Source organism: Centruroides vittatus, unplaced genomic scaffold (genome assembly GCF_030686945.1).
Source record: "Centruroides vittatus isolate TY-2023 unplaced genomic scaffold, ASM3068694v2 contig_3166, whole genome shotgun sequence".
Lineage (NCBI taxonomy): Eukaryota > Metazoa > Arthropoda > Arachnida > Scorpiones > Buthidae > Centruroides > Centruroides vittatus.
The window spans coordinates 5,722-77,810 of record NW_027122035.1 but is presented as its reverse complement, the minus strand read 5'-3'; the positions used below and the strand labels follow the sequence as shown (position 1 = coordinate 77,810).

General features: G+C 33.4%; 3 protein-coding genes and 1 non-coding gene across 5 annotated transcripts; 1 reads left to right on the top strand and 3 right to left on the bottom strand.

The window, feature by feature from the left end:
• Nucleotides 1-20,799: 20,799 nt before the first annotated feature.
• On the bottom strand, nt 20,800-29,154 carry LOC136973389 (multiple coagulation factor deficiency protein 2 homolog). The gene is made up of 4 exons (XM_067268113.1): nt 28,959-29,154; nt 26,015-26,231; nt 22,560-22,717; nt 20,800-21,694 (listed from the first exon to the last, which is right to left on the bottom strand). Exons 2-4 carry the CDS (start codon nt 26,227-26,229, stop codon nt 21,528-21,530), a joined length of 540 nt encoding a protein of 179 aa, XP_067124214.1. The 5' UTR covers nt 26,230-26,231; nt 28,959-29,154; the 3' UTR covers nt 20,800-21,527.
• A 2,934-nt stretch (nt 29,155-32,088) lies between these two features.
• Nucleotides 32,089-48,700, top strand: LOC136973388 (TATA box-binding protein-associated factor RNA polymerase I subunit A-like). Its single transcript, XM_067268112.1, has 12 exons — nt 32,089-32,205; nt 35,522-35,606; nt 35,678-35,811; nt 36,902-36,966; nt 37,031-37,136; nt 37,195-37,324; nt 40,062-40,189; nt 40,277-40,429; nt 43,405-43,471; nt 43,546-43,657; nt 45,006-45,166; nt 48,460-48,700. Exons 1-12 carry the CDS (start codon nt 32,110-32,112, stop codon nt 48,570-48,572), a joined length of 1,350 nt encoding a protein of 449 aa, XP_067124213.1. The 5' UTR covers nt 32,089-32,109; the 3' UTR covers nt 48,573-48,700.
• Nucleotides 48,701-51,572: 2,872 nt separating this feature from the next.
• LOC136973387 (peptidyl-tRNA hydrolase 2, mitochondrial-like) lies at nt 51,573-60,964 on the bottom strand. 2 transcript variants are annotated; one of them, XM_067268111.1, is made up of 6 exons: nt 60,928-60,964; nt 58,245-58,398; nt 57,978-58,067; nt 57,524-57,645; nt 56,483-56,595; nt 51,573-51,709 (listed from the first exon to the last, which is right to left on the bottom strand). In XM_067268111.1, the coding sequence occupies exons 2-6, from the start codon at nt 58,383-58,385 to the stop codon at nt 51,660-51,662; spliced, it is 516 nt and encodes a 171-aa protein (XP_067124212.1). In that variant the 5' UTR covers nt 58,386-58,398; nt 60,928-60,964; the 3' UTR covers nt 51,573-51,659. The 2 variants fall into 2 exon arrangements, with proteins under 2 accessions (XP_067124212.1, XP_067124211.1); XM_067268110.1 differs by lacking the exon at nt 60,928-60,964 and adding an exon at nt 60,522-60,829.
• Nucleotides 55,076-55,282, bottom strand: LOC136973391 (small nucleolar RNA U3). The gene has a single exon (XR_010880486.1). It is a non-coding gene; the product is annotated as a small nucleolar RNA U3 (small nucleolar RNA).
• Nucleotides 60,965-72,089: the final 11,125 nt, after the last annotated feature.

The window sequence follows — 72,089 nt, the reverse complement described above, 5'->3', positions numbered from 1 at the left end:
AGCTCTGCATAAGTTAAAAAGTATTTTGTCTGCAATCGAAGTTTAAAGCAACTGCACAACCACTAAATATGATTTTTATAAATGTATACAAGGCCGCATAAATGTATTGGCAAGGCCGATGTCATGATAAAGCCAGAATTTTGAAATTTGATCCGTGGGCGGAGATATTTGTGGTCAAAGTTTACATTGTAAAGTCATTAGGCTGATTGTCAGTTTTAAGCTGGTTGCACGATACATGTCAAACCTATGCCACAGAGCTGAGTTTTGTTTCCTAGAAAATACCTGTTTATATTACACAGCCAGACGAATGACTTAGATGAAGTGATGTTAGAAAGAAACCTAAACCTATTAATATGCAAAACAGATAGATACTGTGCAAAGAAAGGATGCATTAACCATACAAAGTCCATTGTATGTACCAGTACATACATATTACAATTAATAGTACAGCTATGCACTGGTAACGATGGGGATATGTTCCAAGAAATATAACTTTATCATTAAGCAAGAACCATAAAGCAGAGGTTTCCAATTTATTTTAATTGGAAACCTCTGCTTTATGGAAACCCCTTTCACTTTTATAAAAAGTTTTGGTGGGATCTCAACTAGTGATGGGAGAATCAAATGAATTTGATTCTTTTGTTGACTTAGCAATTTTCAAATGTATTCGAATATTGCTACCCCTTGGCAACAGTTTCTCTGGCAGAAATGAATATTTTATTAGTTGAATGCAAAGAATTGAATATCAGAAAAGAACCAAACAAATGATTCAATTTTTGCACCATTAAACTCTATGGATTTTAATTTCACAAATGTGAGCTGTGCAGTGTGTGTATAGGTTCCTTTTTATGGAATTTTTGAAATTTTATTTAAAATACATATGAAAAATCATTTAAACTATTAATTAAAGCTCAAAAAACTAATTTTGTCGACAGATCCCTAAGGTTTCCCAACTTTTGTGGATTACAATCATAGTGTACAGTACATAGACAAACCTTATATGATATAGTTACTACTCATATATGCTATATCTAAACACAGAAAAAGGTACAGGCAGTTACAAATTTTTCATTCATAATCTTACAGTACTTCTATCATAATATGGCAGAGTTACTGTAACAATGGACCACATATATATATGGTCCATCATTACTGAGCGCGCACACTATAATTTTGCAAATCTTTAAAGCTTGATATTAGTAGCATTTAAGTTTGTATGGCACCTTTATTATGCTTATTGCTGGAAGTTTATAATTTTTCTATATAAAACCCCAAATATGCAATACCACCCAGACTTATCGGTTCATTATTTCATTAATTAGTTATTAAAGTATATTCTAAAACGAATTTATATGAAATAGAATCTTTCTGACCACAAAAGCACTTGTGAAGATGGATTAGAAAATTCCAAGTCCATTAAATAACCCGAAGATCCAAAGACGAAATGGAAGAATTTTAAAAATGTTTCTTTGTAGATTTATAGCCACTATAACAATAATCAATATCAGAGCTCGAAACACTTAAAATCTTAGTGGCTTAGACCAGAAACACAACCTGCTTTGAAAAATTAAAAATTCCATGTAATACCCGACATTTTATTAGTGTACATTATCTGAACTGATGTATGTTTTCACCATAATGGCCTTGGACCGATTCCAATTAACTGTCAAATGAAAAAATACAGCAAAATGCATCTTGTATTGTAGACACCTAAATTGGTGTTGTGTAATTCGTGAAACGTAGCAAATCTTAAGTTCGGACAATATGTCAAACATGGTCATGCAGTGTGACTTGTATGTATCACAAACATATTTTGTCACCAACAACATTTAAGTAGACAGCAATAGTACATACATAACATATAACTGGCTGCCTACCTATTGTTAACTTCGGTTGTTGTCTGTCAGTCCATAAGTGACGATTATATATCAGTCACATTAAATCTACTTGCCTCTGTAGTGTCAATAACAATGCTGAATTGCTGCCAATACAGCGGACCTTCGTTATAGTACTGCTCACTATACCGCGCACTCGGTTATAGTGCGAGCGATGTTCACGATGTGATAAGCTCAAACACATTTATACAGGTCTGTACGGCGTTAGTGAGTAGCGCATTTTATTGTTCCTGAATGTATTTTGAATAGCGTTTAATTATTGTATGCATGATGAGTAAAAAAAAAACTTACAGTGTGAAAGAAAAGCTTGACATTATTGCTAAAGTAAAGAGGTGAACCGCGTTACACCGTGCCGCTCGATATAACGCGGTTCACCTTATAACGCGGGTGTTGTTTCCTGCCCGACATGCGCGTTATATCAGGTCCACTGTACATTGAAAAACACTATTTTTCAGACCATCCTATATAAATTAGATAAATTAATGTCTCATTGGCCAAAAAATTTCTAACCGTTGTTTTCGATTGAGTCATTATGGAAAATTCCATTTTTTGCAGGTAGAGGTGAAAGGTAATAACATTAACTCAATAGGGATCAAAACACTTGATGTCGTCGAGTGGCAATCTTGGGATTCATATATAGGTGGGGGACCCAAAAATAATGGGAATAATTTTGTAGAAAACGGGAAGTTCATAGTATCCACCGCTAGATGTCAGTAGACGGAATCCTCTGGAATCAGTATGCAAAGTGGTGTCAGCTTATCAAGATTTGTTGGCCTGTAGCAATTTTTTTGCGAGAGCTGTTTTTTGTTTTTGTAGAAAATGTGATGTCAGATTTTAAAGAGCAACGTGCGGCTGTAAAATTTTGTTTCCTATTAGAGAAAAGTGGTCGGAATGGTTGAAATGATTCAACATGCTTACAAACAAAATGCATGAGTAAGAAAAGGGTTTACGAGTGGGTTTTCCCATTTTCAGAAAGGAAATACGTCTTTTGAAGATTAACCCAGTTCCGGGCATCCATACAATGTTCAAACTGACGAAAATGTTGGGAAAATTCGCAATCTCATCAACAAAGATTGCCATTGAACCATTAACGAACTCGTTGATTTGTCTGGGATTTCACGGAGTTCGATTCAGCGAATTTTGTCACAAGAACTTGGCACGAGAAAAGAGTTTCCGTGGAGTTTGTTCACGCTTGTTGACCGTTGATCAGAAAGGCAATCACTTGGCAGCTTGTCAGGCTTTGAAAGAACATTTGGAAAATGATCCAGGCTTGATTTCTAAAATAAATAACTGGTAATGAATCATGGTGTTATGGTTAAAAACCAGAAACCAAACATCAATCCAGCCAGAGGAACACATCAGGATCTCCTTGTCTCAAAAAAGCAAGACAAGTAAAGTCGAATGTGAAAATCATGTTAGTCTGTTTTTTGATGTGAAAGGAATTGTTCATTTCAAATTCATCCATCCAAGACAGTCACTCGACATTGTTATCTGGAAGTCTTCAAAAGACTGTGATGGCATGAGAAGGAAAAGAAAGGACTTGTGTCAAATGTTGGATTGGTTTCTCCATCATGACAATGCTCCCACTCACATGGTGCACTCTGTGCAGCAGTTTTTGGCAAGAAACGGCATGACCCTGCTCCCCCACCTTCCCTATTTGCCTGATCTTCGCACATTGCAATTTTTTTTTGGTTCCCTAAGATAAGGAGGGAACTCAAAGGAAAGAAACTTCAGACAGTAGAAGAGGTGAAAACAAAAAACAATGGACGCACTAAGGCATTTTGAAACAGGAATTTTCTAGGTGTTTTGAACAATGGAAAAAACATTTTGGACAAGTGTATTGAGGCTAATGGAGAGTATTTTGAAAGAGATTAAGATATAAAGATACAATTTTTTCCCATTATTTTTGGGTCCCACTATGTATTTATACTTTCCTATTGTTTTTCACCTTTAAGCAAGCAGTCAGTCAGTTTGAACTGCATCAATTGTTCTTACAACCATACATTTCTTCTTCTGCAGGTATGTACATCCTTATAATAGCCACAACCTTGGTCTGCTCTATCATTGCCAAATACACAAAATTCATTTTTATATAAAGGTCTGAAGGTGAAGTCAGACACTTCTAAAAACTGAAAGTGACTTATCCTATATGGATTAAAATCTGTTTTCAATGGCATTAGACAAATGCATAAAAACTCTCAGTTCAAATTGTTTTCCCTGTATAATTACAGCATCATAATTTTTTGAAGTAATGTCAAATTTTGTATTACACATTTATGCAAACTGATGATTTAAACATTAACAATTATAAAATCAAAGCACTAGTCAACTCTAAAAAAGTGTTGAAGATGCACTACAGGTACACTCCTCACTTTCAGACCAAGTTCCGTTCCGACGACTACGTCGTTAAGCGAATTGGTCGATAAGCGAGGAGCATGTGCCAGGATATAGGATCGTTGTAAAATTATACAAATTATGCAACAAACTTCAAATTTATTCATAAAAAGACTATTATAGTACGCACAAGCCTATTATAGTACACTTAGTGCTGTCACCTTCGCCACTGACCAACACTCAAGTCGAGAAAGATGGTTCCCCGAATTGCAGGTCGAAACTCAATTGGTCGTAAGTGCGAGTGGTCGTTAAGCAGATAGGTCAAAGTGAGGAGTACCTGTATGTCCACAGTATCAAATATTCAGCAAAGATTTAATTCTTTAGATAAAGATAAACAAGTGCATTCATCTCATTAGTGTTAGCAAATATGTTTTTTGTCTTTAATAAATGGTTAAATATGTATATCAAAGAAGTATTACATGATTTATCATCAGTAAGTGATTTTATTTGTATACTTGTTTTATATACCTATATACTGGAGGTTACATAAAATGTTCCCAGGTAAAAGAAAGTCAAACAGAAAAAGTTTAAGAGGTTCTGCTTTAATGAAAGATCATACTGTTGATATATATTAATTTGGTAAATCTCAAATACTGTCCAGCTTTCTTTGAAAGAATGGCTAAAGATACAAACATGGTTCAGGTATCAAAATAAAGCTTTTGCCCTGTAGATGATGCCACCGAACAGAGATTTGAGAGTGCAATAGTTCGAGAATGGCAAAATGGCAAATGTTCAACGTTAGGTCTTTGGGAAGGCAAGTGCACTCATAAGCCCTCTAACAATTTAGTTTTTAACCATTAGAACAACCCATACCTCATCTCATACCCTGAATTTTTTTTGCTAATTACATGTTAAAAATAATGCACAAAGTCTTTTAATTAGCCCACCCACTGTCTATTTAAATAATAAAATTAAATTAAAAATCACTTATTTTCGAATTAAACTATTTTAATTTTTTAGAATCTGTAATAAAAAAGCTTTTCAACACTAAAAAAACAATTTTTAAATAAATTAATTTTGTTAATATTGACTGCAGTGGCAACCACTTGGTGCCAACTGATGGATTTCTCAACCAACTTGCCAAAAAAAGAAGAGTAAACTTGAACATCCGACTGTTGGTAGGTCTAAGTTTTATTCGTGAAGACAAGGACAAGGTGACTGTCATGAAGAGGGCCACCAATACCATCACCATTAATCAGGAGCCCTGCCAGTTGAAATTGGCCAGCTTAAGAAAGCTAAATTGCTACACTATGACCCAGACAAAATTGACAACCGCATGGCAGGGGTAGACACAAATCAGCAACAGGAAGACCCAGAAAACACTTGCTGTACTGATGATCTATATGTAGAATGCCAAATTTTAAATGAACTCATTGACTGTAGTTTAACTGAACTAAACCATCAGCTCTGACACGTTCCCGATAGTAAATTATTATTAAAAATGAATTATGGCAGTCACTTAAATTTATCCTTGTATACTAATACATTTATCAATTAACAGGACTTATTATACTGGAAAATTATAGATGCAGATATTTAGTCTTACAGATCAGAAATAATATTTTTTATTTAGTTGACCTGAACACACACACTTCAAGCTTGTGTTTCGGACTTGTTTGTCTCTCTTCAGCAGGCATTCAAAAAGCACTTTCTACAATCGACAATTAAAATGTTTTTTTTGTTACAATTATAATTAAAAATTAAAATAAACACATTAATTCCCCGACAATAAAATAATAAAATTCTTACAGTTTCTGTATTTCCGAACTTCTTTAAAGATTCAAATACACTTGTAATCCATATTAACCATATAATTCAAAATGTATACCTATTTTTTTATACATTATAATTAATCATAATTATAATTGCATCTAAAATTTCTACATTGACTACTTACATTCTGGATTATTCTTTTTTACTTAAACTATATTTACAATTCATTTCAAATCTCTCCTTTTATGCTTTCACTTTCCTCCCCCTTCTATAATGCTTCTCCAGGATTGGTGGATTTCCCTTCCGGTATTGTTATTTATTCTTTCTGTTTGTCTGATTATATTTATATGTTCGTATAACTGGCGTTTATAATTATTTTCTTCTTTTTTCCTTATTTTAACAGTGTTTAAATCAATTTCACAACCTTTCTTATTGCAATGTTGAGCCACTGCTGAATTTGCATATTTTCCTTTTATTGCTCTAATATGCTCGCTTAATCTAATTTTTAATTTTCTTTTTGTTTCTCCTATGTATGTTTTCTTTGGGGTTACAATTGCAATTAAATGAATATACAACACCTTTTTCCTGTGTTATATCATAATTTTCTTCTTTTCTATAACACAAATACTTTTTAGTTGAATTTATTTTTTCAGGTATTAAATTAATTCTACTTTTTACAACTTTCTTAATTCTTTCAAACAATTTTGGTACATACCGTAATTTAACATATTTTTTCTCTTTGTCCACTGATTTTGATTGATTGTCATTACATAATTTTTCATTCCATTTATTTAGTAAACATTTTGGGTAGTCATTTAAAGTAAACATTTTAATTATTTCTTCCTCCTCTTGTTTTTGCGTTTCTATTTCACTTGTTCTTTGTCTTATTTTATTCATATACATTTTAAATATATTATATTTCATACTAACAGGTATAACAGATTTATAATTAATTATTTTGGGTATTTGTATAGGTTTAACATATTTCTTATAAACTAATCTATCATCGTTTCTTTCTATAGTTACATCTAGGTAATTTAAGCTGTTCTGTTTTTCTAATTCAAATTTAATATTCTCTTTGATCTTATTAGCCATATTTATGATTATATTCTCATTTGTTTTCCTTTTATCAAAAATTATTATACAATCATCCACATACCTGCTATAAAATTCAATACCTTCTACATTTTTAATCTTTTCGTCTATTTGCATCATTGATATTTCGGCCAATTTTGGACCTATACAACGTGCCCATAGGTATTCCTTCTGTTTGGGTGTAGAATTTCTTATCGAACTGAAAATAGTTATTTTTAATTACTATTAAACATAATTTAACTATCCAATTTGGTGTTTATTAACGAATTTTCTATGTCTTCTATTGCAATGCTAGAATACATATTGACAACATCTAGTGATATTAAATTCAAATTTTCGTTTATAGTTATATTTTTTAATCTACTTAATACTTTATCCACATTTTTTATACTGTACTTAGATACTTCTAATAAATTTAATTTATCCTTTAAATATTTTTCTAAATTATAATATACATAATTTTTTACGTCTATATGAGGTCTATATTTAATAGGATTTTTGTGTGTCTTTACCCTTATGTTAAATTTCGGTGTTCTGTCGTCTTCTCTTTTTATGTATTTGATGTCTTCTTCTGTTATATGTTGTTGTATTTTTAAATTCTTTAGTTCCTTGTCTAAAGCTTTTATTAGACCATTCACTGGATCTTTGTTGAGTTGTTCATAACTTCCTTCTTGGATTAATTCTTTGATGACTTCGATTTTCTTGTCTTTTTCCATTATTATTATTTGTTTGGTTTTATCCCCTTGAAGTATTTCCAAATTATTATTTATTAAAAATGCTTTAACATTGTTTAGATTTCTTTTATAATTTTTTATTTTTAATTATGTTTTGCATACCTGTTCTTATTTGCTCTCTTTCCTCTTCTAGAAACTTCCATAATAAGTGTTTTGTAAAAACTGCGATATCTTCAATTTTCAGTATTTCTGGTCCATTATAGTCTAAACCTTGTTTTAGTGTTCTTCTGATCAATTCTGGTATTTCGACCTCTGTCGTGTTTAGAATTAGTTTTCTTTCGTAATCTTCTTTTTCTTTTAAAGTCGGGTATCCTATTTTTTTGACTAATTTATTATATTTATTTAAGAAAAACTTACCAGAATTGTCCTTTTGTTCTTGTTTTTCTATTCTGTTTCCAGAATTTTCTCTTCCTGTTTCTTCTTTATTTCTTTTGTTTTTTCTTTGTAATTTCTTTATAATTTATATTCGAATTTATTATTAGTTTGTTTATTTTTTCAACATCATGTCTTTGTAAATTTTTGCTGATACTTACTGGTAAGCTCAAAGTTGGCAATTTTATGGCTTCCGTTTTACATTTCTTTAAATAACATATTTCTGTTTTTAAGTTTATTATTTCTTCAACTGTATTTCCCATTCTCTGCGTTTTCCAATTTTCCAGAAATTCGGCTATAGATTATTAAATATCATTCAATTATTATGCCTTTGTGTCCTTTATCATAGCTTAAATTTATCTTTGTATACTAGTACATTTATCATAGTACATTTATTTATTTTAATTTTTAATTATAATTGTAACAAAAAAACATTTTAATTGTTGATTGTAGAAAGTGTTTTTTGAATGCCTGCTGAGGAGGGACAAACAAGTCCGAAACACAAGCTTAAAGTGTATGTGTTCAGGTGAACTAAATAAAACATATTATTTCTGATCTGTAAGACTAAATATCTGCATCCATAATTTTCCAGTCCTGTTAATTGATAAATTTATCTTTGTATACTAGTACATTTAAGCTACGATAAAGGACACAAAGGCATAATAATTGAATATGGCAGTCACTCATTGTTTCGTCTTTTAATATCCGTATAACTGTCAGAGTTGTTGACACTTACATTGATAACTTTACCAGACAATTATTAAGACAGATATATTGGCCATTTTCAAATTTTCCTATGTACACCACTGGCTAGCATGACAGACACACTAACAAAATCATCCAACTTATATTTTTATATTGACAAGAATATTTATTTATTTATTTTTCACAAAATCTTAGAAGTCCAAAGCAATTTTTAGTAACCTCTGAAACATATCCAGAAATTGAAATTTCTTACGTAATTAAACTCCGAATGTATATGCAGAAAATTGCACTTTATGCACTCTTATTGGTATGCACAAGAATCAAAACAATATAAAGTATAATCTTTCTGAAAAGCTCATTAAATTAGCTGTTAGTCTGCAAAATCAAAAGCATCAAAATGTAGTACTTTTACTACAATACAGAGGTAACTTTCAGCCAAATTTCCTTTTTCATCTACGTCAACGTCCCGAAGCCCAATGTGTCGATACTAATCTGAACTCTCGCCGTAATTAATTGGGCTGTTATTATGCTATAATTAATATCCTAATATGCACCTAATATCTACCTCTAGTACCAAATTACTTAGTTTCTAATTATTAATTATAGCATAATAATAGCTCAACTAATTATGGCAAGAGTTTGGATTAGTATTCCTTTCCATCGTATACTACATGAAATTTATAAAGAAAATTTGCATTTGATTATATCTTATTTGTGTTAATTATTAAAAACAAGATAATGTTAATTTTAATTAATCTATATAAAATAATCTTAATATAATTCTATGAAACAATTGGCTGTAATTTGCATAAACCTTTGTGCGTACACTCCATACCCAAGATACAAATATCCTTTACACGCATTAAACTATGCTTAAAGTTTTTTGAAAATATTTTGAATTTTCATGAAAAAATGTGAGAAATTCTCAATTTATAGAATTGATAGGCAGACCTCCCGGAAGGCATTTTTCCCTCGCATAACATCGCCCCCCAGAGAAGGCAACGGAAAACCACTTTCCCTAGAAAACACCTTGGCGCATTATTAACCACCTTACTAACCTATGCCGGGTGCTGCCGACGTCAGGAATCTGATACGGCATGCAGAGAGAGAGAGAGAATTGATAGGCAGCAAAACAAATTTACAAAATCTTACCCAAATCTGTAAATCTAAATGAGCAACTTACAACTAAACAAGCAATTATTTATTGTGACATCGTCACAATGCCGGGTTGCAATTTCTAATCTTATTTTTAATTTATTTAATTTAAAATACATGCTCTCCACCTCAAATTAGTACTGTAGTGTCTTACCCCTGTACATCATACTTTCCCATCAACAACAGTGTCATGCTAGTCATCTATCTAACTCCTTTCAGGGAAAAATTTTTTAATTGAAATAATGCCAGTTTGCATTGGAAGTTTGTATACAGTTAATCGGAGCCTCCTGCCCAAACTTTCCATATCTGGTCTTGAATTTCATTTACTTAACATCATTCTCAAGTGGGAATTTATAGGTCTACAATTTTTTCAAATTGCAGCCCAATAACTGATCCTTTTGCATATAAATATACGGGATGTAACTGAACTTCGCACCAATATTTAATGGATAAATTCTAAGGCCAAAAAGGAGCCTAAATCCCTCTATAGAGGTTTTTCAAAATCTGCTTCATTTTCGAGATATGGCCTAAAAAAGTCATATCATAAACCAATTTTAATCCTGCCAACAAAACAATATTGTTGTTTGTTTTCCATTCCTGTGTTACCAAGACATACAAACTGAAGGTTTTTGAATATACAGATAATGAATTTTTTTCATTAGTATTGAGTTTCAATTGTTTTTATAAGAAGCAAAGCAAACATCCACATCAACGGAGGACATTTTTTTTAGCAATTCTCGTAAATTATTCTGATTAATTTCGTAAATAAAAAAATAAGTCATTAAAGCAAATTTACATTTTTTCTTCTTTTAATTCTCTGCCCAGTGGAAACTAAGGGGACTTTTTTAGCAAGTCCATTGTGGGTTCTAGGCCCACAGTCGGGCAGACAGATGGTGGAGGACTGGCCCAACGTATCCAGATGAACCACCCTGCAAAAAATTTATGGGATTTTTTGACTCGTATGGATTCGATCCTGGTTCCCCCATAGCAGTAGGCAGCTACCTTAACTGTTTGGACATCCAGATTCTAGTAAATTTATATTAAAAATCTCTTGCTTTAGTTTATGTTTTACTTTCATGGTTTCCATTACGTTGTCAAGCATCGTATCATAATTTCAGTTCATTCGATTACCAATAAATCAGTCTCCACAGTTTATAAAGTTATAAATAACTTCAGCGCACATATAGTCTCAGATCAAGTCCTTTTATTCTCATACAAGGACTCAATCTAAGACTAGAACAATTACACCTCACCTCCTAAATGTGCATTGGCACATTCATACATCACTAGAGTCAATGGAATTTTATTGTAAAACCACAAATTATTATTGGCTAAACCGTAGGGTTCCGCACAACACGAGTTGAAAATCCCTGCAGTAGAGTTTACTTGGACAACATTTACTTACCTCAGTCAGTTGAGAGAAGTATAAACACACAATTATTTTAAAAAGTCGACAATTTAGTGTTAGTACTTTGGCGGGGAATTTTAAAAGTATTTTTTTTTTGGTAGGCCTCTCTCAAAAACAAAGCAGATTTTGAAAAACCTTTATAAGAGGTTTTAGTCTTATTTTTGTCCCAAGAATCTATTCCTAAAATCTTGGCACCAAGTTCAGTTACACTGTGTACTGAAAAACAAAACCTTATCTATGTAAACAAGTAAAGGATCAATACGTGATAAAGTTATATATCATTTTAGAATATATACTGCAGAATAGTCCATAACAGACCTACAAATAAAATGGAAGGAATCATATATACATACTTACAAATCACTCTGTTTTGTCTCTTATCTCATTCAGGAGAGAGAAATATAGATCAAGATGATGAAAATATACATCGAACCAGGAATACTTCAGACCTTACAAAAGGAGAGAAAGAAATTGAAAAGATCCGTAAGCACAAATGCTTATGAATTCTTCCATTTCATCTCCCTAGACAGAGGCAATAAAACTTAAAAGATTAAAAAACATTTCAAAGAGAACTTTTTTAAATCTTATAAATCTTAGAAAAGAACTAGAAAGAAGCAATAGCAGAAGCAAAACGTGAGCTGAATGAATTCACACATATAAATGCTTACAAATCATTATTTTGGTGAAATTGCAGCTCTAAATCAGTTTAGCTACAGACCGTGCCTGTAGGAGTACAAAAAGTCAAAGAAACCGACTGTCTACGTGTAACCCTTTGTGAAATGGGCTAGTCGGGGGCAACATCTGGTTGTCAAACACACAATAGGCTTGACAAAGTGCACAGCATAACTCAGATTACGTCCCAGAAGTAGTCGGCGCAATGACTATGTGTTTTGAACTCATTCATCTCTAGCAAAGAGGAAAATAGTTGATTTTTAGCCTTGTTTTGAGAAATAGTTCCAGCCTTTTCACTGTAAAATTTTATCCCATTTTTGAGGGGATTCAAAATTCCAGATAGACCAACTTCACGGAACCATATCTGCAAAGAGTCATGCACAGAAAACCAGTTTCTTTGACTTTTTTTACTCAGTCTACGGCTCCAGTAAAGTCCCGACTGCCTCGCTCGGAGCCGAGTTTGTACTGCTCTTCTTCATTTCCATCTCCAACTCTAATGACAGATCAAAAGGATAAAGAAGAACTCCTCGAATACAGAGACTTTCTGGATCCTGTAATTTATAGAATTAGCTACAAAAGAGCAAGAAAGAAGATAAAAAGGAGTTAGAAAGCATCCGGAAGCTTCTTCCTTGCAAAAAAACAATTACCAGTATAGTGTAATTGAGATTATAAGTTGTACATTACAACATAGGATGAGCAGTGATGAGGAGGATGATGATGATGGTGAGAATGAATTTAAAAAAATTAAATAAATAAATTATTAAGTATTATTGATATTAACAAGTTGTAGATTAAATTTTGCGCGTGATTTGATTAAGTATTAAAGAATAAACCTTACAAAATGTTAATTATTAGCCAAATCCAATTGCTTTTGTGTCAATCTCAGCTTATTCTGGAAGATTTCTCTCTTGCGCTTTAAATAGGCGATCCTCCACGATTTGAACTTGTAACCGACGAAAGCACCGCACATAAATGATGCAAATAACACTAAAGTTAAGCTTTTACCGTTTAAATTCACTCGCATTTCTTAATTTAAGCATTTCTTCATGGCAAAGAAGAAACCAGCTGGTCTACAAAAGTCCACCTTCCGGACGAAAACCGAAACTTGCAATTACGTCATGGTTTGAGATGATGTAATCCCTTTTCTAGTTATCCCATTGGTTAGTTCCAATTTTTAAAACCTTAAAATATTCTTATTTTTGTACGTTTCCATCGATAAATATAGTTTTAAAATTATTATTTATTTTTTACTTTTAACAATTTTAATATATTTCTCATGAATGTGTTATAAAATTAATCAAATAGTATGTTTTTTTTTTCCTCTATTATTTGAATATGTGGGAAGTGAGGTGACGTCACTTCCGTTGTTTAAATTTTAAATTTTTGAATTTTTTTTACATTTATATAAAAAAAAGTTTATGTATTTTTTAATAATAATAATAATAATAATAATAAGTAAATAAATAAAGAAATCGTTTTGAACCAACCGATCAACTCCCCTTAATTCAAAAAAAATATCGTTTTTTAAACCAACCAATCAGCGTTCCTTAATTCAAAACTATAGTTTTGAATTAGCCAATTAGCGGTCGTTACAGGTTGCATTCAGCGCTCCGGTGGTAGTTATTCGAATTATTAGAATAAACCAAATCAGCAACAACTTTTAGAAAAAATATTGCGAATTTCTAGCTTTACGTGAATTCTTCTTTAGCGTTTCAAATTAAATAGTTTAATTTAATAATTTAATTCATATTTTTTTTTTATTAGATAATACATAAATTTTGTCGAATTATAGCTTAATAAGATTCTATTTATTGTTGAAACACATTATACAATATTTCATTATTTGACGTTTTTTAATTCCCTCTGTCCTGTAAGAACTAAGAGGGCATTTTAATTGTACTTATTGTAGATTCGGCCATGCCCATAACGTAGCGGCCTGGTGGCGTGGAATGAGACCCAATAAATCCGTGATAAATTACCTCCGAAAATTCCTGGGGTTGCTCGCCCGCTATGACTCGATCCCGGGTTCTCCAGAGCAGCAGGATGGTGTTTTAACTGCTACGATCATTGAATAATGGCCAAAGGCGCTAGTATGCCTAGGGCCCGGAACAGGGTCCGCAGTCCAGAAAGATTTTTTAAAAAAGGACTTATACTGTTTTACAAAATTTTACAAAAATAAGAATATGTATTGCAGTATAATACCTGCCATACAAGTATCAGGATGTTAGTTGTAGTAGGGTAAAAGTTTGAAGAGCCAGAGGAGATCTGAAATATCTGAAAGTGTCCGTAGAAAAAAGTGGCAAGGATCTATCCAATCACGTGGACATTAAGGGGTCGTCCATGTACTGTTCTGTAGTAATTTGATGGAGATGGATTGCAAAAAGTAGGCCTATATCATTCTACGCGATGAGGAAAAAGAGAGTAAGGCATCGTCTATGTGGATTTTTTTTAGTGGTATTAATGTATACAAATTTGTACTTATAAGCTTGCTTATTAGTGTTATCAATAAAATATTTGTGAAGTTTTTGAAATCATTTCTTCGATATTCAGGAGATCTGTAAACTATTGTACTGTACTGTACATGTGATTAAAGATGAGCGGCTTTGCCAAAAATGCACCATTGTACAGGATAGGAGGATCAAAAGTGACTAAAAAATTGTACACATAATTAATGGACGATCTCACATGGACAGTTCTGCACTGATATCTCTCATGAAAATATATATATATATATATATTACTTTCCCGGCTGTTATGTACACGTAACCTCCGAGGTTTTTTACAAATCTCCACGTTTTGTGTTGGCGTCTATTTCTCTTAACTCTTTCTGCCCTATGGACACCAAGAGGGATTTTTTAGTAAGCCCATTATGGGTCAGATCCAGTTTGGCCAAGCTTACAATGGGGCGACTGGATGGTGAAAAACGGGACCCTGTATATCCAGCACACCACCCCAAAAGGGTTTTTGGGGACAAACCCAGATGAATTTTTTGACTCATCCGGATTTGACCCTGGTTTCTCAGAGCAGTAGGCTACCACCATAACTATCACAGATTTACCCAGGTCCATAAACTAAGCATCTGTGTAGTGAAACATGGAATGTAATGTAACAAAATATTACATAGCTATATTCTATACCTAAGCTCTCGCATTCTAGGAATGTAACAACCGTTTTCTTCAGCTTCTTTCTGCGTGTTGCATAGTAGAAGCAATTATACGAATCGTCATATTTTAGTTATTTTTGAATGATGATAAAAGCTGTACAGTGTCTTTGTTTAATTAAAAGAATAGCGAGGTTCAGGCCGAAGTTTTAAACGCGAAAACGTGGTAAGTCTGATGTTCATCGCCGCTTTTCTGTAAGCCTAGAAGTTTGACAATGGCGTTTGGATGTCGAGCATGATTCCACTGACTTTCCAACGCCATTGTCAAACTTCTAGGCTTACAGGAAGGCGGCGCTGAACGTCCGACGTACACGTTTTCGCGTTGAAAACTTCGGCCTCAACCTGGCTAATACCGTCAATTGGAAGGATGTCAGACTTTGTTTCCAAAAATCAGAAATTTGGACACATTATCTGCTGTAGCTTCTCTGTCATCTAATAATTAATAAAAGACCCTATCATTATTTCAAATGCTTTTTGATCTTCTTATATGGCAATAGATGCAGATCACCTTCATTTGCAAGGGATGAAATCTGACATTTTCTTGTATCTCTTTTTGTCCTGTGGGCATTAAGAAGACCCACAATGGGGTGGCAACGAACAGGGCAAGCCATATCTGCATGGACCACCCTCAAAAAATTCCTGGGTTTTTTAAAAAACCTGGTGAAATATGCTTGTACCACATCTAATAACTAAGCCAATCTACAATAGATGTATTTCATACAACCATGAGCATTGGTTAACTATAAATGATGTCAGTCATCCAATTCAGAAGATAGCCAAATGAATCATACAGCCAGACAAATAAATCCGGTACTTGCACCATGTGACAATCAAGCATTCCAGCTCCTGTTATAAATTAGTTTTATTTAAATACAACAATGAATTAGAATCTAACAAAAAAGAATCCTCCTCTATGAAGAAGTTTAAGTCATAATCAGTAAAATGTCTCAAGAGTAGAAAAGATACTGCTAAACACCGGTAGTTGGTTGTGAGTCTATATGCAAGCAATGAGCTTGCCAGACAGTTTTTTGGATTTTCTTTACCTATCCAACATTTAAATAGGGCTGATTTTCCACAGAAAATCACCTAGGTGGTCCTCCTCTCGACAAGAGTGCCTTTAAGTTGTATTGCCTTATTCCATCAATCCAATGCATAGCTTGTTTCAAAAAGGTTTTTGCCTTATGTAAGAACACTTATTTCAAAGTAATGATGAATGTGTGTGGCAAAGCTTGAGATGATCTAATAAATTTACTTAAAATGCAATAAAATAAATTCAAAATAGATAGAATCCATGTCTCAGCAGTGAAAAACTTATACAAACAGTCCTTAATAAGAGATTTCTCTGGGAATAGAATTCCCTTCAAGACATAAAATTCTACTGTTTGACTTTCACGCACATTTTCATGCCAAAAAGAGGAAACTGCCTGCCTTTAAAATGAACATTTTCACTCCTCTTAATTAACGGATCATCCTAAGCTCACAGTTATAAATTTGAAATGCATTACAAATGTATGTTTTATCACAATGTAAGATGTGGATTTTCTTATTTATATTACCAGTGACCATTCCATTTTCAGTTGATAGAAATTTATGAGAAGCAACAATGTACGTTACCAAATTTTGTCACTGTAGGAACTGAGTGATATTTGTTTAACTGGAAAACTTTTGAAAGCGTGCTTTATGTGTTTATTAAACATTATTTGAAATTATTTAGTAGTAATATTAATAGTCTTTATATAAAAAAAATTCTCATAATGTAAGTTAGATCTGATAAGAACTTGAAATAGAAAATTTATGAACCGTTTATTCTATCGGTTGTCATCAAGAGTTGTTACATGATTTAATTACACTTTCCTGTTAGTTACACGAGATAAATTACTTAGTTACCAGTTTATATGTTAACTATACAACACGACAAGCGACAATGTTTAAAAAATAAACTTCAATTACTGTGATGTCGTCACAATGTCAGACTGCAATTTTTCACCGTAAGGCTGCGACTATGCAGACGCGAACGAGCGAAAATATGTGGCGAGAAGAGGCGAGACGCGATAAATATCAAAACCTGTCAGATATGTGCGAGAACCAGAAGTTCGCTCTTGCCAGCATTATTTCTCGCTTCTCGCTTGAGCATGGTTTTCCTTTGCAAAAACTAAATTGCTCGCAACCTCTCGCTCGCTCTAAATTTGCATCTGCATAGTTGCACCCTAATGCTTCAATTTTAGTCATTTCTTGCCCCTCTACATCATACTTTTCCTGTTAACAATAGAGTCGTGCCAGTCTAAGCTTAACTAACTCCATTGTCAAAATTAAGGCAGGACCCCACTGGGATTTTTATAGGTCTACAATTTGAAAATTATAGCCCAATAACAGAATTTTTTTGAATAATTCTGTAGAATTGTTTAAAGATATAATTAAGAAAGTATTTTAATGGAGTTGAAAGATTAAAAAAAAAGTGAAGTAACGATCCATTTTTCAAGCACTTCTAAGTTTTAAAAACACATCAAGTGTCTACAATGATGCAAGTCTCAAAAGTTGTTTAAGTGTCACTCATTAATTTATGTTCTTTTCTATTTTTCATTCCATTAAAATATCTTTTTTTGTTATAATTTTTATTGTACTGAGAATATTTGTGTTAATTAATAAAGACAATAAAAGTACTTACAAATTTAATAACTTTTCTTTGAGCAACTTACAATTTGATGGAATGTCCAATACTAACATTATACTGACTACAGAGCTAGTAATGTTTATGATAAAATCCTTTCTGGCTTCTACACTTAGCTTAAAATCTAAGAAAAAAGCATAAATAGTCAACTAAAAAGTTACCTTTCAGGCTAAGTACAGAGTTCTTTGAGTGAACATAATATAATTTATAACCACAGAAATGCAAAGTACAGTCAAGTCAATATCATTTATTATGTACAAAATCAGTACATGCCCCGGTTCCGCATTGCACTGCCGGGGGTGAAAACAAGATACAGTTAAATTACAAGTTGTTTACAAATACAGGTAATTACAGAAATATTTAAGATGCTAATTTGGGATGATAAACGGGAGTAGATACAATATGAGAAGTAGAAACTAATGTTAGTACAGTTAATTTACAGCTTGTTTGCAAATTTTTGGGTGATTACAGAATTATCTAAAATAATAAAATTCTTGGATGATATACGAATAGATGAAAAATAATGATACAAGTGTTAATACATAATAATAGAACATAAAGATGTGGTTGGGTGCAGAAATGAAATTAAACACAGGAGTTACAAGACTTGTGAGTACATAAAACAAATTGTAAACTAGGTTACAGTAATAAGAGGATATGAAACAAAATATAAAGTGTTGTATACAGTTGGAGTTTAAATACAGAACAATACAGTACAAAAACAAAGTACAAAAGAATACGGTTCAATATAGAAAGCAGATACAATTGAGGTAGCGTATGTGCAATATTTACAGTAGGGCTAGAGCAGAGGCAGAGGCGATGAAACAAGAGGAAATGAGAGAGGAATTACTCTCTTGTGGTGGTGAGTGCAATGTATTCATAAGCACGCACAAAATTTACAAAGGCTGAATATAGTTCTTTGTGTTTAAAGAGGTCTAGCTGTTGGCATGGCTGGAAATGTTGAGTTTTGCTCCAGCCATAAGGGGTGCTAGATCTTGATGTACCACATTTTTGTCTTCAAAGTGTTCTTCAATAGTGCAAACTAAGAAATGCTAAGTACACTGATATGCAAAGATTCAATTAAATTCTGTATCTTATATACAATTTCAACCTATTCTCTATGAGATTTTTTGTAATAAATATGATGCCGTTCTTATTAAACTGACTAAAATACATAATTTTTGTAACTTATTATTTTCATTTAGCATAAATTCTTCTTAATTTAAAATTCAAATTGTTCGAAACTAGCCATTTCCAATATATAGGATGGTTCCAAACATGGAGACAAACTTCAGGAGTGGATTCTTGGCAGGATAAAGAACAAAAACAGTCCTATTAACAGTGTAAAAATACACCAGAGCTGAGATAGACCCACTTCTGTATTCCCATTCGCCACTATCTGCAGATTGATCAGGCTGTTGTATGGCCTGCCCAGTTGCAGACTTCAACCCCTTAATTATTAGTTATGGAGAATCTGGAGAATGCAATATGGGTTGAACCAGTTCCCAACGTGCAGTTGTTGGAGAAATGTGTGGATGCTGGACATTGTTTGGACATGTATGCCATAATGTTGTGCAACCTGTGTAGTTCGTGACACCCGGTGGCACTAATGCATTTCCAGCCGTTATTAGGACCATTTTTATTTTTCGTCCCGTTAGGAATTCACTCGTTTGGAACCACCCCGTAAATTAATATATCAATACGCATTCCAGTTTATAAAACATAATTTTGTGAAAAATTTGATTATCTGATTTTTAAATTATAAATAGAGTTTAATAAATTAATAGCTCTAAAATATTATTTTAAACTGAAATGATTTTTGAGAGTACATAGAGTCCGACTAGTCCAGCTAGTCCAAACTAATTGGGACCGAGCCCTGATCAGATTAGCAGAATAATTGAAATAATGCAGAAGCAAGCAGTAAAACAGGTCCAGTTTATATAGATCCAACACCATCAATGACTTGTTTCTGTTTTTGTAAGTATAGTACAGATCTGATGTTTTAATAGGCCAAGTCAAACAGTGATTTATTAATTTTGTACAGTATTAATACAGCATTACAATAAAATACAATTTTTTTTTTTTTGTTGTGGAATTTAAATCATTTTGTACCATTAATATCATTTAAATTCAACTGGAAAATACAAAAACCATATATTTTGCGAGCTAAAAAATTTCCTCTCCGCCGACTGAAACACGTTCGGATTAGCGACGTTCAGACTAGCGAGACTCTACTGTATAGTTTTATATCTTTACAATTACTACAGGGTGTTTCCATTGAATGTCCAACTTTTGTGGATTAATTGTGGATAAAGAAACATAAATGTAGTACTGTAGATGATGGTAATAGAAAGTGTCTGAAGAAGTTAGTAACTACATTAAACCACTACACTTCCACATACGCTCCTGACATATATCCAGCCTGTACTTGATCCTACGTCCAAGCCAAATGTGGAGTCTCCTGTCTGGCACTTTTGTAGCATATACACAATCCTCAATAAGTCCACAAAGATAAAAGTTCTAAGAGATAATGACAGGCAATCAAGCAAACCAAGAAATGGGGTCCTGGCAATCTAGACCATGCGACAGTGGACCACCTTGTGACAGTAGTGATCCTTTCTAGCTTATACATGTGAAACTTGATGTACTGACCAACATTCTCCAACATGTTTTATTCACAAAGCTAAAGAAATAAATTTTACAAACAGTTTAAAACTAGAGACATTCAAGGGAAACACCCAGTATATTTCAATTCCAATTAATGTAGGCAGTTTTACAAATAGAACTTAAGAACCGAACTATGTCTAAATTGTAAAGATTTCATTCTGGATATTGTAATAATATGTGATCCATCAGTCTACATGTCTTTTAATTCAAGGTAATTCGTGTAAAATGTAAAACTATGTTTTCAGTTGCTTTTAAATAATCTGAATTCTACTCATTAACTTTCAACATGTTGGTGATCATCTCCTATATTTAAATGTAAAATAACTTAATAACTAAATTATACCTTAGAAACTATCTGTATAATTTGGCAGTTTATCTTGTTAAGGTATAAAATTGTATGATAAGAGTCAACAAAGTGGCATAATCCAAACACAAAAAAAATAAGTTTTGTGTTTAATTCATATTGAAAGACTAGTTTTGAAGAATCAACATTGAATTGAATATTCAATGAACACTATACAGAGTTAAATTTTGATTGAATAATGCCATGTCGAGGATAACAAGCTCTGAATTTTTGCATTAAAGTAATAAATCGGTAATGTTTTAACAAATTAACAAAAACAAATACAATAACTCATCATAAATTCCAGTTTTTCTTAGAAGCCAATGTCATTTTTATCACTTTTTTGGGTACAAAATACACTTTCTTTTGTTCTAAAATAATAATATAAATCATAATTTAAACTTAAATCTATATATAAATAAAAATCTTTTTGACTCCTAAAGAATTGGAATGTGTGCAATATTTAACAATAAATAAATATAATTTAAATAACACATATTTTAAAAAAAACAAACAACGAATAAGAACGCGACTAGAAAAAATTATTTAGTTAGATCTCGACTGTTGAGCTGCAATAAACTCCGGATAGTCGATGAAACCGTCTTTATTCTGATCGTCCATGTCGAGAATCGGATCGATCATCGTCGCAAGTTCGTGGTCGGAAAAGATCTTTGGAGTCGCAGGATTATTTCCACTCTGCTTATTCTCTTCTACTAAATAAACCAATAAAATTATTATTATACTTTTACACAGAATAATAAACTAATATATAGAAAGCTTTAAAAACAATGAATATTTAAGAATATTCCCGAAACACAAACGTGAATTAAATAAATATTTAAACAATTTTCTGTATAAAATTTTCAATGATTATATTAAATAATTGAACATTTTTACATTTGCATATACAGAGTGGTCAAAATCAGTTTGCAGATGGTGGCAGTGTGCTATGCTTAATGGCCACACTGAGCTCCACAATTATTATAAAATAATAAATTACTAATATATATGTGTTGACTCAGGATTATCATAGAAAGATCGTTACACATACATGACGTTTTTCTCTTCTTTGAAATTAATACAATCCCCTTTCTTCAGTTTTGAAAATTTCAAGAGCTTCTAGTGTTCTAATATGGTCCATGTGTCGAGATTGTCTGATGAGGGTAGCCTCCCGAGATTAGCTTGTACACCATTATCGGAAGCATATATGACCAGAGCAATGGTGTGTTTCTTATTAGTTATTTCATATCAGTCTCTTGCCAGTCTCTTGTGGAAGAGACATTTGATTGAATTAATATACTCAAAGTCTTTCCGGAATGTATTGTCCCTCACCGGAACCCCATATACTCTATAACTGTTAACTGCATCTTTGCCATTGTAGAGCAACTTGTAAACAGTAGAATTATGTTTGTACGTTGGCATAGCATCTCTGTTAACAGCTATTTCCTTATATAAGACATGCATTTTTTTTATTTTTATGTTTCTTTCATAATTTCTTTGCTGGAGATATTTTAAGGTTTTCTGGAACATGTCATACAATTACATGCAAATTATTTATTAAAGAATTTTTTTACTTACAATGCCAATGTATAAGAGATTTTACTAATTCGCATCCATCTAGTTTATTATTTTTATCATTGTCATGCATTTTGAAGTAATGAAACTGTAATTCTTCTTCAGACATGTGGCTAATGTCGGGTTCGTCGACTATGCCTTCCAAGTGATCTTTTATGTGCCTGAAATTTAAAAATGCATTTAAAATATGATAAAATCAGAAATATTTAATATATTAAGCTTTGCTAATAAAATTAATATAATCTTCAGAAAATTGAATGTAAGAAAAATTAGATTTACAGACTTTGCAATTCTGCTCATCTCTTAATGAACGTTTTGATTTATACAAAAATTGCATTATAAACTAAAAAGCAATAGTAGAACTGTTTCCTTCAAAAGTGTAAATCAACCTCCAGTAGTGTAATCAAGTGGCTTTATTGAATAACAGCTTCCCCAGGCTGACAAATAATATAGGAAGAATAGTGACACCTAGAATATCAATGTGTGTAGTAAGCAAGTGCCATTTTTTATGATGCAACATTTAACTTTATCAAACAAACACAAGATGACTGATCTAAGCAAAAACTAAAGGCTTTTTCTTATGAAGGCAGATTACCAAAATGATGAACAGATAGCCAGAGCACTTAGGGCATTTCACACTAAGTTTGGTACATCCAGAAACCCTAATGACAGGACACTTGAAAAGTAAGAAAATGAAACTTCCAACCCAAAGCACTTCCATCAGAAAGGTAGCACAAAGATGGCATCAACAGAGAATCTCTTCACATTATTCTCAAACATTTTCTCAAGATGCATGCTTACAAAATTACTGTTCATTAGAAACTTAGTTACGGTGTAATGGCAACTCGAGCGAGCTTTGCTAATAAAATGATGGAATATGTTTGCGAGTAAGATATTAGATGCCAATAAGATAATATTCACAGACATCTTGGTGGCTATGTTAATAAGCATAATTTTTGATTTTGGGGAACATTGAATCCACAAGTCATTTTGTTCAAGCCTGTTTGTTTGCTCATCCTGTGAAAATCATAGCAAGAGCAGAAATTACATCGAGTATTGTATACTTAAATTTCATTGAGACTCCAGTCACAGTTCCCATATATAAAAGTTTTTTGGAAAAAATATTCTGCAGAAATATCACTTTATGCAAGATTGCACTACTCCCCACTGCACCAAAGATATGTTTGAGAGTATTTTCAACAAAATAATCTTCTAACAACAAAGCATTAATTGCTATAAATAAATCTCATAAACCTTATTGTGCTTTGCACTTATTTGACACACCTAGGACCTTCCTCAGGTAGAATTTCCTAAAAAATCAAATCTTTCTGGTGTTAGCGTTCTATCTTTGAATGCATACAAGACTCCAATGTATTCAAATTTCAAATGTTTTCTTTCATTACCCAATCAGGTGTGCCTGCATTGTTTGCTATAATGTGGGGGTCAAATATAGCTTGCAATGCCTTTGAGATTTGTTTTTTGTCTTTAAAATTGATAGGTAGGCCCTGGCGGTCTGCTTTAAATATTGCCAATGCTTCTAAATTCTTCAGTTCGTTTATATGGCACATTTGTCGTATTAGAGTAACCTGATGGAGTTCTGGCTTAATCCCATTATCACTGGCATATATAGCAAACAGAATACAGATATGTATGCAGAATGCCATTTTCATTAATTAATAATTAATAATAATAATAATATAAATGTGAAGATAAACAGCACATGTCCAGTGAGTTGCCAGATAGGTTTTATTAAAAAAAATAAAGCAGATTCTTCAAAATGGAGCCCAAATTATTTTTGAAGTGGCCCAAATCTAGTGGCCCAGAACCCTACAAATATATCATTCTGTCATCAATCTCACAATCTTGAAACCCAGCCATATTTTATGAGATAAGATAAAAGAGAGTAGTCCATGGGTAAGACGACACTCAAAAATGTGTTACTGTAAAACAGAGGCATTCGGTGACATTTGATGATAGGGAAGCTGTGCAGGCCCTGGATAGAATCATTGGAAGCATTATACAATATTTTGGTGCGTAACACCCGCAAGCTAAATCGCGTGAGGTTGCTGCTCTGTAAAACACACGCACGAATGCGTATAATCTGGCTGCTTTACACGATTCATATATTTTCGCCATGAAAGCTGTCCCATATTCTACAATATGGCACTTCCATTGGGAATACGCATATACGAATTTATATTCGAATATACAATAGCAGTCTTATCATTTTTTCTTCAAACGTAATATAGAAATTTGTAATGAGATACATAATGCAGTTATAATAAAATATTAATTTTAATTATTTCAAAGTATGTTAAAATATTAAAAATAATTGCACAATATGTATTTATATTTTAGAAAATACAAGAGAGCGGCGCTTCCACAGCTTTCGTGGACGAAATGCCGCTGCTGTAAAAGCAAAGCTATATTGACCAGATTAGAGTTGTCTATTGTTCTCTTACAGCACGGAGGCACTTTGATCTAAACAAATGAGTTAACATATTCTTATCACAGTTTGGACAGAATTTTCATGTCAAATTTCAAAGTAGTCATATTTTCAACATGTATCAGGATCATGTTATTGGATTGGACTGGATCAACATTTGTGGGTAGTGGAGTGGGGTTGAATGGCCTCCTTACAGCCCTGACTTGAATCATTTTGACTTTTTTTTCTCTAGAGTTATATCGAAGATAACTGTTACAAGGAGGGCCAAAGAATGCAGAACAATTAAAGACTGTAATTAAAAAGGTTGTTAAGACTATCAAAAGTGACATGTTAGAAAGGGTTTTTCAGGGGTTTCAAAAAAAGGGTTGAATTTTGTGCTGAATTAGATAGGGCATTTTGAAAATATCTACCATTAAAATGAATTTAATACTGTATAATGTGCTTTTGGACTGATTAAAATCTGTTTGTTCATTAACAAGTTATAGCACAACAAGTTAACAAGTTATATAAGTTTTTTGGGAGATCCATAGGAAGACCAGGCCAGCCAGTTAATGATTTGGTAACAATTTTAGGCCCACTATTATAAATTTATTGAAGGTTTGTTCGAACGTTTTCCAAAAAATCATGACTGAAGTTGAGCCTAGATAAACTAGAAAATTACAATTGCCTAGGGCATGGATCTAGAAGGATCCCAAAAATCAATTCATAAAGTTTTATTTCTTCATATTTGAATTTAAATGGTTAGTCACACAAGTGAATATTCTCTAAATTGGCTTTCAGGATTTCATTTATTACCAATACCTGTATAGAATGGTAGAAACAAGTATAAGTATTGGATTGGATCGGATCAAATCAGATTAGTTGGAAAATTATTGTATCATCTCTATAAGTTACCTTAGCTAGAATCTATAGAATTTAATACAAATAATAGAGCATGGAATGGAGAAAATAATAGAAATAACATTTATATCAATATATTTCATAAAAACATTTTATTTTAAAATATACTTACTCCTTGTCTTGAATTCTTGCTTTATCTCTAATTAACGTACCGTCTTTTTCATTTGGTGTCGATGGCATTCCCAGAGAGCCCGATCCCTGATGCTGATGTTGTTTAACATTATAATGATGTTTCTGTTGATGTATATTAACGTGTCCATTAATCTTTATAGTAACTATTTGAAAAATTATAATTATAAAAAGATATTCCTTGTATAATCTTCTCATTTCTGTAAAATTAAAATACAATACAAATATTAATTTAAAATTATACAATCATATCCAATTGCAAGATTTTATATCTGCAAAAAGCCAGATATGTTCTTCAAGAGTTGTGGACCATCGGTTTTTTTATACAAGCAAAATGCCAACAGGAACTACAGCTGTCAGAGTGATTCTTCACAAAAAAAGTCCAATCTAAAATTTTCTATATATTACTTCCAATTGAATCAGTTGATTGAAATTAAAATCAGTTTAGACATTTTTCTACTTCCCCGCATTTCTTTATGCAGCGAGTGTAGTGAAATGACGTCACAAGCAATGTTGGCCAATTAGAAACCAGTTTCAGTGCGTTCGCTGTAAAGCACTTCTCGAGCGCTGCATAAAGAAACGCGGGGCTTGTCAGCATAGTCATATTTAAATGGCAGCCTTTGTATAATAACTAAACCAAATTCTCTTCAAGAATGTTTCAATTAAATTCTCATTCACATTTGAACAATAATTTAATCTTGTTAATACATGATGTGTAAAGCAGGAGGAACACTACACAATTTTGCTGGTTGGCAAACAAGTTTGTCGCCCAACAATCTTGGTGAAGAGGACAAACACTAGATAATATTTTCCTCCAGAAACTAGTCTTGTAAGATAGTGTGAATAAAGTTTTGTTCGAAAATGCTATTTGTACTATTATAAAAAAAATACTATTACTTTAACAAACTCACAGTTATTTCAGAATTATTTTACCATGTGTTTTTCACTATCTTGATCCTAATAATGGATGTCACTGCTTACAAATTATAGAATGGCACTAATACCATCCAAGACATTCGGGATTGTCTGTAAACTGCATAACACTATTTTTTATACTTTTAATTACCATCTTAACCTCTCGGAATGCTCCAAAATGTTGCCACATATACCCACCCCCAAAAATGCATATCATCACTCAATCCCAATAATTACACTAAGGGATACTGAAAAAACATCGCATGCATTATGTAATTTACAAACATACCCTCCATTAATCGGTTGTTGTGGTAACAAACTGTTGTTTTCCAAACTTTTGGAAAATCAATGTTGGTCAATTTCCTTTCTTGGGAAACACATTTTGTGATGTCAAAATCTACAACAGAACACTGTGAATTTCAAAATCATGCTGTTTGTTGGTGGTGGGACCAAAAAAACATTGTCTACAAATTTGAATGCGACTGTACCACACCCAGATCTTACATTGGTGAAACTAGTAGGGAATTAAAGATCCGTTTTAAAGAACATATCTCTGCCATAGCGTACAATAATGATAACTCGGCTGTAGCTGCCCACTGTAATGATGAAGACTGTCAGATTGTAAAAGATACTGTCAAAATACTTAAAAAGGAACAAAATACTTATAAAAGAAGATGGTATGAACACTTAGAAATAATAAAAAACAAAGAGAAAAATCATGAACAATTCCGGCCAAAAATTACACGAATTGTGGTACACATATTTGACCAGAGGGGCATGGGGAGAGGGGGCATGGGGAGAGCATGGGGAGAGGGGGGAGGGTGATGGCTATTCTGGAATGTACTTCGAATCATCTGGTTACTCTATTCGTGTCACTGTGAATCTGCTTATTATTTTGTCTTAACAATGTATATTTTTACTTCTTTACTGTTTAACCAGCACCTCAGTTTATTATCGTGTTATTGTATCAGCACTAACCTTATTATGAAAAATTTTTTGTCATCTCGTGTTTAATCTTTTAATGTTTCAAAACATCGAATTGACGTGTTAAATGTAAGTCCACTGCCTTTTTTCATTCCTGTCAATTACGGTCCTTTTTTAAAAATTGTTAACCTCCTATTAATTAATTTTGTAGCAAAAAAGCTGATGAGGGACTCCACATCCAAAATGCATTCTGAAAATAAAATAGTGTTTTTCTAAGTCTAATTTGATGTCCTGTGATGGTGTAATAAGTCTAGTGGTAAAGCCAACCTTAGTACTCACAAGCCATTAGGAAGACTAGACAAGAAGCGTATCACAGTATTCATGCTGTCTGTCTTGCTTAACAACAATTCATATGCATCTAACATCAGTTAATAATTTCATTTTAGCATTACACCTATTTTATAAACATTCTAGTTTCTTCTTTCAATGAACCAACACTATTTTAAGCAGTGTTCTCAGATAGTTTTCTAATTTTCTCATCTTTAAATTTCTGTCAACTCTCGTAAATTGTTCAATGCTGGAGGAGGAAGGTTTCAGATTTTATATCTTGCACCGATTACCCTAAATCTACGATTCTTTTGGATTGGATCGATGGTTTTTTAATCCCGTAGGCACTTCACGGGCCTCTTTTTAGCAAGACCATTATGTGTTTGGCCAGGTCTGCAACGAGACAGCCTAGAGGTGAGGGACAGGCCCAACGCATTAGGACAAACCACCTCAAAAAATTCCAGAGGATTTTTGATCCTCCTAATTCAATCCCGAAGTCCCCAGAATGGAAGTTGCCACCTGGGAGGACTCTTACAAAAAATTTAATCCTAAATAGGAGTAAATTTCATGTAAAGCACGTGAAGAAAACCCATAAAACTTCACGTGGTCGAACCATTGGTGAAGCGTGAACCCTCAACCGACCACCAGTGCTGAGTGGTTCAATTCTTTTGGATTTTTGCTCATATATGGCCTCATAACTTTTGAAATCCTTATAATTGGCTTTTGACAGAATAAAATCTTTCCTTTAAAATTTGACTTACTTAAATCTTTTGAAAATATAAAAAAATTTGGATTTTTCTCATTTAATTACATCTTCCTACCAACAAGCCGGCTTGATGTATCATGTGGGATTCATTAGTCGAAATTGACAGCTAAAATTACGCCCTCTGACGGATACATTAGAAAATTTTTCGAAATTATTCTAAAAGAACGTAATTCGCTCGTTCGAAATTACTATCAAGATATAAAGTTCGCGACATATTTTACGTCTTATAAAGTAAAATATAATATTCGCATCAAACCGTTATTATTTATAAATTAATATTCGGATTTTTTAATAAAAACATCTCGTAAACATTAAAGGTAGCTGTTTTTTTTGTAACTCTTTCCGCCCTGTGGGCACTAAGAGGGCCTCTTATAGCAAGCCCATTATGGGTTAGGCCAGACCCACAATGGGGCGGCCGGGTGGTGAGGGACGGGGACCAACATATTTGGACGGACCACCCCCGAAAAATTCCTGGGGGATTTTTCGACCCGTCCGGATTCGATCACGGGTCTCCCAGGGCGGCAGGCTGATAACCTTGACCCCTCGGCCATCCGGCCGCTAAAGGCAGCTGTTTGTGAGAAGCGAGAAAAAATTGCAATCGCTACTAATAATTTGTCACACTGGCTGTCGATAACATATTGCAACATTCGTAAAGCGATAAAATTTTTTTCATTTTTAATTATTTTCTTTCTGTGAGCAGTACTAAAAGGATCTTTCTCCAAACCATCATGGGTTAGGCCAGGTGCACAATGGAGGCCATTATGTGGTGAGAGACAGTCGAGGTAGTCAGAGCGTCTTTTTACCATTCCGGGAGATCCAGGATAGAATCCGGGCAAACAACTTCAGGAATGATGGGTGATCTGCATCAAATATGTCGGGTCCCGCCTCTCAATATTTCGGCAACTCCACTGTGGGCCAAGCCATATCCATTATGGTCATGATAAAAGGCTCTCTTAGTGAACACAGAGAGACAAAAAGCACCGAAAATTTCTCTGAATTATTTCTTTAGGAACGTAACATTAATCTCTCACCAACTCTTGCCTACTAGTGTCTGTTCTTTCTTGCCATTGGAACTAATATTTGTATTTGTTGATCTTCGAGCTGACTCAAAATTTCGTCATTGAAATTGCGTATTTATTATATTACGTTTAACATAACCAGAAGAAAGAAATACTTATAAGAGCGAGAATTGGACAATTAATTACTTTTGTTAACTCTTTCCGCCCTGCGGGTATTAGGAAGGTCTCTTTTAGCAATCCCATTGTGGGTTCAGTAAAGCCCCATTGGGGGCCTGGTCGAACACACAATGGCTTGCAAAAAGACGGGGTCTGACATATCCGGATGACTACTCGCTCGAAAATTTCCTGGGGATTTTTTGAACCATCTTGATTCGATCCCGAGTACCCCTGAGCGGTAGGCTGCAACTTTGACAGCTCGGTTATCCGGCCTTCGCTATATTTTGTATTAGTAGAAGCATAATGGCATTTCGACAGAACGTTTATTTGTACGAATTTTCTTTGAACATAAATTTGGGCATTTTATCAGTCGGTCTGAAAGTACAGTATAGCAGTTAGCAGTCTCGAAGAGTAAGAAAACAGTATACCTTATAATCGAGAATATACAGTAGTAGCCAAAATTCTCCGAAAATTTAGTAGCCCTGTAGCGATGGGAGGGAAGACACAAAATATCAATGAGACATTGACATTTTGTGTCTTTATGGCAATTTTGTGGCAATACTTATAAAAATGGTGATTGTGAATTGGAGTTTTTCAATAATTAACGGTTGTTTCGAAAATAAGGCGTATGTCTGAAATTGTTGTATAACGATAATTTCAGACATTTAACAAAAAAGCATTCTTTACTGGTACTTTTGGAAGCTAATAGAAAACCATGAATAGTTTCCTTTGAGAGTTTTTTGTTAATATTCGCAGTGGCGTAGCGTAGTGGGGGGCGGCAGGAGCGGCCCGCCCCGGGCGGCACTTTTAGGGGGCGGCATTTTTTCACAATAAATAATAATAATATCTTATAAAAATTTGAACCATTTCATTTCATATTTTTGTCGCACCTACGATTCGGACCGATTGAAATGAGCACGGAATTTTTCATTACTTATTCTGTGACGAAACTGGAGAATCCCCTTTCTTTAAATGAATGTATAATAATGACATCTTGCTCATTGTAGCGACTGACAACACCGTCTGTACTGACTTGTAGGGATTCTCCGTATTTTATTTAATTAATAAGTCGTCCAGTTGGTATTTGAAGAACTGTTAATATAGTGTTTAAGCATTACTATAGTTTTGGGGGATGTGGAGCGAGCCCCCACACCCCCTAAAACTATATGACATCGAGTACTCTATAAACAGTTAAGTGGGCTACTCGAAACCGGAATAGTTAAATACGATAGTCTTAGCGGAGCGCGCGGCGCGACTCGCGATCGCTTGCGGCTGATTTCGGATAGGTATATCTGGCAAAGGGTCACATTTAGAGGTAGGGTTCCTTTGACTTCTTTTTTTCTCCAACAGTCCAAAATTCACGTCTGCAATTGTACCGTTTATCAACCATGATAACAAATCGCGAATCAATTTCGAAATTAGCCGCGCGATGCGAGACGTAGAACTTGCGTTTACGACGACGTAGACGAAGTTTTAATGCTCTTAATAAGCGTGAAGCATATTACGAAGAAAGAATAGTTTTTAATTGTTCTGTGCAACAACAGAGTCCTGTCGGTCGTCTATCTAATACCTATCGGGGGAATATTTTTGAATTAAAATAACGTTACTTCCGCTTTGCAACGGAAGTTTGTATATAGTTGCGCAGGGCCTCTTACCCCTACGGTTTCATCTATCTAACTGTGTACTGCAGATTAAGGAACGATAGACAGAATACGACAGTGAGAATGTATACAATTTTTTTCAAACTGAAGCCCAAAACGTGAAACTTCCCTACAGCGAATTTTTTTCGAGATTTAGCGACTTCGTTATATGGAACATTGACTGTAAATTCAAATATATATATATATATATACGCCAAATAGCATGCTTTCTAAGCATGCAAAAATTTTTAACTTTTTGTCGCCCAGGGAACCGTCGGCCATTTTGAATCAGCCCTGTCGCGTTTTTATCAGCCTGTGACGTTTTCATTATATGGCAACACTGCTGTGTTTTCTACAATTCAAAGCCATGAATTTTCACGATTATCGTATTATTCCTTTAACAGACAAAGATAGCATAAATAAATTGGTAATTATATAAATTATGTTGCTAAATTAAATTAAGATTAAGGCTAATGAAGTGTTTTCAGAAGGTGAAATTGACAGTCTAACGAGTTCGTTCAGCACGTGACTTAGTCGCGTGGCTTGGCGCTAGAAGACAGACTGACAAACTGACTTAATTGATAAACCGTTACGTCTTACACAAGATTTTCCGATCGGCAGAATTTAGTACTTATTCCTTTATAATTAATGACTGAATTAATGTATACTGCAGCAATTGACATTCGCACGAATGCATAGATGTGTTAGTAATTGCGGCGCGTCACTTCGCGACGTGGCGCGTGAAAGTCGCGCCTCAAAGATCACGTGTTAAACTAACACATTAGCTTATAAAACTAAAAACTTAAGTTCTTAATGAGAAATCGTTGGTGAAACTTTAAAGCATTTGATAAAAGTTATTGATAAATCTAATTTATAAAAAAAATAAATAAAAGTAAGGGCAAAAAAGACAAAAAAGTTGAAATTTAAAGATTTTAATGCTTCTATTTATGTATTTATCATCATAAACTTAAGCAGAGAGAACAGAATTATGTTAACTCCTGCTCTTGTTGATGAGAGTTTGCTTATCATCAGGAGCAAGTAGTTATTTCTGTTCTTTGAACTCTAAAAGAACCTGAAAAAAACCCATCTTAGTGCCCACAGATCCAGCCAGGCCCACAATGGGGTGACTGGGTAGCGAGGGATGGGACCCAACATATTGAGGACAGACCACCCCTAAAAAATTCCTGAGATTTTTTTCAATTGCCCAGATTTGATTTCAGGAACACCAGAGTGGCAAGCTGATTTCTGAGTTGCCTTGGCCATCCGGCCATCCAGTCTGAAAATACTAGACATAAATATAAACATCCGCATCAAACCCAATACATAGCAATAATATGTATTGTGTTGCTGAGACTTGACAGTTTCATTTACTTGGAGCAAAAACATTTTTGGGCTGTAAATCATTGTGAGCAACTAGAAACATAATGCTCAATAGCAGTAGTAATGTGGCAATCTTATCTCAATCTTTGTGTCGAATCCTGATTTGGGGCTGTCGAGAGGGATTAGCAGTGGCGTAGTGTAGTGGGGGCGGCAGGGGCGGCCCGCCCCGGGCGGTACTTATAGCGGGCGGCAAAATTTCACAATAAATAATAATATCTTGTAAAAATACCTAAATAAGGGTGCGGCGAAATTTTCCTCCGCCCCGGGCACTGACACCCACACTACACCACTGGGGATTAGCTGGGGATTTTTCTCCGAGCCTGGAGAAAACTTAGAGATATGTAGTAACAAATCCTACCCCTTGTAAAATTAATGTTATTTTTACAAATAGAAAATAAAACCATTAAGACTACTTTTTATTAATAAACATGTGTTTATTAATAAGAACCTACTCATCCTCGGGCTCCATATAAGCTCTCGACATGTCCTGCTTCCAATGATGGACGTACATCCTGAAACACCTATGACTTCTAAAAAGTTTTTGTTACAAGGAATAAATTGGAATTGAATTACTTCCATAGTGCTTCAGGCATAACATAACATGAAACAAAAGAACAGCTTCTCTTTTTTCCATTTAAAGTTACTTTTATGCTCTAAAATAGTTTATAAACCTACCAAATCAATGTATACAAATTTCTATTAATAAAATGAAATCAATGGAGTGATGTCTGAGGACTTTCGAGTTCCACTATAACAGAGGTGACTTGTGACCATTGTCATGTTAGAAGCCCTATACGGTGTATCAGAAATATGTGAGAGCTGCATCTTATATTCGAATGGTATTATATATATAAGATACTATTTCAATATAAGATGCAGCTCTCATATATTTCTTATATATATAGGGGTCCGACATACAGGAACCGCAATAAAGGTCTAGAAGAGCCACATGTAGCTCACAAGATGTAGTTTGGCCAATGGCACAATAAGATCATAGTAGCTAATTTAATAACTAAAATGCATAGTAAAATTTTTGACATATGCTATAAAATAAATATAAGTTATTGTTCTAATTGTACAATGTTCTATTGTTCTTTGTTTAAACATTTCTGTTACACAAATACAGATGACAAAACACATACAATTAAAAAATGTTTAAAGTAATAAATATAATTTGTTGTGAAACCGTGTTTTATTATTCTAGAAGTGTTGAACACGAGATCGTGTTAGTAACAATCACATGGCTTTTTCCACCTTTATTTATAGTATTTTCCTTACACGTTTCGGGCTTTGTGCCCCTCATCAGTCAACAGTTTTCTCCAGTATGGCACTTGCACACTGTAAGTTTGTATATTGCAAACCCGACAACGAGAAGGTTATCAAGATGTAGTAAATTTTTGACATTATTGATTATTTTCTTTCTCCCATCAGAGACGGTTAGTGTATGTTTTCCAAGCTCATTAAGCACTTCCATTGGCACATTTATGTTGGCATGAATTTTGGAATTTCCTTTAGACAAATTTCTAGACGAATCTTTCGAGTATAACAACAGTTTTCTCCAGTGCCATACTGGAGAAAACTGTTGACTGATGAGGGGCACAAGGCCCGAAATGTGTAAGGAAAATACCGTAAATAAAGGTTGAAAAAGCCATGTGATTGTTACTAACATGATCTCATGTTTAATAAATATAAATTAAACAGGGCAATTATTTTAATTAGTAAGCATAGCCCATAAATTTGTACCACTTAGGCTATGATTTATATTGTACAGATGGGTCAAAATTTACAATATATATGCCAGATGCTGGATTAGTAATTTCCAGGTCATTGTTTTGGATGCTGTGGTGCTAAAGATCTCGGACACTCAATAGGGTACTCCAAATAAATCTCAATACGGAACCTACTCGTGGGTACTACCAAACGTATTTTGACAGCCAGATTGCCGTGAAGTTGTGGCAGCATAGCACTCTGGGGAACCTGGGATCAAATCTGGACTTATCGAACTGCAGAAATTTTTCGGGGATGGTCCATCTGGATATGTTGGAGCCTGTGTCTTAACACCCAGTCACTCCATTGTGGGCCTGGCCAAACCCATAATGGGACTGCTAAAAATGCCCTCTTAGTGCTCGCAGGATGGAAAGAGTTTAAAAAATATCTCAATAGGGTACTATTTTTATTTGGAAGGCATTTGAAAGCTGCAACATATGGACCATCTGAAGTAATGCATTATACTTTGAAATTTTTATTGTTATTAACAAACTTTTAAACTTCATAACTTTGTTTAATTAAGATATTAATTTAATTTCGATATTTGATATGTTAAAAGTTATAATTGCAAATTACATTTTTTTTTTTTTTAATAGACAGAAACCGTGAAATTCTTGAATGCTGCCTTTGAAAATCCTGCTAAGTATCTAAGAACAGACAATCTTAGTCAATATTCAGAAAGTTTGTATCTATAATAATAAGTAATATGTTATACAATTATTATTATTAAATTATTTGATTGTTTTCCTTAGCTAAAGTATGTTTCAAGTCGAAACACATACGGAAGATGCTTAAGAAATGTATTGTGAAACACCAGTACGTCAAAGCTGCCAAAATATTAGAATGTTTGTCTTACGAAACAGATAGTCCTCAACTCATATTTAAGGTAATTTATGGTTTTACTGCTTATTAAAAATGTAAAAGATATCTAAAAGATGATAGCATTTAATTTTGTAACAATAGAAACACATTAAGTTCTGTTAAAATTTACAGTCTACATTATCTGAAGACAAATTCTTCAGTTTGTCTTCAGATTATTACCATAGGAAATGCCTTAAACAAAAATGGTGGCTCTGTAACAGAGAAAGTATTTTGCATTCTGCAGTTTGCAAAGTCAGAATCACTTGTTATTATGCAATACAAACAATCTGTGGGAGCTATAGAATTGTGGGAAGAGTGACAATGGATATGTCGTAGAGAGCTTAGGAAGAATTTGAGTTTTGGTTGGATGTGTGCCATGTGACACGAGGTGCAAACATCGAGAAACTGTAATAAGCAAATGTGAAACTTGGATGATTTTCCAATGGTTTAGCATACATTATGACATTCTCAGCTCGTACAGAGTCTTCAAAATGAATGCTATGGTAGCATTTAGCATTCTTTTTTTACAGCATTAAATGTGACAAGACTTTATAACATGTTAAATGTAGACCTATAAATTTCCACTGTCATTCATCTGTCTGTTCTTTCTTAATCTTGAGAATGGAGTTAGATAGAAGACCAACATGACTTTGTTGTTAACAGGAGAAGTATGATGTACAGTACAGGGGCAAGACACTACTAAAAATGGAGGACATTGTGATGAAGAATTGCAGTCCAGTATTGTCACAATGTCACAATAAATAATTGCTTGTTGAAATTTCCTTTTCACTGCTAATGAATGTGGCTAAAATTCAGTTGTTTGTACGATATTGAGGGATCAAATGAAAAGTTTACTTTTAGCAATAGACTTTAGCAAATACCTTACCAGAATTCAGATGCATAGTAGGATAGTAATTCTGCTAAGTGTTATAAGAAATACAAATTTTGAACATTCGTTTAATACAGACTCGAGAGATAACTAAATAAATAAATCATGGAGTTGACGGCACATGCATTAACTCTCGGCAGTAACGAGTCTACTCTTTACAAGCAAACTTTTCATTGGATCATCCTGTATTATTTTTTACCTTATTATTTTGATATATATTATTTAGGCAGGATTTCAAACTCTAGAAAATCATCCGAATACAACACAAGATACTATTCTACAGTTTGTAAGGTAAGCTTTTTCTCATCTCTATCTTTTATTTTTATTATATAGCATAATTAATAATTTTTTCTAGACATCTTCTGTGTCTCCATTGTTTATATAAAAGTGAAATTGTTCTTGAATGTGTTGTCTATCTAATAAAGCACAACAGATTTCAGGAAGCTCAACAACAACTACAGGTATGTTAATTTGTTTATATTATATTATATTCTATATTAATTATTTAATATTTTACAGGCCTTCGGGACAAATAAAGCTAGACAATCATTAAGAACCGATCCTTTAATTGAAGAAATATTATGTGGATATAATGGATTATTGCACTATATTGAATGGGCTCAAAAGAAAGTAAAAATTGATCGAATTGGTATGTATATTAATTACCAATTTTGGTACAGTTTAATGTCTAGACTAAAAATGCCAAGACTAAAAAATGTGTGCCAAATCCAGAGCAACACGAAAGCAATGTTGTTCTAGTTTTTAGACATCAAAAGACTTGTCCACAAGGAATTTGTCCCATAAAGACAGACAGTGAATGGGCTGTTTTACTGTGGTGTTCTGAGGCATCTTAGAGAATGGGTTTGACAGAAATGTCTTCAGATATGAAACAAATCATGGGTGTTGCATTGTGACAAAGCACCAGCCCATTCTTTCTCATTACGCATAGGTTTTTAATTTCTACAAACACGACTGTCATTTCCTATCTCCTTATTCACCAACTTAATCCCCTTGTGATTATTTTTTATTCCCAAAAATGGAGCTGAAGGGAAAAAGATTTGAGATAGTAGATGAGATTAAGAGCATAACATGGGATACACTGAAGGAATTGACAGAAAATAACTTTTATGGGTGTTTCCAAGTATTAAAATCACATTGGGACCAGTGCATCAATGCAGCGGGAGACTATTTTTAAAGAGATGAAGTCAGTTAATTTGTCGTGTAAATGTATAATTTTTAATAATGAATTCTGGGAACTTTTGGCTCATACTACATACAGTCTAAGTTAAGTTTCCGAATACTACAATCAAGCAAAAGCAGACAGTTTAGGAGAATGTAGAATGTGAAAAGGACATTTAACTTTCTTTTAATTTATAATACTTAAATTATCTGCAAAGGCAAAAATATTGTCTCTGAAAATGAGCTAGCAAGACAATTGGACTCTAAGAAATTAAATTAATAAATTCACTTCAATAAAGTGTAACAATCAAATAAATTAGCAATTGCTAGAAACATAGCTTATGAAGTAAAAGCAAAAACTATCCAACATTTACTTAAAAGAGTATGCTTTCACTTGAAATTGATATGAATAAATATTGATTATCATTCTTTCTTCAGTGTGTATGTTGTTAACTGCCATTTTTTCCATGGTTTTCTGGTCTTGTATGGCGTGAGCAGCCACTGGGCTACACCATATTCTTCATCCCCTAACATCAATATATTTCACAATAGTTTCATGATTTGTGGCACATTGCATCACTCTCCAGATAAAGCTGTCATGGACAGATGTAGGTTAATGCACATCGATGCTTGTGAAATATTCCTTCATATTATAAGTTCCTAGTACATTGATGATGGGAAACTTTCCAACCAGTGTGGTTACACTCCAAAACTTTTGGTTTGCAAATTTATGCATGGCATTGGATCACATGCATATTATTTCATAACTAATTATGCACCTGTGAAAACCCAAAAAGCTGTATCCTGTAATATGGTGTTAACATGTATACATCTTGTTTAAAATCACTTATTTACAGTTAAAATACCTTTTCAGTTTAAACTATATTCACAATTAAAAATACCATTTACAGTTAACATTTTTATGACTTTACACCGAACGTCACATAGCACATTCTCTTGATGTCCATGTTAACGAGGTTCTGTTTAATCTCGTTGGCATAATAACACCTTTTAAAAGCACTTATATGATAAATTAATCTTTCTTATTGTTATTACAGGATATCCGGTAGCATAGTGAGGGGGGCAAGGGGGCGTATCATGCACCGGGTGCCACTTGCAGAGGAGCACCCAAATGGTCTCCAAGACAAACTATGTGTGTTTCTGGAGGGGGGCACCAATAAGGTGTCGTGCCCCGGGTGCCAGTTATGTTCGCTACGCCACTGAGGATATTCCAGATGTAATGGTACATTGTAACCTATTATAATATAAAACAATTTGTAGTATAAGAAATTCACGTTTGTTTTATTATGTAGCCGACAGAAGAGGGGCTTATGCCCGAAACGCGTCTTGGCCAAAAGGATATTCCCAAATAAAGATTGATGTCAGAAATGCCCAGTGTCTGTAGAAATGCCCAGTCTGTCTGTCCAAATGTCTGTAGAAAATTCCCTGAAGAGCAGTTAATCGATGAGGACCCCAAAGGTTTCTTCCTCCACTCTTTTTAGCATTTTTAGGCAGCTCTTTTCTACCAATTAAATCCCAGTTTGTACCTCCACACATTAATACAGTACCAACAAATTTTGAACCTTTCAAACAAAATTGTTTCTTTGAATCATCAGACGTTCCTTCTTGTCCATCATCTTCATCAGCTTCTTTGTTGTTGTTGGGTGGAGTAGTGTCATCATCATCGCTTAATTTTTCGTGTTTAAAATCATTTAAATCATCATCATCTTCGTCATTGTCCACTTTTCTCTTCTTTGGTGGCATATTTTAAATATAAATCAAACTACGAACGTTTGGAAATTAAACTAAACCATCCACTTATGGGCCTATTTCAAAGATGTCTACCTTCTTCATCAACCCAAATTATGACCAAATCTAGTCGTGACAGTAAAAACACAATTTTACTCATTATTGGCATTTACAATTTTCTATAAAATGCATCTCTGCCCTCAAAATTAAGCTTATTACTATTTTATAATAATTAAAAATATGATATTTTGTTAAAAAAACTTTTTATAACGGATGTCGCCGGGAAAGTTAAGCAACTCATTGCTGGATTTTTAATATTCGAATGAGATATTCACTTTCTGATGTCAAAAATAATATTGAATTATGCTGAATTATAAAGAATGTATGAGTTAATAATTGTAAGTGTAGTAATTCTTAACATTTATACTTTAGTAATACAATCTTTATTTTTTGTGAAGACGATCCTCTTGATCTTTATTCCGAGGAAGAAGCTACAAATAGATGTGCAGAGAGAGCCTTAAATATATTTCAGAATTTGCTTAAGAATCCAGGACGATGGGATATTTTTATATTAAAAGTCATTGAGGTTTGTCTGTCTATTTTTCTTTTTTTTTTTTATTTCAGTTTATTTTGCCGTTTTTTGAGTTTATTTAATAATATCTGTTTTCTAAAGATTCTAGAAAGTTATGGAAAAATAGATGACATTGAAGATGCATTAGTTCAGTATGCAGAAATTAATCCAGATCATTTGAATGCATATATTTATCTTTTGGAATTCTCCACTAAACATTCATTTCTTGAACATAAGCAAGAAGAATATTTGCAGGTAATTTATGTTAAATTTTATTCATTTGGAGCAAAAACTGTTTGGAAAATTTAAGCACTGTAAGACTACATACTGTGAGACTGCAGATTTTTGTGGGAAAATTTGTGTAAATGAAAGAAAACTTTCCCTTTTTTTTGTTCAAAAATTATTGTAAACAATCACCGATAGAAAAAACTCCTCACGGAGAAACGGAGCAGAGGTCTCTGGTAACTATCAACAGTTAGGTGGGAAAGTTGACACTTAGCTGTCAAGAATTTGCAAGTCACCGTCAACAACCGACTGCTTCCCACACTAACACTATAAAAGCTCGTGTCACTGGAAACTTAGGGCGCTCGCATAGGAAGTTGTTCTTACACTTGTGTCTATTCGTTCTCCTTGCCCAGGAATGAAGTCTTGTCGGAGAAGACCTATAGCAACTCTTCCACATCGTTGGTGACCGCCATACATCGAATTATATCATCCAATCTCACACCAAGGGTTTTTTGTTAGGACCTTTGTAAACTCTCTCTCCCGCAACAGCAATAGGCTTAGCTCATAGCTTCCTGTTTGTTTAGAACTTGTAGAGCTTTATATCTACTTGCATATAACAGCATTTAATCACATAGTATCGTAGAATAGTTGTAATCGCCTTGTATATTATTCTAGTTAGCCAATAAATGTTTTATTCGTTAATCTGTCTCCTGTCGATCCAAGATGCCTGTCGACTTATTGACGCACCTCCCCACTCACTTTTTGCCCTCCTAGCCATCCAATGACAAAGAGATTGGGTTTTGCCAACCCGTGTAGTGTAAGTGGTCAGCGAGGATAAACCCCTGACCCTCTGCCTATGTCACAATACTCTCATTAAGAGTTAAAACAGAATAATATACAGGACCTTCCAAAAAGAATGCTACCGTTTTAGTTTAATGTAATTATGTTAATTATTATCCAAGAGCATTGCAACATATATTAAAACGTTGGAAAACTGTCCAAGTTTCATGTTTGTCCATTACCATTTCTCAATGTGTGCACCTCATGTCACAAGGCAGACATCCAACTGATACTCAAATTCTTCCTACACCTGCTACAGCATATCTGTTGTCACACCTCTCCAGTGGTGTAGCGAACATAACTGGCGCCTGACACTTTATTGGCGCCCCTCTTCCCCCAACAGAAACACATATAGTTTGTCTTGGAGACCATTTAGGTGCCCCTCTGCGAGTGGTGCCTGGTGCATGATACACCCCCTTGCACCCCCCTCACTACGCCACTGCACCTCCCATGACAAACACAATTCTACAGCACCAGCACAATGATGAGTTAGTCCAACTGCACAATGCAAAATGCCTTCTCTGTTGTGGAGTTTTGTTTATGGTGCTTCCTAGATGCAGTAGACAAGAAGACATTTGAATACAGCTGGGAGATGAAACTCAGATGCTTACTGTATCGATTAGTATACATCACATACTTCTTGGATAATAATTAACATAATTACAGTAATTTCAAATGGTACCTTCATTTCTCTTCTTGATTTCTGTTGTTGATATGTAGTCTGGATTTATGTTTAAGGTACTTCCTTCACAAAATGAAATTTACTTTCTAATAACCTCTATCGAATTTTGATGTGTTGAAATTGTAAGATAATGGAAATGTCTATCTTTTTCTTAAATTATCTATTTTAAAAAGCAATAAGTATAAATCCCAGTAAATCAGTTTATTTTGAAATATATTTAAAGTGTTTTTCATTATTTAAAAAACAATAATCTTTAAAAAATTGTAAAATTTCTTAAAAATAAACGAGTTTGTAAAAATAACTCTTTTCCACTGAAGAGGCAAAGAAAATCTTGCGAAATGCATTTGGATATTTTGAATGATAACGCATGGTTGGTGAATAATAAAGTAAGAAGTATTTATTAATTTCCAAGGTGTCCATCTCAGTTCTTAGCTCTTTCGAAGTCGGATAGAAAAGAGTTATTTTTACAAACTCGTTTATTTTTAAGAAATTTTACAATTTTTTAAAGATTATTGTTTTTTAAATATACAATAACCGATCCCATTGCTTGATATTTGTTTAACAAGTGTTTTTCATTATTTTCAATACACGAAAGATTGTCGCAAATCATAGCTTTATAAATACAGGTATGTGCCGCTTTAACAACAGGGATAAATTCCTGTCGAAATACATTATTAAGCAAACAACGTAGAGTGTACTTAGTAAATCTTATATGGTAGCCATCCAATTATTTCACAAGTTTTGTTCACATAGAGAATGTTGAGTCCTAGAAATTATGAATTTCACATACATAATGTGCTGGCTCTTATTACCAAATAAAGTTTACAATTTTTATATGCAAGCTTGTACTTTTGACTCTGAATTAACTTTACCGCAATCTCTGTATAGCTAAATTATAGTTATTTTATTTTTATATCAGTAGTACTGTCTTGTAGGAAGCTCTTTGATACATTTGCGTAAGAGAAAAACAGTGATGTAATTGATGCAACCCCTTAGCAAAGTTTCCAGATAATCGGAAAAGAAACCGAAAACATTTTAGAGCTGGGCAGAGATGAATACCAAAGAAAAAATATATTTGTTGAGATGTAAATCCACGATGCTATTTTGGTAGACAGATAACATACGCTTGAGCTACTCTAGATCCAAGAATATAAATAATTTGGTAATACCTTTGTGAGTGATCCTCTCCGTAATGTAGTTGAACGGGATTGGTGAAGGATAGTGAAATGATACCCTGTTATAAGTGTATAAAAAAGAAAACATTAAGGAAAGGAGAAACATTTTCAGACCTTTATTCAGACCAACTTCAGGCCATGATAAGGTTGAAACAGATACAGGATACACATGATTTATAAGCTTCATATCAGAAAAATTTGATACGAAAAAATACAAACGCGTAATGTTATTATTTATACATAAACTATTAGAACAGTAATAGCTTGAATTTAAATTAAACAATTTAACAAAAACTGTTTTACTGTAGAAAATAAAATCTCTTTGTCCTTCGGATAAAAGGATATTGAACTACGTTTCGCTTATCGAAGAGAAAGGTATTTAAACTGTAACTTTTTTCTTTTTAAAGTTATTTTTAATGATAAAAATGATTAAATTTTACATATTCTAGATGTTAAGAGCAGTGTTGATATACTTCTTGATTATTTAAACTATGCTTCAAACAAGGATGATATTCAAGGATGGACAATGCTTGCGGATATACTGTTACAGATATTAAACAAGTAAGTTGTCGTGAAATAATTAACATAGTAATAACAATGAATATTAAGTATAAACGTTCTAATTTACCAAAGGTGTTTAGATAAATACATTAAAAATTTGTATGCGAAAATGTCATTAAATTTGCTAACCAGATATATAGTGAAATAATCATATTTTGTAACAAATTATTCTAATGGCCATATAACTGAAGCAGTAAAGACTTTCGGCTAATGCTCTGGAGGACTGGGGTTTAAATTCATATCTACAGAAATTTTAATAAACAACTTGATCCAGATATGTTTGGTTTTACCTTTCATCTAGTTGTACCATTGTGAATGTGGCCAAACTTACATTGGGTATGAAAAAAAGTCCTGGTAGTGCCTTCAGGGAAGAAAAAATTCTATGATAAGTTGAATAAAACAATTCTATATATAAATTTTTCAAAAGACTTGTATTATTTATCTGTGCTATTAACATTACGCTATAACTATCGTCGGTTCCTACGGTGCTGGCTGGGGACTTATCAAAGCGCCCTTGTCCTGTAAACTCCCTCATGAGGCGTAATGTTATATATATATTGGAAGATAGAATCGGACCAGAGGTCCGGGTAGTGTAATTGGCAACACATCCTCGGGGTAACTGGCAGTTGTGGGTTCGAGTCTCGCTCCGGACTGATTTTCTTCCAGTAGATCTAAATTATTTAATTAAAAAAATTATAATTATTAAATTTATTAAGAGATGGCACCTAATGTCTCCCTCTAGTATCAAATTGTTTGGTAATTTATTAATATTACAGCCATTATTTAGCCCAATAGCATACGGTAGTGGTTGGCTTTGGTAATACAATGTATCGAGTTTGAGTAGAGTTGTTTGTTTACAAATCTTACTTTATTAGACATTATGGCTAAACATTTGTCCATTTAAGTAATAGCATATAAAAAGAACAGTTTATGTCCATTTTACACAGTAAGAGGCCCTCTTACTGTGTAAAATGGACATAAAGTTACTGTGAACCCAGAATCAAATCCAGATTAGTCAAAATCCCAGGAATTTTTAGAGGTCCATCCCGGATATGTTACGCTCAATCTTTCACCGCCCAGTTACTCCACTATGAGCTTGGTTAAACCCGTAACAGGCCTGAAAAAGGCCCTCTTAGTGCCCACGGGGCAGTGCGGGAATAAGTGAAACTATTACATCGGCTTGTTGAATTGAGAAAATGCATGACATTATGTTACGTTACAATTATGCATAATGATTGTTATACAAATATAGATACTAGAAAGACTTTCTAATTTATAATTTACGAGGTTCTCAAATTATAACCTTTAATATCAATCAATATATTTGCTAATTATTAAGAATTTGCAGTTCGATCAATATTGACTTGGATGATATATGGAGCGAATATGAAAGTTTCTGGCCCAGCTATCAATTTTCTGCACCGGAATTAAATGTTACAGACAGAAATTCTGCAAAATTGGTTTTACTGAAGGCAATAGTTTTGTCCATTTTTGAAGACGTCGAAAATGGTAAAAAATAATTTATTTTGTAGTTTTTTTCTTATTAAAAATCACTATTGTATACAAGAGACATACAATACCTTTAAGTTAGGTTTACACCATCATAGAAATCACTACGAATGAATGAAATGAACAATAATTAAAACAAATTGTTTTCATTGTTATATGTGACACAAACTGGGTTAGAATGTAATTGGTTGAACAGGTTTTGAACACTGTGAAAAATTAATTGCCAAACTTGGATTCATTTGACCAGACATTGAGATATTAGCGAGGTTGAGGCCGAAGTTCTCGACGCGAAAACGTGTACATCGGACGTTCGGCGTTGCCTTCCTGTAAGCCTAGAATGACAATGGTGTTTGGAATGTCAGTGGAATCATGCTCGACATTTCAAACACTAGAGTCAAACTTCTAGGCTTACAGGAAGGCGGCGCTGAATGTCCGATGTACATGTTTTCGCGTTGAAAACTTCGGCCTCAACCTCGCTATTTTCAGGTCCTAACAAACTAGTCAAACAATTACTGAAAGGGGACACACTGACAGATCGTATCTATTTTGTAGTTATGCCAATGAAAACCTAGCTTTATTGGTGTATAAAAGTTAGAAGTGCATAAAATCAATATACGAAAGTGTTTTATCTATTCACTTTGCTTTTTTTTCTTTTAATTAATATCATTAGGAACCAGTCAAAATCAATGGTGTTATTTAGTTAAAACACAATCAATGAGCTCATTTAAATTTTGGCATTCTACACAAAAATCATCAAGCATCATACAGCAAAAGTGATTCTTAATTTTATTTTACTACTTAAATAGACAGTGTAAGAGTTTAATTTTTTAACATTAATAAATTTAGTGTAAAAAGCCTTTTAATTAACACATTATTAGCCAAAAAAAAAACACAGAAATTCACAGTAGGGAGTGGGTAACATGTTCTAATGGTTAAAAAAAAACCAAATTACTGGATGGCATGAGAGCATCCAACATGTTTGTCCCATTAACTTAACATTGTACCTTTACCACTCTGTTATACCTGAACCATTGGACCATCCTCAAATCTCTTTCCAGCAGCATTAACTACAGTGCAAGAGCTTTAATTTGACACACAAACTGTATTTTTTGCCCCAGCTGTTTACTCAAATTAAGTCTTACAGACAGCTTTAATAACTTTAACACAAGAAAATTCTAATATTTAAAGAGGGAATTCTGTAAAAGTAAAAATTAATTTTAATTCTTTTATTATAGAAAACATATTGGTAATCTTGATCTCCTTTACTCGTTATATTTTAAAAAGGTCTTTAAAAATCCCATGTAGACTTCATCTACGTGTGAGCTCTCAAATTGGAACTCCATACACTAAATTAGGGAATGGCTATACACAATTGATGAAAAATGAGTAATTATTTATTCTGACATCATCACAATGCCAGAGTGCAATTTTTAATCATATTTTTTATATTTATTTAATTTAAAATACAGTTGATTCCGTTTAATTGGGCCGCCAGATAAATGGGGCAGCCGCTTTATTGGGCCAAATCTCAAAGAACGAAAACCAAACTAATAAATTAATACAAATTTAAATGCTTGATTGGGACGGTAGCAAAAAAAGGAATTTAGCAATTTTTGACATATTTTAGGGATCTTCCAAAGATGTCAACACTACATACACTAATGTCACTTAACATAAAATAAGAAAAAGTGAACTTTTAAAGAATTTGCAGGATTTCCCGGGTTAAAAAAACAACTACGATCCCATTTGAGAAACCCTAGTCCCAAAGTTAAGCAGAATCAACTGTATATACCAGGGGTGGGCAAGCAAGAGTTCAGTGGGAGCCGAAATATAGGTTTTGCAAAATGCACGGGAGCCGCACTTCTGTACTGTCGTGGCGGATAGTATGGTAAGGTGCATGATTTTATTATATAATATAAAACAAATATTGAATTTTTTAATAAACATATTTTCACAAAATTATAAAAATAAAATTGTAATAATAATAATAATAATAATAAAAAACAGAAATTAACACTTTCAGCAAGAGCTGCACGTAACTCAAAAAGAGCCGCATTTGCCCATGCCTGGTATATACTCTTGATTTTAGTAGTGCCTTGCCCCTGTACATCATACTTTTCCTGTTAACAACACCGGTCATCTGACTAACTCCATCTGGAGAAAATTTTTTAATTGAAATAACGTGTTTTCTGATTCAAACTGGAAGTTCTTACACGGTTAATTGGAGCTCCTGCCCTTAAGCTTTCCGTATCTGGTCTCACCTTTCATCTAACTCCATTCTCGAGATTAAGGAATTGCAGTCCAATCATTTATAATCCTCTATTCATTCTTAATATTCAAGTAAATGTAGACCAAGTACAAATGTACAGTGACTGGAATCCTTTTAAAGTCCTTATTAACAAAATAAATTTCTCCCTTTATATGACTTTTTAAAAAGTTTTTGACAAATGTCACTTATTTGCATATCAAGAATGAATAGAACAGTGTTTCCCAAACTTTTGTATTCCTCCTCAAATTTTCATAAGTATACTGTGGAGTGTCCCTTGTCAACAAAAATTATTTTGCAAATTATCCAAATGCAGCACTTATACGTTAAAATAATTTGTTACTACACTTTTTCATAGTGTAGATTGTGTGTTAATAGTACATAGCCGAAAACCAACACATACTCTCTGAAGACAATTTGGGTACCACTTTGGAAAACGCTGACTAGAGAGGATTATGGATTGCCATCATTTGTTATAGACATTTTCAAAAGTGAGCATCAGACAGGCACAAAACATGGGAATGGAAACTGCATGTTAGATATAGTCATGGCAAATTCTTCCAATGCGCAACGAGTTCTGTCCTGGACATAAATGTGTATTTCTTATTCTGTCTCTACTTCTCACAATTTACTGCTTTGTGACGTGATTAGTAGTATCGACAGGAATCAAATACCGACAAATTAGCATTTCACACTTTATATTTACGTATGCAGGGTGTTCTTTTGTACTAAGTCAGTCATGCTCCAGACTTCCTGTATTTGCATTATTGAGATAGGAATGCTAACTTTTAAATTTTACTATCAGGGTTGCTGCAGGTGGTATATACTTGTAGCACATAGTTGCTTTACTATACATCACATTCATAGCTGTAGCTATTTGCATTTTTGGGTGAGTGCATAAGAACTTTACTATGTACCCTGCATATGTATAGTCCACTTTGAGTCCATATTAATAGTTTATTAAGTGTAAATACGATTAAAATAAAGAAAATGCTGACATTAATTTCCAAATTTTATTTTATTGCAGGTCATCCCTACTTAGAAACGGCATCTGAGAAATTAAACGAGTCTCCATTTCACGATCTCTGTTCAGAATTTAATGACGTTATCACGCACGTGAAGAATTTGAAGAAAAGTTGATTAAAAATTAATTAGTATTTTTAAATTATTAATTTTATTTTGATAATTACACTGTTACAAGATATTTGTTTTCTAAATTTTGTATAAAAATAAATATATAAAGAGGTTTGTTATGTTCAAATTAAATACCATCATGTGATCTGATTTTATGTCTTTCTTACATTGTCATATTTTAAATGGCATCTATGGGCTCCTAAGTTTCGATTTCAAAATGTTTCACCCTTTCAACTAGAAAATCAAAATTTATCAGCAGATAATATGGAAACAATGTCAGACTCTCACCACAGCTTTCCTGAGATTATGGGCCCCAACACATGTTCTCTATACCTTATAGGAAACAATCCTTAATAAAGAATATAAATCACTATGCAAGAACATAATCTTCCTAATTATTTAAGTTAGATTTAGAGAAAATAGTTGATTACACACAAAAAGGAAATGTGCATTGTTGTCAACGGCAAATTACAAGAACATTTTGTGGAGAAATCGCAGAAATGTAGGAAAAGTAATTTATAAATATCTTACCATAATAAGGGTTTGTGCTTTGCCAATGGGCTGGTCATGTGGAATTTTCCAGGTTTTCATTATGTTAGTAACACCTAAATAGGAGCGTTTCCCATAAGTCATCCCAGGAGGTATTGCCTCCTGATTTGCCTTGGTAGATTGCCCACGTTGCATTGCCTTAAAGAAATATAATAAATGTCTATTTGTTTATCTTACCATACTATAAGAAAACTGATTATTGACAGACATAAACACTGATTAAGAAGGTAAGCAGTGAGTAGAAAGCAAGTTACCTAGATAGCAAATACAAGAGATCACTTTCTCTCTCAATACATCTGCAATCAGGAAGACTTCTTCTGACTATTTGCTGCATCCCTATTTAAATAAAATCTTTTTTGTATTTGGAGAAAATTCTTGTTGTTCTGATTAATTTTTTTCTTGTATTTTTAATTAAATTAATTTTTTATTTACAGTACGGGTGTTTCCCCCGAACATACCTAGGTTTGTGAATTAATTTCGGAAAAAGAAATGCAAGTATAGCACTGTAGACAATGGTAAGAGAAAGTGCATCTGAACTACATTAAATCAGTATACTTCCACACGTGCTCCTGACTTATATCTGGCCTGTACTTGATTTCAGTCTACATCCAAGCCAGTCATGCCATTAATGGCATCTGCAATTCTTATATGTGGAACTCTCCTGTCTGAACTTTTGTAGCATACATATGATCCTTGACATGCCCACAAAGAAAAAAGTTTAGAGATAATGTCAGACAATCAAATGGACTAAGAAATGAGCATCTACAATCTAGACCATGCCATAATGGAGGTCCAAATTGTCACCATGTAACAACAGTGACTCTTTCAAGTGTACACATGTGAAAGTTGGAGCATTGACCAACATTCTCCAACAGATTTTATTCACATATCTGGACAAATGGATTCTACAGAACAATTTAAAACTAGATAAGTTTGAGGGGAACACACTGTATATTAAAGCACATTCTGAAGTATTAACATTGCACTTACTACTTTACATTATATTTTGGCAAGACATGCCCTTTACTAAATTTTAATTTTTGTTATGTGAAAAACTTTTATTGTGGTGTCAAACAATGGTAATTTATTATCAAAGATTTGTACAAAATTATGAAACACCAACTTTAACCAAATTAATACAGTTTAAGTTATCGTTATATATCTCTTCCTCTTTTATTTTATACACAGTGTAAGCTTATTTACAACTTTAAATTCTGACTCCTCACAATAAAAAGCTTGTTCAAAATACAAAACTTTTTAAATTATGCTAAAAAATCCTCTACTATTTTCAGCCTAATGTAGGTAATATTCTGCATCAAGCGCACGGACAAAATAGAATAAATTGTAAAAGTAACGTTTGATGCCAAGGATGGTCTAATCTTGGCTGAAAACATTACGGTGTCAGGATTTTTCTTTTCTTTACAAGAAAAGGATTTATGACGACATAATACCAAACTTTCGCCTATTCTCCAAATCGAAGATATCTTTAAGGCTTGCATTCCAATTTGAGGAAGATGTCTGAGAAGTTAAAGGTCAAATAAATTTACAAAATACATCTGTAACATCAAGATTTTTGATTCCTTGATCTACTGCTATATGTGTATTGATAGAAAATGAAATCATGTCATAATCATACATTAAATATATACTTATCTTCTAAATTAATTGGTCTGGAAGTGATCAGACAGAGATAATTGGCAATGCATCTGCACAGTAAGCAGATTCAAGTTCTGTTCCAGATTAATTAATTTGAGTATTCTGGAAGGAAAGATCAATGATGGTAACTTAATTGCCAATCTTTAGTCCAAATTACTTCATATCTCCTACATTTAACTAGCCAAGTCATGGTCCGACGAATCTGGCATTATCATTTGGATTAAATTAGTTTATATGTTGATGAGTTCAAATAGCAATTGTCAAAACTTTAAGTCTTATGAATCAGCTCTTCTAGCTCTAGAATCATCATTACGTGAATTGTTCATAGTCTGAAGGAACAGAAAGTATTCCCGACAGTTCCATCACCTGTGTTCAGTTTTACGGAAGCAGTCTTTGATTTTGGCAATTGTTCCAAAGTGCACGTTTGGACCACCTCGCAACCAAAAGAAGATACACCGCATTCTTTGTCAATCAAGCACTCTGATGAGAAAATCAAAGGACAAATGCAGACTGTGTTAAGCAGATTCTTACTGTTCACTCTGCGGATTGAATTCTTTAGAATATGTCAATTTACACAAATAAATACATTGACAATCTACAAACGTCTTCCCGATTCGAGGCTGGCTGTCTGTGTTTCGGTAGACAATGCTCTGTGGTAGTATGCTCTAGTCTCACAATGACAAAGAATAGAAAAGTCATCTAATCTACAATTTCGGGAGCTTGTAATACTGCTTCATCTCTCCATCCTAACTTGCAATTCCAGTGGAAAGTGGTAGTAATACAAAAAGCAAAAACAGAAAATAAGATGTTTAAACTTATAAAAGTATTATTTGTAATATTTTATATAAAAAAAAAACACTTTAATTTATTTTAAAAAAAAAATACATTTTAATACAATTTTAGATGGCCGGTCACTTTGTCTACCAGATTTTCAGGTCCTGTAAAACAAAAGATAAATTAATAATTACTCATAATCCAAAAACAATATCACAAATGTACAATTTCATAATAAGATAAAACCTCATTAAGTCAAATTTTAAGGAGTAAAAAACTGCCAACTTCAAGTTAAGTTTAATACCTAATTCTCTCAAATTTTTCTGCGGTCATAAATTTCTCATTATCAAGCCATTTTTTGAGAATCCATTCAGAAAGTGATTACAAAATTTTATACAGTTTATGGGCTCGTTTGAGTGCATTGTCAAGATGCCTCCTTATGTACCAATCTGAACACTGATACAGTATGGGTTCGTCTGTAAAGTCAAACAAGTTAAATGCATTAGTAATGAATTATTCGAAAAGTAGTCTCGCTCAGTGCACATGCTCTGCAGTGATGATGTTTCGAACAAAACTCTAACGAAGCTCACGAAGTAAAGAGTTAGTTCACTTCGTTACGAAAATGGCGCCCGACGATATTGATGTTTCTAAATTACTCGAGTGTTTAACTCGTTCGACTTTATGAATGTACCCTATGTTATCGGCATGGCACTGTCGTGTTTATCTTAATCGTCTGTATTCACATGGAATAAAAGAGAAAATGAATACAGATTATCAAAGGGTGGAGGGTTTGATAGTGAACTTTCACAAGAATATTTCTAATTATAATGTTAAGCATGAAGAAAATGCAAACATTTCACTGTATGGAGTCCCAATATTCAAATATTGATTCTATTTTATATGTCTGAATCACATTCTTAACAAACTGGATTTTTCTTGGGTTGTAAAAAGGTTTTTGACTCATATATTTACAATTTTCTTCTTTCTTGAAGGGTCGGTCAAGTTCGAAAAGGAGGCGTAAACTATGGCACAACTTAAAAATGAAAAAGCTAAGCAATTTAAACGGTGGACATACCAAGGAACATTTAACCAATAATCTTTGTTATTATATGTTGGAAACTTGAAAATATCAGTTACACAAGACAAGATGGATGTAAGATACTTCAATGTTGTGGTATTAAAATCAGGGGCACAAGATATGAAATTCAATCACCTTCTGTGTATACCAGGAGCAGCCAAACCTTGTGATATGTGCCATGTATCGGCTATCGCAAATAAGCAAGAGCCATGTATCCTTTGCATATTATATAAATTACTATAATTTTCACTTACTTTACTGGTATTTTATAACCAGCTGGTTAAACATTCTATTCCAAACATACCTTTAGGTTTTGGTTACTTGTTCAAGGTGAGGTTCTTTCAGTTTTTATGTATACCACACTAGATGACAGTCAGAACTCTTACTGCATACACATATGTAATAGTTTATATAAAGACTGTTTAAGTATATGAGAGCTGCAGTTAAAACTACAAGAATCATGTCTTGCAAGCTGCAGTTTGGTCACTGTGGGTGTACAGTATAGTGGGTGATCGGTTAACAAAAAAATCGGATAACGAACACATTTGCGAAAGATTTTTATGTTCAGACAATAAACACATTCGGATAACGAACACCTCACAGAAGAAACACAAGAAGAAGCAACATAAAATAATGAATACCGATTGGTCTTCCCTTGTCTTCAGGCAACAATTTGAAACTTTTTGGAGCGTGGGAGAAGTTGACATCAATGCTCAACCCGGTATATGCTGATCGGATATTATTCATCCAAACTTTGAAACTCTCCCTTGAAATTCCAGCCTTTCATTTTTCTAACAGAAACAATTCTTTCATAATATTCGCGAGACTGTCGGGTGGGCACTCATTAAGTTCTGTGTCAGTTTTTATTTTCGAAAGGTGAGAGTATAATAGCAAGGTAGAGAGTGGACAGAAGATGTCTGATGTTGCTGGGCAGTGTGGCTTGATACAGTAGGCCGCAGTGCAATCTTACTTAAGAAAGATACAGTATAATCAAGAAGACTTAAGCAGCTAAAGGAGTAACAAAAATCACATCTGAGAAATAAAGAACATTGAAGAGCTCATAATGGAACCTGAAACGGATCTGACAACAGAAGAACGCCAAGAACTCTTGAATGAAGAACACCAAGAAACTCGATAAGATATTTTTTCTGAAAAAGAGGATTAATGATATCATCTGCTATTAAACATCTTTTGAAAAAGTGAAAGGATGTCAGAACAACAGTTTTAGAATGGCATCCAAGCCAGGTTGAGGTTAATAGGCTTGGGATCTCTACAATTACAATGCTATTAATTACTTCTAAAAAATCCTGAAGAAGAGAGAAATGCAATTGGCATTAGACAGATTCTTTAACACCCACAAATGGAAAAAACATGACACATACACAGTCTTGCATTTTTATTAATGTATTTTTATTATTACATATAAATAAATGTAGTAAGAAAGTATATATTTTTTTTATTTTTTGGGGTCTCCAGAACGAATTAATCAAATTCCTACAAAAACCTATGGTAAATCAATAATCAGTTAATAAACAATTCGGATAGCGAACAAAGTCTTCGAATGGATTGTGTTCTTTTTTTTTTTCTTTCTTGCGCTGACATAATACAGTGACAGTTAATTTAAACACTGGGCAAATTTTCATCCTTTATTCGGTTGGAACGCTTTTTTTACATCAAGCGTTTCGGGCCGATGCCCCTCCTCAGCAAACTTAAAATTATCTGTACATATTACAAATACATGTATACAAACAGCACAGCATTTATTGGGGGTTGTTACCTCCTGAATATTTACTTTGGTGTTGAGAGCTTGTATATGGCAAATATCATCATTTGAGAGAAGAACACGGTTCAACATCAAGAAAAGAGATACCAAGAAAAGATACAAGTATACAAGCTCTCAACACCAAAGTAAATATTCAGGAAATAACAACTCCAATAAATGCTGTGCTGTTTGTACACATGTATTTGTAATATGTACAGATAATTTTAATTTTAAGTTGGCTGAAGAGGGGCATCGGTCCGAAACGCGCAATGTAAAAAGCGTTCCAACTGAATAAAGGATGAAAATTTGCCCAGTGTTTAAATTAACTGTCACTGTATTGTGTCTGCGCAAGAAAGAAAACATAAAACACGGTGTCATCAAGATAAAATGGATTATGTTCGTTAACTGATCACCCACTGTATTCTCAATCACTTAACTGTCATTTTGGAATCAATGTCATGTTAAATCTGTGTGTATTTTGGTTTCAAAATAACGTTCTGACCATTCTTTTCTGGCATTTTTTAATAAAATTGCTTCCTAAACCCATCATTGTTCAAGTGGAACAAAGCACCAACACAAAAGTATTTTATATATCTAAGGTGCCACTTTACTATAGATGGCAATAGTCATATCTGGATTTAAAATTTTTTCTTTGACAAAACTTTTTTTTAAATTTAATTTTATTTTATTTTTAAACGAGTCTCCTCCCTCCCGACTTCCAAAAGGAAGCGAGAACGGTCATCAATGGCCGGCCATCTGCCACAAGAGGCAGTCAGCCAACCCGCTTCGCGCTCAGAAGGAAACTATACACCTCGTCATCGTGGTCAGTGTTGCTTACAGATTTGGTCGCAAACCCATTATGTTTACTTCAGAAATAATCCCTTGAAGTACATATTACATTACAAAAAATTACATTATTTGTGATTTGATTGTTTCATTAGCAGTGAGCGAATTGCAAGTACAGTAGAGCATCGATTATCCGACCCCCGATTAATCGACTTATCGGTTAACCGACCGCGTTCTAGTCGGCAAATTCAAATGTTCGCTAGTGATGTGGCGCTACAATATTTGGTTATGTCTTGGCTACTTTAATATTATTTTTGTTAAATTTTTGCATGTTTTAGCTGGCAGCACTGGCTCGACCATTAAAGGGAGGCTAGTATTTAAACCAGGCCTAATACACTATACTAATAATGTACTTTTTCATACTTTTCGGTTATCCGACTTTTCAGTTATCCAACCAACCCCAGTTCCCAATTAAGTCGGATAATCGATGCTCTACTGTAATGTGAATTAATTATTTAATTAACAAATTAATTCACTTAATTAGCATCATTTTAGCAAGCTATCTAGCAAACGTGGTCAAGGCAGCTTAGCTTTGGCTTGCCAAGAGGCCCAGACTCAAGTCTAAGCTATGACTGCCTTGATTTTCCATGAATGTCAGCAGTTCCAAGACTTTAACTGTAGATGAGGCAGCTACTTTGTTGGGATTCTGCATTGTATGGTAACTGTAGATGCATTTGAAGAGGCTGAGACTGCCCCCATATATCTTCAGGTGGGTGGAGAAGCAGATAGTTTGGTCCCTGCCTCTCAGCTTCCATAAAACTCTGGCACAACAGGCCTTTAAGACTTTGGTGATGGCTGAATTCCCCCACCATCTACAACCTTTTAAATTTTATTACTCCTATATTTAAATATCTTTGCTTATTTTTACTGGATTTTAATAAAATCCATTAAAGTGAATCATATACAAGACTGTGAGACTGGCAATACTTAGATATCTTGTACTTGTTTACTACTTATGCAGCAATACTCATGCTGCAATAAGTAAGCAAATATTTTTAGTTTTATCTTGAGAAACCGTGTTTTTGTATTTCTTTCTTTCTTCTTCTTCGAAAACACAATGTAGTGACGTAATCTAAAAAACACTGGGCGAATTTTTCATCCTTTTATTCGCTCAGTGTTTTTTAAGATTACGTCACTACATTGTGTCTCGAAAAAAAGAAAGAAAGGAACATATTTTTAGTTTCTCTGCCACCCCCAAAACAACAAACAAAAAAATAACTAGTTATACATAGAAAGCAGAAATTAACATACCCGGTCCAACTCCTAAAACAGTCTTGCTTCCTGCAGCTATCTGAGTTCTTCCAGCATCACACACCAGACTTGTCAACAGGCCCGCAGATCTCGCTTTTGCCGCCAACTCAGACCTACAGAAACAATCAAATTTGAAACGTCACGTAACTCCAGCCTCCTACATAAACAAAGCTTTAGAACATGAAACAATATACAGAAGTGTCAATCTATATAATGAATCGTCAGAACAGTAAAATTCTTTGTCACGAATAACTGCAACTTAGATTTGTTCCACTGAGGAAGAAATCTAAATCTAAATAGGTCTATAAAGATGTATTACTACATCAAGATCACCAATACAGTGTTTTTCGAGAGCCAACTGGAAACTGAAAACCCCTGCAAATATAAACTGAGAAGTCAGTTCAAGTGTACAGGGATTTTCAACTTCATTCTGTGAGTAAGTATGACTGTGAAGTGGAGGAAATAGGAAACTAGTTTTCATTTCTATTTCAACAACAAAATTTTAAATTTATTTTGAGGTAATATCATATATTCTAGGTGGGCACAAAGTAAGCACAATGGCCATGTATTTTGTTTGGATAGCAAGAGAGCAATTTAGATTTTTTGTTTGGTTATTTGGATCAGCTGAAATTTCAGATTAGCGAGATTTGAATTAGCACATTTCTATTGCATTTTTATGGCTCTCGGAGAAATGACAAGCTACCATCTCACCTCTTCCAATGGCTGAAAATATTAACTTTCACAAATCTTTAAGTGAAGAAAATTTTTCCTACAAAAAACAGTCAAAAAAGACAATGATGAATCCAATCTTTGCAGACAAAATATTGTGAAATTTATCTATGACGATCAGATTTGTCCTTTCATTTATCTTTTTGGATTTATCACAGAATACACTGGTTCAAGCTTTGTGGAAGCTACAACTAACAGTTTTCTTTTACGAAGATCTAATGCAACATCTTTGCAAGTTTTTGGAATTAAAAAATTGATTAAACATGGAATTTTATCTTCCACTGGATTTTATAAGTGATTATCAGTACTTACATTAAACTTTCATTATCAATTTTCACCACCACTTTCCTCTGCCCAGAAAGTTCCCACATCCTCAATGTGTCAGGATCTTTCTTTTGCAGCTGCCTGTATGCTATAACAGAAGCATGAGAACACTGTAATGATAGAAATTATTTTAATTATGTCATATGTCAATGAAGGAGAAGTAATTAATGTATTACATAGTATTGGTATACTGTTTTAGCACTATGTTCAGAATGAAAAATTTACTGAAGGAGTAGACTTGGTGATGCCATGCATCAGTGGCACCTGACTGATTCAGAGTTATAATGCTACTCATGTAAATAAACATTTCAGATCTGTGTTTTTGTAATGCATAGTAAGGCAGTAACAAGCACAAATGACTCACAGAATTGCAAAGTCTACCCTCTTTCAAGGAAGCTTTTCATTCAGATCAACACCCCAAAAAATATCTTTCATTAATTACCTGGGCAGCCACTTTGCCTTTTCCCATTTTCAGATCATTCCTGACAACAAGAACTAGCTTGCATTCACATGGCCCAAATTCATTAAAACTCTATTAAATAATAATAATCATCAAATGATTAAATAGTAAACTGAAGGCCAGATTTAGGGTTATCTTGGCCCTGAGCTTTAATGCATAAAAAAACCGTAAGACATAGCCTCACAGATGGAGGTCCTAAACTATAAATTGTTTAGCTTGCATTTAAGTCTACCTCTTCTTGATACTTACTTCTTGAGTTATTGCACTTCCTAAATTTGTTACTGGTACCCTCAGCTTTTTTCTAAGGACCCATCCTAGCAATATCCCAACACTCAATCCAGTAAAAATTCCAACTGTTAAGGAAGATTTGTCAATTGGGAGTGGCATCATAATATTCCAATATCTGAAACACAAACTATAAATTATTGAGTACTACAAAGCTTTCAGAACAAAATACTTGTTACTTAAAAAACCTTACATTTGCAAATGATCTTTTGAATAATTACAGAATGAATTTTTCTTTCATTCCAGGAAAATTGAACTGAAACTCATTTTTTTCTTTGCTTACAATTATTTTTAACTTGGCAAATACAGTCGATTCGGTTTAATTGAGCCACCGGTTAAATGGGGCAGCCGCTTTACTGGGCCAAATCTCAAAGAAAAGTAACCAAACTAATAAATTAATACATAATTTAAATACTTAATTGGGACAGTAGCAAAAAAGGAATTTAGCAATTTTTGATATATTTTAGGCATCTTCCAAAAATATGTCAACACTAAGATCGTGTAGGCCTAACAGTTAATGGAGACAAAGCAATTTTGTCTTTTGCTCCAGTGGTTTGGTTTTTCCAGAGGGGGTCAGCATAGAGGGACATATCATACTGGGATCCTGTCTGAGGCGGACCTGAATGCAAGCTACTGACCCTGCTCTGGACTGGACCAGATGATCCCTTTAAAATCAAAGGGACAAAGGCAATTTTTGAGGTCTCTCGACCAAGTTGGACGACAGCTAGAGTTCCCTTGGAATGTGTTGTATGTGCATGATTATGTCTAGATTCAGATAGCAGCTGTTCAATTGTTGGGATCAGCATCCGGAGCTGGTAGATTCTACGGACACTCCCGCCAAAGTGACCCATCTCCAAGTAAAAGAAACTGTGCTCAAAGAAAGACCGTAAGGTGACTTTTGGACAAACCCGGACACGTTCTAACTAAAAAGGGAGAAAGGAAAGATTGTTCAATGAGGAACAGATCGAACAGGCAACCCTTGTGTATGTCACTACCTATAATGTATTTGGCAACACTAGCGTGATGCAAATCAGTTATCTATCGTTGTGAGTCAGGCAAATTCATAGTACAAATATTTTTGTATTTTCGTTTAATAAAGCATTACAATAAGTATCAAATTATTACTTTTTACCTGCTTATTTATTTACCTACATATTACAAATTTTATTTTAGAATTTATTATTAGTTCGTTTAATTGGGGCAGCTGCTTAATTGGGCCAAAATGGATTACTTCAAACATGTCCCAATTAAGCAGAATTGACTGTATTATAAAGCAACGATGCCCAAACTATGGCTCGCAAGCCGCTCAAGAGCTTAATTGTGGCTCAACTAATAAATAGAAATGTTTGTTATTTTTTAAAATTTCTGTATCTTGTAAATACACCACAGCCATAGAAAACTCGTGTTTTTTAAAAACGTAATAAATATGTAAAAACAAGCTTACTTTAATTAATGTAACAGCTTTAATTGTCAAAACAAATACATTATGACTCTGAAAAATTTTTTTTTATACCAAGAACTTCATGTGCAGCTTCCAATATTTTCAGGTAGGTAACTAAGGCTCTTACAGCAAAAAGTCTGGGCATCCCTGGTATAAAGGATGGTCCAAAAGAGAGAGATATTTTAAGAACTGCTCATAAAAAGATATCTGGATTAAGCTGTATACCAATCTTGGCCTCTTATTAAATCTATCATCTCATAGCAAGATCGCATATACTCCCGGTGCATGTTTCATGTTCAATCTGTCCTTCAATCTGTTATGGAGTAAGCTGTATACCGACCTTGGTGTCCAGATATCTGAGAGAGAGTGGCTCCTCAGATATCTGGATTAACTAAGTTTTGGTACACCCTATATAAGTAAGAATAAAAGTGGAAAATGCTAGAATTTACATGTTGGAAGTATTTTATGGGAAAATAATTAATGCCATCTTGCTTTCTTGTAGCGTAATACTTTCCAAATATAGAAAGGTACATATATCAAAGAATGTCTTATAATATTCATTACACCAGATGATTATTACATTTGATTTTCTTTTATTTTAATACAGAGCATTAAAATTAATATTAAAATTTGTCTCTACTTTTATATACCATAGCTGATTTTTATAAAGGTGCATACATTCTGAATCATGTTAAAAAATCATTTTCAGCTAGCTACATTAAGTGATGGCAATCATGCAATAGTTAAAAATGTGTATATGATAAACATTTCACATAAAACGTTTTATCTGCAGTACTTACTTAGTAAATTCATGGGTAGATACATGAATGTGTAATTACTGTATCAAGCTTCTGCATTATTCATATTGATATTAAAATTAATGGAATTATTTTGAATTAATTAACAGCATTACAAACGCATTAAGATGATAAAAATCTATATCAAATGAATAAAATATACCAGAAAGTTCTAAAATTGAAGTTAAAAAGGTTTAAAACTGACAGACAAATTTTAAACATGGCGGCTTCCTTACGATGCCACGTGACTGAGGATTACAAGTATTTACGTTTATATTCTTCAGTTAAATAAAATGTCAAATGAATAAAAAACACAAATTCGTAAGCAGAAGAAATTCAGTAAATATAAAAAGAAAAGAAAACTATAGATTTTACGCTAAATTTTAAATTAAACCGCTTTATAACATACCGTTTCTCTGATTGTGATACGGCACGCCACCTGCATAAATTTTCGACATTGAAATTAAAATTTTTATTAAAATATTAATATTACTGGTTTACAGCTTTTTTTTCACGGATTTAGTTTTAAAATTAAAGGATAAATTAGTCAAAATATAAAAATAGATTATGTTTCCCATATGTTTCAGTAGAAATTCTGATGGAACCATAGATATCATAATTTTAATTCAGTCCTTTTTACAGTTTTGGTCTATGGTCATCTAGAGCGGCGTTTCCGAACTCTATGAGAATCCGCGGTCCGTCATGTTGTGGGGGTTTTAGGAATCTGCGACACGAGAAACGTTGAGAACCACTGATCTAGACATGCTGTTATCACCACCCGGTCGCCCCATTGTGAGCCTGGCCGAACCCATAATGGGCCTACTATAAGAGGCCCTCTTGGTACCCACAGGGCGGAAAGAGTTTAAAAAAAAGACATGCTGTTATCTATACCCATCGCGGATTCTACCAGGCTCACAATGGGGAGCGACCGACATATCCAAGGATTCGAATTTTTTTTTTCATACAACCAGAGTCGTGTTCAGTAACGCAGAATTTTGACTTAGTCAGACCTTGCCACGATATTGGACGACATCTCAGTAGTTCTGACTCCGCCCACTGTAAGAATTCTTACTCATTTACTCAGACTACTTTTAGTAGACTAGTAACTCAAAGACACTAAGTCAGAATTCTGAGTGAATTATTGGGCTGAGCTAAGAATGTTCTAAACATTATTGAACGACTATTCTTTGCCAAACAACTAGGAAAACTGGCGGACAAAGTTAAAATTAAATAAAAAAATAAAAAAACATTAAAATTATAATAGTAACGCCTGAATAGGGGCCAGTCACCCTTTAAAAAACCTCCCGGAAGGCACCCCCCTTAGGCAGATCCTTCAAGTGTTGCGTTGCCGTAGCTTAATAAACAAATAACATATTTTAAAAGTTAGTCAATTATATTTTTTGTTATTTGGGAGAAATAAGAGTCTTGAAAAACAGCTTCTCTACATTCAAAACTGTTATCTCTCAAACCGTGTCCCTAAGTCGTTTTATTCAGAAAGATTTTACTTCATCAGTTAAAATTTTTCAATGATTTCAATAATTTCAATATACTCTTTTGTTGCTTCTTATAGAAGCAACAAAAGAGTATATTTTTTTTTCACGATTCCAAATAAAGAAATAGATTTAAGATATAATTAGATGTTTCATACAAAACCAAATTCAAGTCCTGTCACATCTACCAGATATCTACGTAAGAAGCCAACGGGATATGGTCTAAAATTTTTTCCTGAAACCATCCCTTTAACATTTCTTACTGCTTCCATTTTATTTTACTGTTTTCGCCCCGTGGACACAAAGTAATAGTAATAAAGACTAATAAACATGTCAAGAATAATAAGAAACGAAACGCGACGAAACGCGCCGAACCGAAAAAAATATTACATTGAGATTCGGATCCAATTTTTTACGAACGATTAATAAAAAAATCACTTGCAAATAGTAATACGAAACAGATATAACCCTCCTATATATTTATATTAAGCTTCTTATAACGCAATTGGCAATTAACTGATAATGGCGCGCGTGACACGCGTCGGACGCGCCGCGCACCAATACCTATTTCGTCTATTGTTCCGTTAACAATAATTGCTAATAATATAGTTTTGGCGATTGTCAAAGCAATTTTTTGTCGAAGTTTCTATTCGATGCGATTAAATTTTAAGCGTATTATTTTGTTCGAAATGAGTACTATAAGTAAGTTTACCATTTCCTCTTATAATAATATAATCATAATCATATTCATAATTATAATTCTGTTTACAGATGTTGATTGTTACTGCATTGAAACTGTTTTCTGGTATGAAGACGGTTTTTATGTTACTTACGATTATCAAGTAAGTGAAAAATTACAATTTTATCTTACTTAAAATACAGTAAATATTATCCATACAATAACGGAAATAAATTATCCAAGTGATGTTAAGATTGCTTAAATTAGAAATTAAAAATAATATCAATACTTGATATTTTTATAACTGATCAATTCTGTTTTACACTTTAGTATTTTATACCACAAGGCGAATATGGACTATATTCACCGATTCTTCCATATCAGCAAGTCTCTAATCCGCTTGCTTATGGACATCCGAGTCAACAGGGTTTATACGGACCGCCATTACAAGGATTTCAGACGCCAAGTTATTGGTCACAGGCGGAAGGGGTTTCAAATGAACCTTTCCAAGAAGTGCAGCCGTACGATGTGGCTACAAATACACCAGAATTTTGGCCACGGGCAGATATGGACGAAAATGAACTTCGTCCGTTTCAAATGCGAACAAATGAATCGGATTATTCTGTAGCCGAAACGTCGCTACATTCGATGCAAAGTAATTCGGAATCGGAATGTGAGGCTCAAAAAGAAGTGTCCGAACATGAAATTTTCGTTCCGGATACAACAACTAATGAAGAACCGGACATGCATTCCTCATTAGGAATTTCTGAAGATTTATCAATTTCTACTCATCCACATAATAATGGTAAATTCCATTAAACTTATATTAATAATAACATACTAACTACACAAAACACAAACTAATATATTAATGATTACATACATATACCAACGCTTATATTTAAAATAACTGTTCGTAGGGCTAATGAAATAAAGGACGTATCCCTACCCCAACATTCTGTACAATAAAAGTTTAATTATAAGAAACACAGCGTTTTGTGTATTTAATATAAAATAAATTTATTTGTTTTTAACATTTTGTATTGCTCCGAAATAAAATTTCGTGATTATTCTTTTTCCGTGTCATTACTTTAGAAATGGAATCAGAACCCGAAATTTCATGTACAAGTGATTCTGATGAGAATAATTCTGCATCTTTCAACACCGTAGAAAATGTGGAGCAAGTTAAACTAACTGAAACAACAACGAACGTAACAGGAGACACCGCAATTGACGTAATTTCCGAAGATTTCGATGTCGACGAAGTTTCTATCACTGTAAGTTTATATATAATTAGAATATTTATATCGCTTGATAAATACAACATTGTAATAGCAGCACACATTGTAAAAAACACTTGATATAAACTGGCCGAATGTATGAGAAAATATTCTTAAAGGCCATTAAATAAAGTAAATAAAAACTGTCGAATACAGTTTGAATCGAATGTGGGAATTAACTAAATATTTCAAAATTGAATTTCAGTTTCCAACAAATTGCGATCTGAATACGTCTCCTCCATGGATAAATGACGAATTCTATGAAAGACCTCTGAAACGTGCTTTTAGATATTTAGAAGAAACTTCGTTAGTCAGAGAAGTAATAGACGAGGAAGAAGAATTTTATTATATCGAAGACGAACTGTCCGAACTATCAGAAAGCGGAGAACTAGAAACAATAAGTGAAGATGATAATGACGTTCATTCCAATGAGAAATCTGACCAGGTCAATACTGAAATTGCCGTATCAAATTATATCGGCAACGAAAAGTGCGTTGGTGATGCGTTTGAATCAACAATTGATATTGAAACATCGGATTCATCAAACAAAGATGAAATGATAACACCTGACAATGGCGAAGAAACAATTCCAGTGACAAAATGTAAAGAAGGTAAGATACGTTATATTTATCTCTTTCATGCTTTCCTTCGTTTATATAATTCAATATTGTTTTAATATGCGAAGAATTCTTAAATTTCCGGAAGAGTTTACTTTAAAAATAATAATATAATGTTAGGGGTTATGCACATTTCTTATTAAATTAGTTCTGAAAAGTTTTAATACATTGTCCGATCCAATCTTAATTATATTTTATTGTGTTTGATGTAGCAGTTTATAGGGTTAACGTTACCTATGGTTCAAAAATGGTGGCTCGTCTCTGATTCCAGCAAATAGAAGAAAGAAAACAGTGAGGATGAACGTTCTTACCTAACCTAACCTAACCTATTCTAATAATTTTGTTGGTAAGAATTATGGTAATTTATTAGAATAGGTTAGGTTATAACATGCGTCTCACTGTTTCCTTTCTTCTATTTGCTGGAATCAGAGACGAGCCGCCATTTTGGAACCATAGGTAACATTAACCGTTTATAGCTTCAATAGAAATTTTAAGAGAAAAGTTTTAAACAATAAAATTGTCTTTTTTGTAGAAGAGAGTGAAGAAGAAAACAGAAATCTGACAAAGGATGAAACTGAACATTTCACAAACGAAATTCACATCCAAGAAACGAAAGACGACGAAGATAAAGGTTTCGTCGAGGCAGAAATCATTTCGGAATCTGTTAAAAAAGTAAGAAAACGAGTTTTTATTTCTACTTTCGTCGACATTTATAAATAATATTATAACTATTCATTTTATAAAACTAACATTTGCAAATCTGTCATAATCATAAACTACTGTATTTAATTTGGTTGCAAATATCATTTATATTAATCTAAATTTACAATTAACTTATTAATTTATTTATTTGAGATTTTGTAAATGAACATTTTAAAATGTTTTTCGTGACAATTAACCATTTTTATGTAAAGTTATTTTATGTGAAAACGTTTAGAAATGTTATAAACGGGGCTGCGGAGTCGGTAGATTTTTACACGACTCCGACAGTTTATATATTTTGCTTTCATACTTTTAAGATTTTGAAAATTGTTTTATATTATTTTTGATTTATTAAAATATTTATACTTTTTTCAGGAACCTCCAAAATGTCTGGACGTTGTGATGCAGCTTCTCAGAAGAATGGCATCCTTCATTTTTCCTTGCATTAAACCAAAAAGTTAATGTGATCGGGTTCGAAGGTTTCGTGCATTTGTAGAAGTTATTTACAACTTTTATATTTTAATTGCAACGAAAACTGTTGGGTAAATATCGAAATTTTATATCTTAATCGTTAGATGAAATAGAGATTTCTGGCATTAATTTATTGGTATAATTAATTTATAAGAAAAGGGATTTTCCGTATTTTAATTTCATTTCATTTTATATTTTCAGGAAATAAATTTTAAATATCCAAAATTTTAAGTTTATTCAAATGAATGGAGATAAAATTTTGAAGATAATCGAATTTAGAAGTTCGAAAAATTATTTAGAATGAAATTAGAAAATTTCTAATCAGATTTAATAATTTTAATTATGATTTTATCTCTAAATTTTTAACGCATCTAATTACATGATGATGATTTAAGTTGACGTTTAATTAAACAAAATTATTAATTTCCTAATTAATACATTTAATTTAAAAGGCTGTTGTTAAATTGGTTAAATCAATAAACGTTATTTCCGAATTCTGTGTGACTTTTTTTTTATTTTCTGGTTTATCACTTTATGTTATAGAGATGATAAAAATTACTTTACTGCAAATAAGATTCAAGCAGCAACACTAAATATATTTTCAATTGAAAGTGATGAGAAATGTCCCGAAATTTTCCTGATGTATTCTTGTATGTTGAATTTACTGTCGCATGTACTGTACAGTACTTCCAATACTCCATTGCCTGTATTGCTCTCGCTAACTTAGATCATTTCGCTGTGGGTAAATTATTTTTCCAATTAAACCAAATGTTTCCATTGGCCAATATAAACGATTGTTTCCAAAATCGGGCCAGTTTAGTTTTATGTTAAATATGTAGTGGGGCTGACCAATGCGTTCCGGTTCACTCCACTTGTTAGGACAGGTGAGTTACCTCTATTTAAAATTTATTTTGTATACTAGTACTTTCTATATATTAACAGGACTTATTATACTGGAAATTATGACCGAGAAATGTTTTTATTGTTAATTGTAGAAAGTGTCGTTTAAAGGCCTGCTGAGGAGGGACGAACAAGTCCGAAACACATGTTTAAAGTGTATGTGTTCAGGTGAACTAAATAAAGAACATTATTTTTGATCTGTAAGACTAAATATCTGCATCCATAATTTCCAGTATAATAAGTCCTGTTTATATATAGAAAGTACTAGTATACAAAATAAATTTTAAATAGGGTGCGTTTACTTATTGCTAGCTTCCAAGCTCGCCGAGCTGACACCTAGCTCAGCCTGACGTCATACTAGCACGCTCGTAAAAGTATACACAGTAATGGCGGCTTCCGGATTAGTGTCAGCGGCTGTAGCGATAATTTCACAACTACAGTCTAGATTCGGAGTCTGAAGACGATGATCTGGCATAATTTACATCTGTAATGAAGTCCTCTGTTATCGAAATAGGATTTATGATATAAAATTATACACTTTTAGGAATCCTACCGGAACGCCAAGCTCGTTGTAAATTCTCCGAGCACGCCGAGCGCGCTAGGAGAATTTACAACGAGCTTGGCGTTTGTTCAAAGATGGCGGCGTCCATGTACGATGTTACGGTTACTTTACCGGATGGAAAAGAAGTTAATCTACGGGTTAATGAAGACGTTTGTCGTCAGATGATGGAAGGTAAGTAAAAAGGAATTCCTAAAAGTGTATAATTTTATATCATAAATCCTATTTCGATAACAGAGGACTTCGTTACAGATGTAAATTATGCCAGAGAATTGGCTTTGTCTTCTATTTCAACTGCATCAGTAGGACCGAGTATCCCTACTTGTAAGTCAAATTTTGATTTCGAATGAAATCGTTGAAAGTAATAAACCGATAAATAAGATCACGATGTAATTAGCGCCGATTGTTAAAAAAAATTTAGAGTTTTTAATCTGTTATAATAAGGGCTTCATATGCTAAATATTTTCTATCTTTTATTATAGAGGAACCCTGTGGCTTCCAGTGGCCCAAAGCCAGGACCATTGAATTAATATCATTGTACAATGAACATAGGGAGAAATTTGAATTACCTCAGTACACTAATATTCAGGTTGTACTGCTTGCCAAATTAACATTGTACTTATGAACCTTTCATAAATAATTTCTAACAACCTTCTTTAATATTATAGATATGGAGGATGATTTCTAATAAATTGAATGAAGAGGGATTTTCAGTGACTCCAGCCCAGGTTGACACCAAATGGCGAGGGCTGAAAAAAACATTTAAAAAAATGAAACTTCATAATTCCCAATCCGGCAACAACCGGAAACATTGGGAATTTTATTCCTTAATGGATGATGCCATTGGGAAACGGCCAGAAATATCCCCTGTTGTTACTTGTAGCAACACAGATGGAGTGAGAGTGAATCCTCACTCGAGTTCCACTCCCACTCCCACGTCATCCCAGTGTCCTGTTGCCTCCACGGCATCCCCGTCTCCTGTGGCATGCACATCATCCCAGTCTCCTGTGGCGTGCACATCATCCCCATCAACCCAATCTCCTGTGCCCTCTTCATCTAATAACAGTTCTCGTAAGAGAACAAGAGACAGCAGCGAGTTGCTCAACGTCTTACATGACATAAGAAGAGAAATACAGGAGAGGAGAGAGGAAAGAAAGAAAGAACGCGAAAAACTCCACGAAATATTAGATAAAATTTTAGAAAAATTATAAATAAAGTTCATTTTTATTGAAAACAAAAAGTTTTTAAAGTTTTTATTTCATATAAAGTAAACAAAAACTCGTTTTTAATATTTTTGATGTAATCTTTATTTCATAAACTTTTGGATGTACTATACCTTAATTACTTAATATATGATATATATACAGACAAAATGTTACATTACAGAAAGTTATATAATACATATACATTTTTAGCATTTCTTTTTTATGTCATTAATGCTGTATTCGCCTTGCAAAAAGAATGTTTGCCAAATCATTACGCTTATTTTGTGCATCTCTTCTTGCTTGGAAATTTTCAATTACTGGTACTTCTGGCACTCCAACTAGCCTTTCCTCTTCAATACTGGTTTCATCTCCTTGTAAGATAGAAAAGTTGTGGAGAATGCATCCTGCCATAATTAACATTACCATTAAGTCCAATCGATGCATATCGAGAAGTTTGAAGCGTCTAAACCGACCAACAAACAACCCAAATGCTCTTTCAATTGAGCTTCTACATTTCGAAAGCTTTGTGTTAAAATATGATTTAATTTCAGTTAAACAGCCATTGTCTTGGTATGGTGTTAATAAATATTTATTTAAAGGATAGGCTGCATCACCGAGGAGTTGAGTGTCTACCGGAAATCCTACACCTTCATCAATTCACTTAGCTAATGTGGATCGACGATAGACACAGGCATCATGAACTGATCCCGCCTCTCCTACATAACAGTCCGTGAATAGCAACTTCTCGTTGCATACAGCCTGGAGAATAATCGAATAAAATTGTTTCCTATTATAATAGGATGAATGGTCATTCCTGGGGGCTTTAATAGCCATATGTTTACCATCTACAACTCCAATCACTCCAGGAAAACCAAACTTTTTTGTATAATATCACTTGTTTTGAATGCCTGTTCTTGGTTTGGCCAAGAAAGTATGCCTTCTCTTTTATTTAAGTCCAAAAGTGCTGAAGAAAAGTCATGCAGTATTTTCCATGCTGTTCATCTGCATATGTTAAAACGATCCGCAGCTAACCTGAAAATGAAAATGCACGTTAAGTTGCTACATAGTATTGTATATACATATATATTAATAATTTGTATATAATGCAATACACTAACAGCATTATACAGTCTGTTAATTAATTATAGCCACACTTGGGTTAGGTTAGGAATTCAAGAGATGATTTCATTTGTCTATGCAAATTATTTTACACTGATTTTTGAAAATTCAAAATTAATCATTATATTAATAATTTAACAACAAAAATATATTTTTTTGGCTCCCAAAAGTATAGATGATAAAACAAAATTGCAAAATTTGAAGCATAAGAAACTTATGTGATGTCATTTAATTTTTATAATTATAACACTTTTACTTTGTTGTCAAGTAGTAATTTAAATACTGAATCAAAACTTTCCAAAATTTTACATGGAAAAGAGTTTAGTATGGAAGAAATTACATGAATATGGAAATTAAAAGCAGGAGGCTGTAGTGTCAAGGAACTTGCAAGTTTTAATGAGCAGATCTACTCCTGAAATTTATAAAATTTTGGAAAAATCATCACTAATACCTTCTAAACATATGATTTTGGGCCTTCCTTAATCAATGTCAAAGTGGTTGTGATAGAACTGTGTATCTTGCATCACAACAGAATAAATTAGCTTGTCAAATTTTGTGTGAAAGTGGATTAAAAACATCAAAAAAGCACTGTTAGTCAAAGAATTTCAGCAGCTCCACATGTGAAATTTTATGCCTTGATAAAAAATCATCAGTAACAAAATTGGCAAGAATGCAGTAGACTAAAGGTCACATGCTGTGGAATGACCAATAGCTCAGTCCTTTACAGTAATGAAAAAAGAATTTAATTTGTATGGCCTAATTACTGGTATGGTATTAGGAAAGACAAGTGCAGTTTTTCAACAGTCAACAAGGTGGTGGTTCTGTTATGGTGTGGGGCTGCTTTGGATTTAATGGTTTATCAAATTTAGGGATTTTAACTGACAAACATCTAAAAATTATCAAGAAGTCCTAAAAAAGTCATTTATTACCTATTAGAGAAGAAATTAAGAGGGACAAACTGTAATTTTATGCAAACAGGCGTATTTAATGTTAGTTGTACTATTTTTAGCTTCTGTATGTATTACCTTTAAAATATAAAAATTTGGTGTAGTTATATTTAATTGACACAAAAAGATCAAGAATTTACAAAATTTGTGATGATGTTAAAAGTTGTTAACTTATTTATACTGTAAAACAGAATTTATGTTTAAAGTTTCAAAGTACCAAAGTTTCATTTAAAAATTCTTTATAGTTTTCTTTTAATTCAAAAATATATATACATTTTGTTAATTTTAACCACAATTCATATTATTAACATGAATCTCAATTAACGATATAGATCTGTACTTTACCTGAACGGAGCTTGATTCGATAACAAGTAGAGACTGCACAATATTTTTTTCTCCACCGTCAATGGACATCGTCCTCTTGAATTCGGTTTGTTATTAAGTAAGGGTGCTAATTTTGACATTAAAATGTTCACAGTTGTTCTGTTTAATCGAAAATGCTCTTGAAAATCCTTCGATCGGTATCTTGGCACGGTGTACTCAACATACCCTTTTACTTTCTCAACTGACTTGCTGTTCTCACCACTGGATGAATTCGCCTCAACTTCTACTGCAGATATTGCACATTCTAGCAACAGATCATCGTCTTCAGACTCCGAATCTAGAGACTGTAGTTGTGAAATTATCGCTACAGCCGCTGACACTAATCCGGAAGCCGCCATTACTGTGTTATACTTTTATGAGCTTGCTAGTATGACGTCAGGCTGAGCTAGGTGTCAGCTCGGCGAGCTTGGAAGCTAGCAAAAAGTAAACGCACCCTATAAGATTAAAAAGTGACACAAAGGCAATAATAATTAAGGTGAGTTTACCTGTTCGGGTCAAGCAGCAATGTAGCACGATCAACTCAGACACGCTTGGAGTTCAAATTGAATATATGTTTAATTCTGAAATTACGATCCGCCGTATTGTAATTGCTGGCGATATAGAGATTATATAGAGAATTCGTAGTATAAATGAATAATTAATTAAAATAATTAAAAAGTAAAAGAATATATTTGAAAGAAATAATTTAGAAAATTTTTACCTCAGTAAAAGGTAAGAAAATAAATAATCAAGTGTATAAGCTACCGAAGAGATGAATTGCTGAACAAATCAATGTTGAATATGTAAATTACTTATTTCACATTGTTTTTTGGCAGGTTAATTACATATTTCAGATATATGGTGATAAAAATATACATTTAATTGGCGTGCATTTCGAACAGACAAGAATAAAAAATTTATACCGAGTTATAAATTTTCTATTATATGTTCTGTACGAAATTACGTTCTGTGTAAAACCAGTTGTGATCTATTCCTCTAAACGTAATTACATAAAAATTGTAAATATAAATTAAATAAAGCAATGGTAATATGTGAATACTAGCTGTTACCTCGCGACTTCGCCCGCTCGGATTTTGCAATTTGACAGAAATAACCCTTCTCGGTACTCCACACAAGGTTCTCAATCAGTAGTTGTTACTAATTTGGTAAAATTACTGATTTTTGTTTGTTCTCAAACTATATGGACTGCTAATGACACCTAAATTCAAGTGTTCAAAA

Coding starts and splice junctions, on each gene's coding strand:
- LOC136973389 (XM_067268113.1), bottom strand. CDS start 26,229: ATGAGAAGATTATACAAGGAATATCTTTTTATAATTATAATTTTTCAA. Junction 22,718..26,014: donor GCAAGAATTCAAGACAAGGA/GTAAGTATATTT, acceptor TTTAAATTTCAG/GCACATAAAAGATCACTTGG. Junction 21,695..22,559: donor ATCTCTTATACATTGGCATT/GTAAGTAAAAAA, acceptor TGGTTTATTTAG/TAGAAGAGAATAAGCAGAGT.
- LOC136973388 (XM_067268112.1), top strand. CDS start 32,110: ATGGCAACACTGCTGTGTTTTCTACAATTCAAAGCCATGAATTTTCAC. Junction 35,812..36,901: donor GTCCTCAACTCATATTTAAG/GTAATTTATGGT, acceptor TATATTATTTAG/GCAGGATTTCAAACTCTAGA. Junction 43,472..43,545: donor TTCGCTTATCGAAGAGAAAG/GTATTTAAACTG, acceptor TACATATTCTAG/ATGTTAAGAGCAGTGTTGAT.
- LOC136973387 (XM_067268111.1), bottom strand. CDS start 58,385: ATGATGCCACTCCCAATTGACAAATCTTCCTTAACAGTTGGAATTTTT. Junction 58,068..58,244: donor GAAGTGCAATAACTCAAGAA/GTAAGTATCAAG, acceptor ATTATTTAATAG/AGTTTTAATGAATTTGGGCC. Junction 51,710..56,482: donor TGTTTTAGGAGTTGGACCGG/GTATGTTAATTT, acceptor TTTGTTTTACAG/GACCTGAAAATCTGGTAGAC.